Here is a 52,061-nt window from a genome sequence, read left to right as displayed (position 1 = left end):
CTAATCAATTGTCGCCGTATTAAGGTCGCTGGCTCCTGGCATTCAGATCAACCAAGTGTATGTAGTTGGGGCCTCGAGTCTGCTGTCTACCAAGAGGCTGCAGCCACAGTGGCTATCAGCGATGCTGTGACACTTTGGCGCTTCATTTAAATCATAAAACAAGTGAGAAATGCTGCAAGGAGACTTTCAAATGCGCTACAAATGGAAAGGGATGTATTAAAGGCTTCTGAAATTCTTTTTAAAATAAGGTTAATTACTTTAAAATCATTTGGTACTATATAGAAGAGACATAATTACTTTTTAGTATGTTGGTATTAGATGAGATTGATTTATAGCGAAAATTGAATCCTCAAGCATATTACAGAAGTTAAAATAACACTTCAAACTATTGATTCGTTGTCTGAAATTATTCGTCATAAATTTACAATTTCGAACAATTAACAACCAAAATGAATGAATGTTTTTAAGGATGAATGCTAGTTACTATAACGGATTGAATATTAATTAAATTTTGAATAATATAGAAACAATATCCTATCCTATTGTACACTATAGGAACAACATATCATTCATTTTCAATTGGTCATTCAAAGCTACTATTCGTTCTTATTTATCACTCTTTTAAAACATTGAGCTTTAGGTTTCCCAACATATTCGATAAATTTTTGTTATCATTGTATATTGAACCTGTTGATTAATCGTCAAAAATTCTTTAAAAAAATATCTATAATCCCTAAAAAATATATTGCCACAAGAAGTAGGAAAGTTATTTTATATTTTTAAGTACCTTTCTAAATAGCTAACAACTTAATGTCGAACTTTTGAAAGTAAATTGAGCCTGTTGACTAACTTGATGAATGAGTCCTCAGCTCATTAAAACTCTTAGCTGACGTACCTCGAGTCAATATTTTTTTGTGGCACTCTCAATTCGCATATTCGTATAATTGGCAAATCGATGTGTGAATGGCACTCGATCACATTTAGTAGGGTGCAACATTTTGCAAACCGAGAGCCAAGAGTCGAGAGTCGAGAGTGTCCATTGAGGCGGATGACAGTTTGCATTTTTTGGTCGCGTTGCTTTTGCTAAATGTGACACTGAGGCTACTGTTCGTAATGGTGTTGGCATTAAAATGGATTACACACTGAAAAGCTGAAAAGCGGCTGCCTGCGCTTTCGCCCAGGCCCACATCCACATCTCAGACTCGAACTCGAACTCGAGTTGGCCAAGAGTTGGCCTCGTCTGATGCTTGGCTTGGCTTGGCACCTGTGCCGCTTGAACTGGTTCTGGTTGTGTTTTTTTTCTCTTAATTTTAAAAGGTGTTCCTTGTTGTGGTGCGTCTGTATAACACCCCCTACACACCCCTCCCACTCCCCCTTTGGTTGCTCTTCGCACTCTCCTAGTGTTGTCTCGAGGCTTAGTGCAAAGCGGCATTTATTCACGGCATTTCGATTTCAATTACGATACAAATTGTCATTAATGTTGGAAAGTTGTTTTTGCACATGCAAAACGAACGCGCCGAGCGGGAAGGGAAGTTAAATTGGTTTTTTGCTTTTGATTTTGATGGAGTGGATATATGAATATAGTCATAGAATTGCGAATATAATCGCAACCTGTGTTACATATGATTGACTTTCAGACTTTGTTGCGGGTCATAAAGCTTCGTTCCGCTCCCCTCTCTCTCCTCTTCGCCCTGTCTCATGTCTATGGATGCATTAAAAGCTCATAAAGCACTATAATAATATCCATATATCGAGGTATATATAAATATGTATTTCTGTTTGTGTTTGTGTTCCATATGTGCACCCAAAAACCACACCTCAGAATCAACGAAACGCGATTTACTTGACTTGCTGCCTGAAAGCTACTCATAAATAAAACATTTTTTAATTTCCCATAATTTCGAGAGCGAGACGCATAAAATGTATTAAAAAAGAGCAAATACGAAATGCAGGCTTAAGATGTACGACTAGTAAATACACTTCTATAAAGAAAAGTATTGAATGTCAAACTTTTTTTAATATTTTCATTTGATTTCTGACAGCTTCTTGCTATGAGAACAATTTGTTATTTTGATTGGGCACTTTTAGGTTAATTGTAATATGCAGAATTGTTCTCAACGTTTGATATTCTTTAAGAAAGAAAAAAGTGTGCCCAACGCCAAAAAGTTTCCAAAAAAAAGTTTAGCATTTTGATTGATGATAAAGTCAAAAAGTTTTTATATGTTTTAACTTGCATTATAAATTAAAGAGTGCCTCAATATTTTGAACAAAATGTGAATTACAATGTGCAGTATTAAGGTCAATGTTTGCTATTCCTTAAACAAGGAAAAAGTGTGACCAACACAACAAAGTTTCCATTTTGATAGATGATAAAGTCAACAAATTTTCCTAGTTTGTAACTTGCATTATAAATTAAAGAACGCCTCACAGTTATTGACATTTTTGTGGTACCTTTTGCTAGGGTATTGAAGAAAAAACGATCAGAAAACAAATCAAGAAATTACGTACGAGCAAATGATATAGTTGAACAACCACACACAGACAGTCAAGCAGTCAGACGGACAGACAGACAGACAGTGTGTAGCATATGATGATGAAAGGCATACGCAATCGAAAGACTAACCTGCGACTTGTCTTGGGCTTCTCTCTCGTATACGACCCAACCCAGCCCATAAGAACCGGACGAGAGACGCTTCCGGGAGTCGGGAGTCGAGAGTCGGGAAAGCGGGGCACAGGCACGAGCAGCCAGCACCGTTATGGCTCATTGCCGCTCCTCCCACCCTCGCGCCACGCCACGCTTAACCCCCGCGACACAACCTCAAGCCCATAGCCAGAGATGTGGTGCGATCCTCACCTTAAGTCAACGAATCGAGTATCGAACATATTGAACGAACGAATGGACAGCGCCTTAAAGCGAGTAAAAAAGAACGAAATGAGCTTGTTGTATTTGGATTTGGGGCTAAACTGTCAGCGACGATATTGCGTACTTGTTGTTTAAAATATATGTTTTCGCTGAATCGTCTTCCCTCGCTTTCCCCCCGTTCCCCTTCTTCTGCTTCTTCCACTCCCCAGTGGAAGATGACAGCAGCGACTTGGAACTTGGAAGTTGGACGATCGCCGGTGCGTTATTGAAGCGAAACAAGTGTTTAGTCACCCAAAGAACGCGTTGTGCAGGTAAAATGGGTGTTCCGACGACAACTTTTCAACGGTGTGTATATGAATGTATGTGTGTGTGGAGCACACCCCAAAACTGTCCGAAAGCATTCCTTACGTGTAGTCGAGAAGAGACACAGAGACGAGCTGCTCGCTGCGTGGCTTGCCTTATTTGGTTAGGCTTCATTGAAGGTGCACCTTTGTTACGCTCAATGACCGATCTGTTTGTCTTCCCCCTCCCCTCTCCCTTTCGTCGTTGCTCCTTGGCTACTTTTATAGGTATAACGAGTACCTACTTCGTTTAGTGTCTTGAATCATCGCTTGGGTTTGTCTCTGGGTCACTTTTTGGTGTGTGTGTGTGTATAGCATGTGTCTTGGCAGGTTGGCGACGAGCCAAACACACAGCTTTAATTTCCGCGAAACGCGCACATAATTAATGTTGCGAGCGGTTTCCGGTGGCCACACTAATGGGTTAAGGGGCAGACTTTTGGATGTTTACTTCTTTTCTTACTTAACAAACCTTTGCCTTACACGAAGCATAAATAGAACTGCATTGATCCCTGATCCGTGTCAAAGATTTACGATCGCGTTATTCATAATTTATGCTTGCTCTCGAAACATTTCCTACGCAATGTCTGCCTCTCTCACTTTCAATTGCAAAATGCCGAAGAAAGGCAGAGGGCGGCCAGCTGTGGCAGCTGTGGCTGGAAGTACGTACAGCAATACCTCTACTTCCCAGTGACTATATCTGATCGGATCGATCTCCGTACACATAAACCTTATGACATTTTTATGTTAATGCAACTTCAAACTGTGGCGCCTCGAATCGTGGATCGTCGCCCGCCTTGTTTTTATTACCTTCTAAATGTTGCGTTAAGTCCGCCATTAAAACGATTGCCGTATGTTTACAGATTTGTCGTCATAATTGCTTTTTAATGCCTTATCTATCGAACTGAGTTGTGGGGCCATCATCATCATCAGCAGCATCATCATGATCATTAGGCGCGACACAAACTCTCTCGGCCAGCGGAGGCAGTCGCCGTTTAATTGTTTCAATGAGCTTTCGATAGCATCTCGGGACGGTTTTGGTTCTACCTAAGCAGCTCGCTTTTCTTATCAATAATCTATACGAATTTACGCATTCGACAGCTTCTTCCATGATGATGATGAGGGATCGCGTGTGGCAATCCTTCGAGTGTGTTTTGTGTGTGTGGGAAATCATTTGACAAAAAAGATGCTGCGCAGTTCTCGCAGCTGTTGGTTGTTATGCTAATGTGTCCCGAGCAAACTGCAATCAATGGCAAAAAGTAAAACGTATTTTTTTTTGGGCTAAATGTCAACAGCTTTTAACCCCCCGATAGTCAGGCAGCTACCAGTTATCAAAAGTTATCGCCAACGACTATCATAAATCAATATAAAAGCCGCTTTAAATTGCTTAATTATCAGACATGCACGGGCGTCAAATTAACCCATATGAAATAAGTCATTTCGCTCGGTGTAATACACTCGTATTAATATCAATTACACACAACACATACAATGCAATTATGCGTTGTGCACGGGAAGAGGAAGGGGGGGGAAACTGGAAACTTGGGTCTCTCTGTCATGTATACCGAAAAATCTGGCAATTTATGTGATCAGCGTCTGTGATTTCAATCAGCGCGCTCGCAAAAACTCGAGATTAGCGCTACTCTCGTGGAGGAGTGGAGCGGGAAGTGTGCGGCATTTTCAGAAAATTACTCAACACCTTCTCGGAGGAGAGAACTCCACACCGAAGCTGAAGCTGGAGCCGGACCAAGCCTCAGGGCGGTCGCGTTTCAAATTTCCTAGGCCAGCGACTCAAGCGCGCAAAAAAAAAAACTTTAATTAAAGAACACCATAAAAGTGTCGCCCGTGCGATCGTAATTATGAATTTAATCTCAATTAGAGCGTTTATCTTGATTTTTCCTCCACTGCCGTGGACTCTGAGCTCAGCTCACAGCTCTCAGTTGAATGTTTGTGTGTGTGTGTGGCGACTTGTCTGACTGGCAATTTGTTTGCCCAACGTTTTTTTCTTCTCGTTTTTGTTTTTGGTTTTGTGTTGAATTTATTTGCATTATCCTGGGGTATGGAAACCGCGCTGAGTGTGGCGTGGCGTCAAGTTGTTTTTGGTTTTTCTACTTCTTGTTTTTTGTATTTGCTTGGACATGTGCAAACACCTTTGTTGCATTTAAGAGATAACAATTATTCAAGCAACGCTGTTTAAATGCGTTCGCACTTATCTAACGATTGCCAACATTTTTATATTCACATTTTGGCATTTCAATTTGTCTGGCATCGATTAACTTGTATTTCAAATATGCTTTATGCGAAACTTAATAGCGGAAATGTTGTAGCTGGTGCAATAAATAAAGATATAAAGATGATATTGATTGGCCACAATGTCATTAAGATAACTTTGAACTTTGCATAAAGAAAAGTATAGCGTAGCAAAGTCAAACAGGTTAGAATAGGAACGATTAAATTTAATATGCATTAAAAGCTCAGACAACAGCGAAGATAGCTCAAACAGAAGCTTGGCTTAAGTCAATAAGGAAATGTTTAAAGAGAGCAGGAAAGGTTAGTGTCTAATGTGTCTACTCATAAGGTAGAAGGGTATTATGACTTAGTGCCCTCAGGAAATGTATGTAACAGGCAGAAGAAGACATCTCCGGCCCCATATAGTATATGCATATACATATATGGTATATTTTCAACTCTGTGGTATATTTTGAGTAAAGAACCAATATCAATATACCAAATATATCATTTGGTGTATTTTTAGTACTTTTGCAGTATACTTGAAATTTAATACCGTTTTACTTTGCTAGCTTTTGGTCTCTATGGTATATTTTGAATATAGTAGTGTATCAGTTTACCAAATTCAACATATGGTATATTTTTGGTATTTGGTATTGGTATTGGTATATAATATTTCAAAATGAATACCGCACATTTTGCTTATTTTCTTACATTTGCATCAGTGTAAGAAGAAAGTTATATATACAAAAGTTTGTAAAATCCATCTATGCTTTATATATTGAGGACTTCAAGTGAAAGTAGTTTGAACTAATCTTATAAAGACTGCTCTTCAGTTTGATTAGTTGTATGTCAAATAAAGCATTATATATGATGCATTAGCATTGAGTAGAAGAAAGCTTTGCACACTCGTATCATTTATCAAAAGGAGTCCACCTACATACTCGCAGTTTGTGCATTGCAAAAACCGAATGCGAATGCTCAATGAGAGAGGGCTGCACAAAAACAAACGATTATTGGCTTGTAATTTCGAACTATTAGTAACATTTTGCGACGACAACAAGCGCAACATGAAATGATCCACATCCTTTCCCGCTTCTTTGCTGTGTTCCGTTCCGACTGTGCAAATTTGACGGCAAAAATCAATTTGAAAACGATTTAAGACGAGCCTCGTTGTCTGTGTGTGTGTGTGTGTGTGTTGCCAGTGTTGGACGATGGTCACGTAGGCGTTGCCTCACAGCCAAGAAGAGGAAATGCCAATATGACACGCGCACAGTTGTTGGCCACAGCTTCACTTTGGGAGTGGGCTGACTGACTGGCTGACTGAATGGATGTATAGATGTAGATGGAGGGAGGCACTTGAACTGCTGCGTATCGTGTTACCAAAGCGGCAAATGCGGCCGCGGCCGCGGCCAAAAGCATTAACCAGCTATCGACGCGACGACGCTGACGGATGGGCTGGAGGCCACAGTCAAAAACCTTTTGCCGGGCTCAGACTAGACACACAGATTCGTAGTCGCAGTCGTAGTCAGAGTTGGCACTGGAGTCGCAACTCAGGCTGAAAGATAAGCGCCGACGTCGACGACGCCGACGTCAAAGACAAATGCGTCTTGTGGGTTCAGGAATCGCTGAGATTATTACGATTTTCATAATAAATTGTGGCAAATCAGGCGCGCTGGCATTATAAGGCATCATTAACAACGACAACAGCAACAGCATTGGGGGCAGCATGCCACAGGTCTTGAGTCTTGAGGATGAGGCGCAAGTTTACACTGTAGGCCAAAGCGTTAACAAGTTGAGCCTATGACGTTGCACGTCGACAACAATATTGTTGTTGTTGTTGCCAACTCATAACTGCAAAACGAATGAGCAAGCAAGCAAGCAAACAAGTGGGAAGTGCAGCCCAACGATCGAGGCTCGAGAGCTGGCCAAAGATCAAGCCAAGCCACCAAAGAAGGCGCCTCTCGCGCACTGTGGTGCGTGGCTCGGCTGGCGCTTTGTGGCGGTTTCTTGTGCCTTTGAAGTGGCACGCGGAGCGACGAACGCGTCGTCCATTTAAGAGCACGCCTTGGTGTGTGTATGTTAGTGTGTGTGTGCGTCACATGGACACAACATCATCGAAGCAGCCGCAGCCTATTGGAGCAGAAATGCGAACCCACCTAGAGGAACCAACAGAGGCCACCAGAGGCAACACCGACTTCGACTTCGACTCCGAGTTGGCGTTGGAGTTGCAGGCAGAGTTAGAGCAAGAGCAAGAGCCAAAGCTGAGCTCTAGTTGGCCTCCAGCTGGAAAAGCTGGAAAACTCAGCCATGTGCCGCATTTACTTGTCAATTTGTTTTTGGTCAACGTTTAAATAATGAACTCATATTTGCAACATTTGCTCGGCTGTTGTGTTGCACATGCGGCGCATGTCATGTTGCATTATGTGCCTGCCAGTTGAGCGCCGCTCGCTTGTTGTTGTTGTTGTTGCTGGTTGCGGGTTGCACGCCAAGTGAGAGTTGGGCCCCTGCACTTGCCGTAACTCTACTCCAGGAAGACTTTTGACCGACCGCAAAACTAGGAAATGTCATTGTATTGTGGTGGTTGCTGCTACAGGGAACTTTCAGGGGGGGTCAACGCAAGCGGGGCAACTGTCTGACACGGAAGGCAAGGCGAAGCAGCTAACTATGGCTGCTTCAGTTGACAATGCGTAACGTTGACTCGCAAACAAATACTTTGTGAATGGTCACAGAAGCTGACAGAAAGAGGGCACGATCTAACGGATACTTTGGGCAACTAAATTGAAATTAAAGATATGCTAAAATAGATCTAAGACAGGCTTCATTTTGAATGGGAGGCATTGGCTGGCAGATACTTCAGCAACACTCTTGATAAAATATCTATATAACTTTTCTTATAATTACGGGCTTCATTTTGAAGCTAAGGAGTGAGAGACTTTGACTGGCAAAAATTGTACTTCAGCAACACCTTGAAAGCATTTTATTTATATAACTTTTTTCTTATAATTACGTAGTAAACTTAAGTTTTAGATGGAAGAATAACGTATCCAATTTTTGAAGCTAAGAATAGGAAATATTGAATTTAAGAAGATGTACTAATAAGACAGACTTCACATCATTTGATATATCAGCTATACTCTCATATCTTGAATAGTTTGAAGTTATAAAAACAGACTTCACATACTTGAACTTTGTTTATATAAATAAAGTTATACTTTATGGTTTTGTGTTTCAAAGATGAGCATACCATTAATATCATATCATATCATTATAACTGCAAGCTTAAGTCTTGAATTTTACCTACTGAATTCCTCAGCCATGAGCTGTTGAGGCTGGAAACTCTAAGAATATATTCTCCTCACTTTATCTAAAAGCTATTCTTAACAAATACTGAATATATTCTCCGCACTTTATCTATCAGAAATATTCTTTCTCTCTCTCTTAACATTAAGTAAATATCATTAAATGATCTCTAATACCTTGAACTTTGCTCTTCCAACTTCTAATTAATCGTTTTATGCTTCAAGGATAAGCTGTAGCATTGGCGGTATAAAACTTCCTTTTAAATAGCATTCAAACTAAATGAAAAGTGTTTTGCGATAGGCTGCAATTACGAGTAGAGCTTAGACTTTCAGGAACTGTGCAGCTCTCTGTCAGTTATCAGGCTGCAAATAATTTATTCTCGAGCTTTGCACTCCCATTTTAGCCAGAGGCTAAGTCACACTCACTTGCCAATTAATCAAACTCTAGATCAACTTGAGAGATAACCACAATACTTTGACTTTGAACTATATATATACGTATGTACATATTGGTGGAAAAGTTGCCAAAAGGCAACTGCAATAATTGGCGATACTATCGGGCGTCGCTGGCGACGCCATCAAATGACAGTTTGACGCGGTTCCTAACTCGATGTCAATGGCTTTGCGCTTGGGCATTCGAAATTCGAATTATTCTGTTTATGCTGGCTGGAGTAATGTTTATGGCTCCATGGGCAGGCAATCTATGTAAAATTATTGAAATAAAGAAATCAGGCTGCACAAACGTAAACGTTGTGCAGTAGACGAACGATGTCTGGGGGCGTTTGCACATTGTCAAAGCGACGCGAGCAAATTTCAATTTGTTAATGCGAGGCTTGAACCTGGACTTGGATTGGGCGCTGTGTGGCAATGTGTAACTGCAACTGCAACTCCAACTTGAGGGGAGACTGACTCTGCACTGGAATGGGGCTTGGCCACTTGTTTGCATCAATTTGAATTTTAATTGAAAACTTAGTGTGCGAATGCAAAGCAAAAAGAACTCGCCCCGGAATCTGAATCTGCGTTCAGAGTTAAACTCAACTCTGTTTCTGATTCTGGCGCCAGTTCAGCGTCGTGCTGCAGTGGCATGTGGGTGCAATTGGATATATGGCCACGATATATACATATATAGTTTGATAAATGTCTATGCTTCAATTTCAATTCTAGTTCCAGTTCCGCTACACACAGGTTACAGTTGAGATTTGCTTTTTAATACTCGGTAAGCATAGGGTAAAAGGGTATTATAAGTTTCTGCCTTCAAGAAATGTATGAAAGAGGCAGAGGGAGACATCTCCGACCTTATAAGGTATATACATATATATGGTATATTTTGCACTCTATGGTATATTTTGAATGCAGTATTATTTGAATGTAGTACTATATCAATATACCTAATATATCCTTTGGTATATTTTGAATCAAATATATATATACCAAATATAGCCTTCAGTATATTTGTAGTATTTTTACAGTATAATTTAAACTAATGCATCAATATACGGAATATAACATTTGTATATTTTTTAGTATATTTGTGGTATATTAATTCGGTATATTTTAAAATGAATACTTCATTGTTTAGCTTTCAATAAAAATGGGTACCAAGTATCTTATAGTCGAGCACACTCGACTGTGGCTTTCTTACTTGTGTTTTAGGTGTTAATTTGCGTTTCTTGCCATTTGCAGAAATGTAAATTCGCAAATTAATTGCATTCACCTTTGATATGCTAATTTGCAAACACACACACGAGATCACAAATCATATTTAGACAAAGCTGCTAGACCCAATTGAACTCACACGTTACTCCATTAATAGTCCACTTTAACTGCAATACGTCTTAATTTCAAACTAATAAACTGAAATGCCAAGTTTATTATGAAAATCGCAAATGAAATTCATATTTTTTTAATACCAGTCTCTCTGTCTATTTGCAGCTACTCTTGATGACATTGGGTAAGTCCATAAATTGTTTTATATAGTTGACATTATTTTTAAATTGTGTTTATACTTTGCTTAAATGTTGTTCACATAGTTGCAAATCGAGTTATTATTAGCTACTGTTGTTGGGCAAGTGCTGTCTAGGGAAAATGCATTTACTATTTTATTCTTTGGATTGAGAATTTTAACATTTATTGCCGCTATATTCTGTAGACTGTGAAGCTTGATAAAGTAGAATGAATAATTGTATAGAACAATTTGTATTTTCTCTTTTCTTTTCGAGTCCTTTAACCCTTTGGTTTAATAATTTTCAAAGTCATTTCGTAAATGCATCTAAACGTAATCATTAAACTATACTTTACTGACTGTTTTCCCCCTTTTGCTTTCTCTCTCTCCAAAACGAACCCTTTAATTAATCTTTATGCACAAACCCAGACAAACAACGTACAACCGCTTATCAAAACACGATCGAAATATACTGAAAAATGCAGTCTGATGGCACATTAAAAGAGAGAGGAGAGAACGAAAGCGAGAGCAGATCGAGTGGCCGCGGCCACTAATAAATGTCGGACACACCCAATAAATTCTGTAGAATGCACAATCCTTTTAACAATTCCAGGGAAGAGGGGAGGAGAGGGGGGCTAACACAACTGACCACGCGAGGATAATGAACCCCGAGTTTACAACCAAAAAGTGAAGCGAATGAATTCATTAGGGAAAACTACGGGTCAGAAGGAACATTTGACCAACTGTTGTTGTTACCAAAAATTGATGAAAAGTGAGCTATGGCCAAATGCGCGCTGCTAGCCAAGTCACATCCCCCGCACTATGTAGAAATATAACTCGACACACGAACGGCACAGGCCGAGAGCGTGTCGTGTTAATTGCCACTAACTAAGCGAGTCAAGAGCGAGATAGAAGTAGTAAACGAGAGCGAGTGAGAGAGAAAGAGAGAGCAAGTGAACCTTATCGAGCTGCGTTGTTTGGTAGGCGTGTGTGGGGCAACAGACAGGACCAGGACTAGGACCTGTGTGCGCCATATGGTGCTGGAAGAAGATGTAACTATTTTGGCTAGAATGAAATTAATTACAAACTGACCAAAATTTGATGAAGCCGCCGACAGCCGGGATAGCTCTAGCCTCAATGAAATGATCATTGCTAGAGTTTTAATTTGGGTTTCTTGCACTGAACTGAACTGAACTGAACTGAACTGAAGAAGCCGCCGGTCGACACCTGATGTTTGATACGATAGCCAAAAAGACTCAAGACCGAAGGCGTTGTCTGTCTCAGGGGCCAAATTTACGGTTTCACTTTCAGTGTTCAAATCAGAACAGGTAACGACGAGAGATAGATCGACAGACGGACAACAGTTGTGCGTCTACTAAGATGATAAAGTTAATTGCCATTTTACAAACTGTTAGTTTACGATGTGTGGCAGCAACACACTTCTGTGTGTGTGGCTCATAAAATGCATCTTTAGAATAGATGAGGGGGAATTGCAGACGTCATCGTTGTGTGTAGCGGAAACGGAAGAAAGTCTTTCTATACTCATACATATTTCAAGAGTCTGCACGACGTCATCGTGAGCATCCAGGTGGACTGAATCGAATAGATCAATCGATTTGCATAGCAACCAATTGTCTAGCAAAGACAACTTCTTCTTGGCACGTGAATGCAGCAAGCAGAGTTTAGCATATTTGTTCATCGACTTTTATTGGATTACCGTTCTATGCACTTCTTGCTACACCTTCGAGTCAAAGGGATAGATAGATAGATACTTAACAGGCCTAAAAGATACAAATTCTAAGCTGTCGGTGAAATGAAGCCATGTTCCACAGCTTCGCAGCTGGCTGATGTAGGCCTGCTTTCAGATAGCGGGAAGAAAGTCACATACATAAATCATTTCTTTTTTGTGTCGTAGGCTTTCTGCTTTCAGTCTGTCGCATTTCTGGATCGATCGAATTGCTATTGCTAGTTATTTTTGGATTGTCGGATTGTCGCATTGCTCATCACATCGCATCTTCATTGGCGGGGGGAGGAAGCGAACGGAGGGGGGAAGTTGGCTTGTTGTAACATTCTCCATATATGCGAGTATTTTGTAAAAGCTACCGCATCGATTTGCGTGCGATGTGTGTCAAGTAGATGCAATCTCTGGAGCAGAGCAATGAATCGATTTGCCTGCAAATTAACGAACGAATCGGATATGCTTCTTCGTGTAAACGTGCTGCTGTGAGAGGCGCTACTTTCTACCTTTTTTTTTGTTGTTGAGCGCTTCTTTTGCTATACTCTTTATGCAATATTTATTTTTGGATCTGTCTTTTATAAAATTCAAATTGATTTGGCGAAGATGCGTCCGCCAAGCAGGAAGTAATTGCTGCTTTTTTTTTGGGCAGAGAGTGAGAGATTGTCAGTGAGAGAAACTAATTAAGGAGACAAAAATCATAGCCACAATTAACCGTTTGCCAATGTAGAAATACCAACTTGTCAAGGGCAATCACTGTGTGGCAGCAACAACAACACAGATACAGACACAACAGACCACGATTGCCGTTGTCTCTCTGGAGCTCATTGGTCATGTCGCCTGACGACGATGATGAGCCAAGGGAAACACAAAACGACATGTCAACTATAACCAACCACCCATCGATCGGCGACTTTCTGAACACAGCAAACATCAGCAACATCAGCAACTTGCAACAACCGACAAGTAACAACATTTATCAACGCTTGACGATCTACAGCAGAGACAAACACAGGCACGAACCGAGCGAAAGCCAAAAGAATTGCAATCTAGAGATGGTCACATAGATCACATAGAACGTTTGCATTTGAGGATTATGAGGAGATACGCTCACGACACGACACGCAACACGCTGTCATCGCTAGCAACGAACAACTTGATGTTGTGCAACGAGTTGCACTTAGCGACAACTAACGCCACGACTCCGCTGATCTTCTGCTGCGAGGTAACTCGAGGCGCAGCCTAGAACTTAATGCGGTCTGTGGCTGTGCTTTACAGTTAAGGTCGCTCACACTGTACTGTCCCTCTGCCGCCTGTTAGTGACTAACTGACTGACTGACTAAAGATCGCTGACAGCCAGGCAGCATAAGAAGGGGAAGAAATGGGTGTCGAATGCTGGCCACGATCATTTTGCATATGCCAAAGCCATAAAGCATTCATGTAGAGTACTCGAAGAAGTACTACGAGACAGTTGTCCACGATGTCAGAAGACACAGCACAGCACAGCATAGCACACAACTCGTGGCTCTGCTGTCAGCTGCAATTTCTCCGCAGGCATTTGATTTATGCGCTGCGATCGCTTGACGATCATCACATCACATCACATATAGCTCTCCACTTGTCGAGAGATAGATCATATCTCATCTCAGTGCTCCACATCTGAGAGCTCAGCGATTAAGCAATATGTTTCTGTTTCTGTTTCTGTTTTTTTGTGTTTGCCATGTTTTAAAGTTTGGCAAAGTAAGCAAAGTAACTAGCAACAGCCCCCACATGAGACACCCGATTCACTGGTTTTTGCTTTTCTTCTGTTTGCTTATCTTCGATCTGCTCTGGCGGGGGTTACGAAATTCGAATCCAAATCCAAATCCACATCGAAATCGAAGGCGAGTGCGACGAGTGCTCCAGAGTTACCAAGATTAATGTTGATGCTTTTTCAATTACAACTCTGGCAGCATACAAATTTGGAGTAAAACGTAATCGTCGTAATCTCAGACGTCCTAAACGACGAAAAAGACCACGACCACGACTCCCAGCTTCAGCTTCAGCTCAGTCTCAGCTTCAGCTTCAGATGCAGCCTGCAACTCTCAGCCTAGGCCTGGCTTGGCCTGAGTGACTGCCTAAGTGGCTGCTGCTGCTGTTGTGACTCGTATTCGTATTGCATTTCCTAATGTTTGTTTTGCATGAGCTTAGCATACGCTGTAAACACACATAAGGAGTCAAGCGGGTTGTCTAGTTTGATAGAGTTTCAATTAAATTTATACAATTGAAGTAATTAAGAGCAAATATTGAAATACCTATTAGTGAAAACAAGGCTACAAATAATTAAATTAGAAAATTTTAAAATAGCATATGCTTAAAATAATACAAATTTTCATTTAAAATGTAAAGTTTTAAATTGGAGACTTAGCACTACATTTGATCTACAAAATATGCTAAAAGATTCGAAAGTATAGCCCGAACATCAGTAGCCATTAAGCTGGGAATTGGTTTCTAAAAGTTGTTATATTGTAGATCATATTTTATATAGATCATAAATGATTTCTAAAAGTTGTTGTATTGTACATCATTATTCATAAAGATCAGAATTGTTTCTAAAAGTTGTTGTACTGTAGATGATATTTTATATAGGTCATAATTGATTTCTAAAAATTTTTGTATTGTTGATCACCTCTTATTTAATTGACAAATTTGCTGAGAGAGAAGTAAAACTTTATTCATTCAAGAGTTTCGCATTAATTCAAATTCTTTATACTTCCTCACCTCCTTAACAATCTCTTTAAAATTTTCTATGTAATCTCTCAATACTTTCAGCTTAATTTACATTTTGTATAGTGGCTCACCTCATTAACGTTCTCTTTTAAATTTGCAGTGCATTGACTCAATAGTTTCACCTTAATTCACATTCTTCATACTTCCTCACCTTATTAGCAATCTCATTTAAATTTGCAGGGTATCTAGTAGTAGTTCAAACAACTACATTCACTTCTTTTTGGTGGCTGTGTGACATGCGCCGCCGTTCGTTGATTGCCCCAACTTTGTCTTGTGTTCCGCTCGCTTGCGATCCTCTCTATGCCGCCTCCTGATCGCCCCCTTAATCACGGTTTGCCCCTCACCGTTGCTTCTCAATGCCGGCAATTACAAATGCTGTGACTTGTATCATGGCCAGCCATCGATTTGTATGGCACAACAAAAAAAAAGCATCGTACTCATATGTTTTGTTGCGAATTCGATCGCATCTTGTTCCCCGATTGACTCGACTTGGGTTCCTCTGTCAATTGCAATTTGTTATCTGCTCTGCAAAGCAGATTCGCGTTGATTCAAAGCTGCAGCTTCAGGTGCTTACCACATCTTCGTCTTCTTGTTTGTTGTTCTTACCATTGTCGTTGTTCGTGTTGTTGTTGTTGGTCATTCAATCAAAGGATTTGCTCTGACTTCGGCTGAGTCGAGTGTGTGCGCGCTTTGTGCTGTCGTCTGAGCAATGATTAGCTACGAGTTTTGCGGCTAAACACAGGACAATGGCAATGGCCTAAAGCCGGACCAAAAGGATGCCGCAACAATAGTAAGCGGCACACATCACACAAGCAGATGAAGCCAAAGAACTTCTTTCTGCATTCGCAGTACTGGGTCAGTAGGTGACGAGGCAACTGAGGCAACAATGCAGACAACTGGGCGACAGGTACAGACAGCTACACTCTGCGAAAATTGCGAGTAGAATGGGAGGAGAAAATAGATTGAATATCTTTCCAATTAATTTACTGATCATAAGTAAAGGGAAATTAAATAAATAACTTCAAAATCATATCATTTTAAAAGAAAATATTATGGTATATTATTATATCAGAGATATTATTTTGATCTTAAATTAGTATCTTATATGTTAGGTTTATACTTTGTAAATCGGACATTCCACACTTCAATGCATTTTATAGGTATTATGTAAATTGTACCACAATTAAGATGTGTTAGCTGAAATATTTACTTCATATTTCTAAGAGATATCATCGAATAGAAATTTAAAAAGGTTTACAAAATCTATGCAGTTATGTTGACAATTTTTTGCAGTGTATATAGCTCGCTGCTTGAAGCTGAAGCTGAGTTCTTTTGGATTTTCCGTTTCGCTCAAGGTGCGCAAGGTGTTTTCTTCTCATAGCGGTACTTGCATTGTCCTTCTCTTTTTTTGCACATGCGACGCGCTCTGATTACGACTAAAAGGAAGAAAAACAGTAGAACAAGAATGAAATGATTACTTTTTGTTGTGTTTTGTTAGCCAAGGTGCAGTTCTAGGAACATGTGTGTTTGCGTTTTGTATGTGTTTTATTTATGGTTGAAAGGTGTTGCCATTGCTACAAAATGTCACTAATGTTCGTATCCTTTTGCGCCTTTAAAACTGCCGCCTGAATTTTGTGGCACAGTCTTAAAGACTACGTGACTGCTGCCAACGTAACCTGTAAAAGAGCTTATCAGAGAGGGAAAGGAAACACAGGTAATTAAGCATAATCAATGCATTTCCACTATCGAAAGATGCTCCTCAAATGTTTTCCAAAGTGTGCCTAGATAAGAGCAGGCTACAAATTGCTGTCTAAGGACTCTTCAGACTGCCGTATGTCATGTCAATCATTTAGTTCAAATACAGGCTTCGATAAGCAGCCGTCGTCGTCGTCCTTGTCGTTGTCCTTGTTGTCCTATTGGTACGTCTATCACCTGCGTCGGAGCGCATGCGTCGTGTATCCTTTGTGTAAACAAATGCGAGGAGCAAAAGGATTGCTGCTGGATTGAAAAAAGGAGCAGGAAACCTTTTGATATTGTTGTCAATAGGGGCAGCTAATTAAATATTTGCGTTTGCCAAAGGTGCAAAAATCTACTCTCTGATATGATTTGATGAAATATTAGGGGCGGGTTAAGAGGAAGTTCTTCTTCTACCAAAAACCGAACTGAAATTGAAAGTGCACAAGCATTTATTGTTTGCCTTTGGGAAAGGTGTTTTTCGCTGCTCAGAATATGATATTGTTATGGAATAGTTTAGAGAAATTGTTGCTAGTTTGTCAGCTGTTTGAAATCTGAGCAAAACGGAAATAGGACTTGCATATCCGTCCCCCAAGAAAAATGGAACAAAGATGAACCAACAACATATCTATACAACAATCTCTTATAGTTGGATTATCTTTTGTTATATTTTTTTCTTTTTCCTTCACTTGATATTGAGAAAACAGTTTTGAGTTTCTTTTGTCATTTTGTAAAATTTATTCTTATCAAAAATATATAATATGCGCTTAAGAACTATAAATATCTTAACATTAACATTGGCTAAACATAACTAGAAATAATTGTGTATAAATTAAATAGCAGTTAACTAAAAACTATTACAATTTGGTCAAATGCTGTCTGATAAATGTTCGGGACAAATGTACAGAATACTTAAGAGCTATAAAACGAAATAAATAGAGAGAGAGTATTATATGCTATAGCACCAAAACCGAGAGTAAATCGAGCTTAGAATTAACTATGAGTTGGGCTTATTGTCAGTTTGTCAGTTGTTGTTTGCTTTGGGTTAGATCCTTGCCAGCGGAATGTTGGTTCGTCGTTGTTCTAGATTCAGATTCCAAGTCGCAGTCTAGACAATTGTGATGGTGCAATTGGAGCTGGTGTGCTTGTTGAGCAGCGACATGCGGGAGAACGATTTGTGGCACACCTGGCAGGCGTACTTCTTCACATCCACGTGGGTCTGCTGATGGGCACGCAGATTGGAGCGATCGGCAAAGGAGCGCGGGCAGTCGGGGCACTGGAATGGCTTCTCGCCGGTGTGTGTGCGAATGTGTCCTTGCAGCAGCCATGGGCGGGAGAAGGCCTTGCCGCAGATGGGGCACTTGCAGGGCAGTGTGTGGGTTCGAATGTGCATCTTAAGGGCTCCGATTGTGGTGTAGAGCTTGCCGCATTCCTCGCACGAATGCTGCTTCTTCTCCTGGTTGCACTCGGCAGCTGGGCAGTGGAATTGGCGATGCTTCGACAGTCCCATCGAGGTGGAGTACATCTTCTGGCAGTTGTCGCACTTGTAGCGATAGTTCTTGGCCGCAGTCGATGCTGCTGTCGATGAGCTAGCATTGGTCGAGCTGCTGCTGGAGCTGTGGGAGGCGGCGTACGAAGAGTAGGCAGAGGAGGATGAAGACGAGGCCAGGCTGCTGCTGCGTGCCTCATCGAAGAGGTGGAACAGTGCCGGCAGTGGAATGTCGTTGCGCACCGAGAGATCCTCGGGCTCGGAGCTGGCCTCCGAGCCGGGACTCGATGGTGGTGTCATCTGCTGGTAGCTGTAGACCGAGTGTGGCGATGCCAGCGAGCTGGCTGGCGATGGGAATGCGGCAGCATTCAGATGTGGCTGATAGCTGCTCCACAGTGCCGAGATCGGATTGCAGCCGGCGGCCATAACAAAGGCCGATTGATAGGGATTCGTTGTGTATCCGGCAGTGGCTGCAGTCAGACCACGCATGTGAATGTCGGTGGGTTGGTACTCCTCCTGCTCGGCTGGAGGTGATAGCAGAGCCGAGCTGAGCGGTGAGCAGGCACGGCGTGGTGGCGTTGTCTTGGACAAATTCAAGACGTATTCACGCTTTGCCGGCAGCTCGTAATCCTCAAAGTCATCCAGAGCGCTGGCTTTGCGCTTGAGTGAGAGATCCTGTGGCTGTTCCTCTTGCTGGATCACTGCTGGGACAAACTGTGAGCTCTTGGTCAATGCCAAGGCCTCCGTTTGCGGCAGTTCATCCACGAAGACGATGGGACGCTTCTTCAGCGGGCAGCTTTTGTAGTTGACGGCCATGGTAGCGAATATGTTGTTGATATTATTTGATGATGCGATGTTAAATATAGTTATGTTGATGTGTGTTTGTTTGTAGTTCCGAGCACTTTTTCGAGAGTTCGAGTTCGAGATCGAGACGAGACGAGAGAGTTGCTTACTCAACGAGCGCTGAGGTTGCTGTGACAGGTCGAGGGCAGAGCGAGCTCTTTTTATATGCCCGGCAGCGGGGCTGCTGACTGCCTGACGTCTGCCCATTTGGTGGTGGTTCTTCTTCAGTTCACACACACACACATGCTCGCAGGCAGCAGACGCACGTGTATGCTGCTAGGTAGCAGCAACTCTCACACACACACTCAGGCACTTTTCCCATACCCTTATTGCGTGTTTCCCATTTGTCGTATTCTCTCTCGTTCCGTTTGCTCTCTCTTCCTCTCTATATTGCTCTCTCGCTCGCACTACCTGTTACCTGACATACGCTCTCTGAGAATCCCTTTTGGAACGCAGGCGCACCCTCCCTCAGTTTTTGCCAGGTAATGATCCAAGCTCCCTCTGCTGCGACGATCACAACGCGCATAACTTGTGACAACTTCACCTACTCGTATTACCCGCGGAGCACATCGGTGCTCGGTAATAACTCGTCAAAGCATGTGCGCTACTTCGTCTCCCAATCTCTTGTCAATCTGCGTCGCAGGTATTGTCAGCATCCATGGAATTTTCAAAGTTTCGCTTTCGCCAAGCACTTGGAAACATTTGAAACAATTTCTATTTATAAGTTGCGGCATTTTTCACCAGTCAAATTGGATGATTCCCTCACTTTCCACTTTCGGGGTAGTTTTCGACGCATCTGCCACACCGGAGGGGGGAGGCAAATTGAACCTGAGATGCGCCGTGTTGTGTTGTGTTGTGCTCGGCTGGTTCTACAATTGACATTGCACCTAAAGCCATAAGTAAAGCTATAAATAGTCGATGCAGTATATTGTAGCTATCTATTAGCTCTTAGGGGGACACTTTCCACTAACTTATTATGCCGTGTGCTGCTCGATCACTTTAGACTTTTTCGTATCAAATCAGGTTAAAGGTAAATGTGATGTTCTCGAAATTACCTCTCAAGTTTCCTAACTTTATAGATGTGTTGTAACCTCAATACAATCCTGTAATCTTCAGCTTGAGCAACGTGGGAGCCTTTGCTGGCTTTTTAATGTTTCATAACAAAATCTCGTAATCTCCTCAGTCGTGGGATCCTCTGCACTCGGCCCATCACTTCCTTCGTTGACTTGTACTTGCCTCATTTCACATGCACACCAAACAACTGTCCCACATCGTGGCAGGACATAGGGAGGCACTAGATTTGTTTTTACCCACGTCCATGGCCTAGGGAAAAACAGCACAGCCCGCATACTAACAATTTTTGATTTCCCAGTCATCAAAAAAACCAAATCACACGCATATTCCCGATCGAGCACATCGCACTTTCCCAGGGAAATGTGTGAAACGCGAAATGAGAAAAAACCTAAGCAAATGTAGCAAACCCAAAAGTTTTGATAAACCCAAGGCGATGACAAAAACGCACAAAAATCGAAAAATTCCAAGTGCAGCATGCAAAATTCCAATTTCCCAAGAGGCAATCGCGACTCTTTTACTCTCTCAGTCCAATGACCAATGGCAGTGCTTCAAAGGTTCAAAGGTTCGCTGTGTGTGATGGGAACACACAAGCAGCCAGCAAGTAATCGATAGATTGTTGTATTTCCATTTTGTAGTTTCCCTATGATGGATTTTCCTGCTCTCACTCCGGATGTGGATCGGCGCATTGGATTTAAAGTAATTTCCCAGCTTATCCAATTACGCAGTCAACGAAACTCAAGCCAAACACGAGCGGCGATTGGTCAGCGTCCTCGGGAATTTCATGCGCCTTGGGAAGTTGCCTCCCTACCATCTACCTACCAACACACACACCTAACGGGCGATCCCAACAATGTTGGTTATTACGTGTGTTATTCCGCGCAATAAACAAGCATACGAGCCACTACCTAATGATCATCCAAAACGCTAATATCGTGCGCGGAATTGCCCGCGAGGATATCGCGAAATAACCCGCGATCTTTCATTCATAAGTCAGGTTAAACCCGAATATCCCATGGAAACCCTCTCGCACTTGTTGTCCTATAAGTACCTGCTATGGATTCTCCTGCGGGTTTCGCCCGCTCATTAGCATTAGCTAGGTAGAGATTATGGTTTGGCAAGATTGAGATTTCCACCAGCACCAGCAGCAATACTTCATTCAGTTGCCTGATCGGAAAAACCCTTTTCCGCTGCCTGATTCCACAGTTGCCATTAGAATCTGTGCAGGTGCGTCCCAAAGGTATTTATGTTGTCGGTCCTATTTTCGCAAACAATAATGCCATCCTATTTTTGCACCTTGTCTCTCTCACAATGCCCTGAAAAGAGAATGCCTTCTATTGTTGCGAGAGCAGTTATAGGTCAGCAGATGAGTGCAGCAAATGGAGCGCAAAAATGGAGAGAGATGAATGCTAAGCGATGTCTTAGAGAACAATATTCAAGGAAACTATTAGACTAGATTTTCTTAATAGTATCTCAAAGCTAGAGAAGTACATCTTAAAACATAAATATCCTATGATAAGTTTGGTAGAATCTCGTAAGTTTACAACACAATTTTCCTAAGTTTATCAAACTATCGTTGTACTTGTCTCCCGGCTCTTCTCGGTTATTACAGCCTGGCCCGGTGCATTGGCACACCTTTTGCCAAAAAGAAATAAGAAAACATGTACTGAAAAAATAGAATGGAAAGAAAAAAACAAACTATGGCCCAAGATATACGATGTGTGATGTCGTTGACAATGAATGGTTGATTACTACCCCCAGAGCAGATCTTGGAACAACTGCAGAGCCGAGCCGAGTTTTTGGCACGGACAAAAGAACTACCAATCCATAAATCGAAATCGAAGCCAAGAAAGAAGAATGAAGCTGAAAGAACAACACAAAAATGAAATCACTGCCACGGGCCTTGGGCACCGGGTGCATTGCACAATCAATAGACACAGGACCTCATGACACAATAAACGATCGAAGACAGAGGGACAGACAGATCGACCGAGCAGACACATTGGAGTAAATGTTTTGAAAAGCCAGCGAAAGGAATTGCTTCCAAGAATCCCAAATAAACTATAGAACGAAGGATACGGCGGCGTATCAATGTCCTTAGCCAGAAGAAATCAAAAAGTTGGATCACCTGACCGCATCGAGATGCGACGACGACGACGATGACGATTATGTGCGGGTGCGGGTGCCGCTTCGCTTAATCCTCTCCAGCTATGAGCTACCAGCTACCTGTGATCCATTGTTCTCGCCCAATTGTGAATGACCCCCAGCAACAACCCCCCAGCATGATGGATAAAAGGAAGAAGCTCCGCATCCTCATGACCTGACTGTGTCTGCCACTTGCCATCTGCTCGTGCTCTGTTGTGTTGTGTTCTATGCTGACTTTGATTCCGACTTCTTTTAAGAGAAAGAGATTCGCGCAGGTTTCGTGCCTATTCATGCTTCGTTATCCTGTCAATGCCTGCGCATTATCCTCATTGTCTGTGTCAACGCGTTGTCTTCACTACACTCCCTACAACACACATCGTTGTCCCTACTCTATGTCCTTGATAGTACTTTGACTTAGCGTGCTGTTTAGCCTATTAAATGTGTCTCCTAAAAAATGAAGTGAATAAATATTTTACAATTTTACGATGCTGTTGCGGCGATTAAGTTGCAGGAGGTCCCCAGGAAGCGGAAGACATCGCATTTATAAATAAGAAAGAGAAGAACTATAGGCTAAATTTGATAACAAGAAAATTGCATTTTGAAATAATTGGTAGATTACAGCTGCTTGCTTACAAAGATTTTCAGTCTACAGAAGGAAATCCAAATTGTAGTGATAGTTGTATTTATTCATTGTATTTCAATAGAAAGTACTTAAGGAAGTAAAGAACTTGAATACTTCAAAAAGACATTAAGAGAATGGCATAAAATATATTTAGCAAGTAACCAATGAATACCATTTGCAACCATTAGAATGCTTCCTCCAAGAAAACATAATGTAATTCCATTAAATGCAATTTAAACTAAAGCTGAAGGTAATTATTTAGGGGAATATTAAAATAAAATAAGAAGAGAGAAAAACATTCAAAAAGCTGTTCTAAAATGGAAATACAGTTAAGTAATAGAACATTTCCCTAGTCTATAGCTGATCTTCTATCAGATATGCTATTCTTTAATAACCAACGAAATTAGCTGCCGCACAAAGACTATAAAACTGGAGCAGAATGAAGTCTGAACTGATGCAATCACAAAGCTAGATATTAGGTCGAGCATTACGCCCATATTGACAGCATTTTTAACACCTTTCGCTGGGCAGCCTGCAAAAAAAAAAATACGCCGAGAAATACCCAAGACAAAGCAATGGAAAAAACTCATTACACCGGTGTAACGGTCGCCCAACAATACAAGCAACGGAAAACCAAGAAAACTATCCAGAGAGCAGCACAAGGATTGCATCTGCGTCGTCCTCAGGCAGGCAGCACAAATCAGTTGCTTGAAAGCAAAAAAAAAAAAAACGAAGAAAACTGTCAACCATGATGATGCTGCTGCTCTTGAGGGTGTTGGCTTGGCTGGCGCGTTGGTGGCTTGGCATTGACAGCTGCTCCTTTGGCGCGTCTTGGCCAGGGATTTCTTTTTTTTTGGCAAGACGTGCATCTGTTTGCAGAGCGAAATAGAAGATTGCGAGTGCAAAAGAGAGAGAGAGAGAAAGACTCCGACTCGGACGTTGACTTGCATCTGCGGGCGCACAATGGGCAACAGGAACAAAACCAAAACGTTGAGCGTCGTCATCAAAATAATCACAGCAGTTGATGCAGGGAGCACAACGAATAAAGACTGGAGGGGCAAAAGGTAGAGAGTGTGACAAACAATAGTGCACCATTCGAGAGCGCCTGCGCTTCGTTTCCTTCTCTTATATTTTTGGCGGCATGCCATCGCCGCGACGTCTCGTCCTTGCGCCGCTTACCTGAGTCCTTTTGTTGCTGCTGCTGCCTTTTGATTCGGTATTTTCATATTCCTAGGGTAATGCAACCGCAATTGTTTTGCATTGTTTATGCTCGCATTTTGGCATGTGCACAACACAACAGCGATTTGAATGCTTACGTAGGTAAATGAGTTTTTCGCATCTGCATTCCTGCAGCTACCAAATTGAAATTGCATAACAGCTGCTGTCGTTTTTTCGCAGGTGATTGCGGAACTTTGATTAAAGCAAGAATATATTGTAATATCTTCAGCTGAAGCGGCAGCAGTTCATAAAGATAACTATCTAATGATTCCCATGAAAATGTATGTTAATCAAACTGAGTTCGTGAGAAACTGACCATCGAATCCTTCGTAGAAATTGCCAATCCTTTGAATAGTTTCCACATAATGTGCCCACATTAACACAAAGAGACGGCAATAACAACAATGTGCCCAGTTGACAAGCTTCTCGCGTATTTACAATTACAAATTACACAAGTTTATCGACAACGACTCTCGTCTGACAAATGATCAGTGATCGTTGTTGTTCCCCCTTTCCCCCACATCACTCGGATCGGGGACAATCAATAAACGCGTTAAAGTGAGAACAATCAATCCAGCACGTTCTAACGATTTACATGTCAACTTGACAGACAGTCAGTCAGAGAGAACTCAGACCTTCTCTAGAGACTGGCGCTAGGCAATGTGTGTGTCCAGGTGTCCCTTTTTATTTATATTTGTCTGCTTTTTTTTTGGGCAAGTTTCACTTTCATTTGTCAGCGTTTGACACCTTGTTGTAAAGAGCATTGCAAGTTGCGATATCCATCTATATAGCCATAGCGTTATACTGAGAATCGCCCCTCAAAAAGTCTGTTGTGTAGACACAGTTGCGACCGGCTTTGAAAAAGGAAAAAAAAAACATTTTTGATTATGCTCGCGTGATAATTATGCATGAAAACTTCGTGTATATGGTTGTAAGTTAGTCCGATGACGATGGGGCAATCGCAAGCTTCTGCTGGACTCGATGACAATCGGTCTCATTGTTTCCGTTTCCCACCATTTGCCTTTGTCGAGCCACCTCAATCAAAAAAAAATAAAATAAAGAAAAAAAAAACCCTCCAGACAACCATCCAGCTGCGTGGCAGACCTTAAGGCTGAGCCAGTAAATTTTATGGTTAACTACGCTCTCTGCTGTGCTATTTAACCTTTTGTGCAACGCTGCTTTGCTTATCGAAGCTCTTTTCCTTACCTCCCGATCCCGATCCCTGTCCCCAGTCTTCTTCTAGCCCCACGTGCGTTTCGTTATGTGTTTACTTCGGGACTGACTGACTGGCCCTGTTTTAAGTGATTCTGTGTGTATGTTAATTCGTGCCAAGTGTTCCGATAATATTCGAGTAATTTGCCATGGCGAGCAGAACCGAACCGAGTTTTGTTTGTCAACCCAACACACTCGGAGGGGCTTGCAGCTGATGATGACGATCATAATATGATAATGAAATACTCAACGACAGACGACTTATCGTATCAGCGCATTTATGAATATGGGTCTTAAATACCTTTTTAGAGGGAAGCGCATTTAACAAATACTATGAAAACATTAACTACGCAAATCAGTGGAATATTATTATGTCTACAAATATTCACAGAATAACTGGCATGTATAATGATTATAGTATTATTTCTTTATTTGAATTGAATTAATGTTTTTAGCTGTTTCTTAATTCACTTGATTTCCTAAACAATTCAAGTCGCCTATTCGATCACTTAGTTAATTCCAGTTTATTGTCTTTACTAACAAATGCGACGCTCTTTTTGCTAAGGAATTTCTTGAGCCTTCACTCATTTTAAAGCTGCGTCTTTCGTTTTGATAGACGATTGTATCTCCATTCACTTCAATTAGTCAGTTCTTTAAAACATTGACTAGTTCACTGAATGGTTTCTAAGGAATTCAATTCGTCTATTCGATCCGTTAGTTAATTACAATTCATTTACTCTTTACTCTTTTTGCTTTGACAACCTTTGAGCCTTCACTCATTTAGAGTTTGTGACTTTCGTTTTGACAGACGATTTAAGTGTCATGTTACGAGCACGTTCTTCTTTCTCAAATCTCTCAAAATCAACAAACACAATCAATTGAAAAATTAGTTTAAATTGTTAAATTTCGCATTTCTGAACGAGTTTTGGCCATCAAACTTTATACTCCCCTGCCCCCACCATTCAACATCTTTATCTCAAGAGCAAGGAATTACACATTAGAAAATGGAGGAATATTCCCGTGAACCTTGCCCCTATCGCATTGTCGATGACTCAGGCGGAGCATTCGCCATGGGCTGTATTGGCGGTGGCATCTTTCAGGCCATCAAGGGCTTCAGGAATGCACCGCAAGGACTGAGTCGACGCCTCGTTGGGAGCTTGGCGGCTGTGAAGTCGCGATCGCCGGTGATCGCCGGCAATTTTGCTGCTTGGGGCGGCATGTTTAGCACCATCGACTGCACGCTGGTGCATTTCCGTAAGAAGGAGGATCCATGGAACTCGATTATCAGCGGTGCAGCCACTGGTGGCATTCTGGCAGCACGCAACGGGCTCGCCTCGATGGCTGGCAGTGCCATCATTGGTGGCATATTGCTCTCCCTCATCGAGGGTGTTGGCATTCTGCTCACCCGCATCTCGGCCGAACAGTTTCGGAATCCCGGGCCACCAACGGATCCACATGATGCCAATATCAATATGATGGATACGGACTCGTCAGCCAGTGCCTTTGGCTTTACAACACGAACTCCCAATGTTAACACCTAAATTTGGCTAAATTTATTCCTAGTTTTCTTCGCTCTCAGCAATCTAGTCAATGGTGTAGTAATAATATATCGCTCTGGTCAAGTTTAATGTTTGCTTTTAATATGAAGGTAAAATAAAATACACCCCATAACATGAGATCAGTGAATATATCCATCGATACGACAGTCGTCAACAAGTTGTAGAATTTACTTTCAGGCATCGGAATGTTTTCTTCTAAAAGCATTTATAGTTTAAGTTATAAATCTGTATTTCAACTCATTGTTTATATTTACCTTTTGTGTTTGTGATGATTGTGTCCATGATCATGGTGCTGATCGTGGTGATGATCATGGTGATGATCATGGTGATGATAATGCTGATGAATATGATGATTTTGGTGATCATGGGGTTTACGGTGATGATCGCGATAAAGCTGATGAAAAGGATCATGGTGATCATCACGACCACGGTGATAATCACGATTATTGTGATGAAAAGGATCACTGTGATGGTCATGATTATGTTGATGACCACGGCCATGGTGTTGATCACGGCGAAGAAAACTCCTCCTATAAAACATAAAACTTTAAATCCATGTTTATCTATCTCCAGTAAGAGCGATCGTACAGAAAATTTTAAGAGAATTTTGTTATTAACCAATTCTCAATGTTCTGTGTGCAAATGAAAAACTGAAATCTGAAAAATGAATGCCTTACCTTTGTTGATGTTCTTCATGGCTTGGCGTGCCACTGAAAATAAAGCTTATTAAGTTCTCGATATACTGAATATATCATTGAAAATGTCTAACATGTGCTCAAAACTACGTTTCTTTTTCTTTCTACATTTGCAGTTGCAACATAACCAATTGCATTTCCATATTCCACAGCATGGTGTATGCCATGAGCCGTCCTTACAATAGCCCCAAAAATCGCCAAGACAACAGGCGCCACTTGCTTCCTTCGGTTGCATCGAAAGCAATAGAACGAGTTGAGATAGCAAAAATATTATCCACTCGTATTTCATTTTTTCCCCAATCGTGTAAGCTCAGCATTTCTTGGAGTTTCACATTTAACTGGCACATTGTATGAGTTGTAATGCTGTTTAAAGTGCGATTAAGTGTTACAAATGTATAATGATATTATGCAATTAGTCACAAATCTTTTGATTGAATAATCGAACTCGCATCAATCGTAAAACAATAATATATAATTGTCAACAAAACAGTGTTGAGGCAGTCTTGGTTTTTAATTTAACTGCAGTTATTTGCTTGGAATGTTTTTTTTACTATAAATAAATAAGTCGCAACTAAATTTGCATCCCAAATCTACCGGAAAATTAACCATTAAATTGTAATAGAAAGGGAAGTAGCTAAAGAGATTATCCAACTGTGTAAAATTCTTCGACTTATTTATTTATAATTGTGTGTGTCAAATTTTTAATCGCATTATTTAAAAAAAGACTTCTTCTTAAATAACGTCAATATTCTCGAACTTGTAATTAGACAAGACTTGTAATTAAAACAAGAAGTATTCTTAAGCAACATCAATATATTCGCTGATTTGTTTTTAAGGCCGTGATTCGATTTAATTGGATTTAAATGTTTGGTCTATATCATATTCAAAGTCACAGGTAGTTTGCTGACAGGGCAATAGAAGCACTCTCAAATAATCACACACACTTGACACGTGTCGGTAGCAACAGGCTGTTGTTGTCATTGGCGAATGTGTTTACCTGTTGAGCTCTGCACAGTGCACAGTGTCGTTACCTGTCGTCCCGCTGAGCTGCGAAGTGATGAGAAACGCAAAAGCCTGCGCCGGCGCATAGAGTCAAGTGTGGCAGGCAATGGGTGGGTGTGGCAAGACAACAAGACAACAAGACAACAACAACGAGCTCAAGTCTTTACAACCTGTGCACTCAAAATGACCACAGTTGAGAGTGCAAAGCGGGCTAATAATGATTGCATTTCCCTCCTCTCTCGCCAGCCAGCTACTGGCCACGTGTTTGTGTCTCGCACTCAGGTACAGTGGGAATTGCTTTTGGTTTGGCGTTTTCCCAGCAGCAACAACAGCAGCAGCGGGCAGCAAAAAACCAATAGCAAGGATTTCCCTCACACATGGACGAGACGCGATGGTGGGAAAAAGTCGTTGCCGCCTTTTGGCAACCCTAGTTATAAAATTGCTCTTTATGATAATGTTGCTAATATCGATAGACAGACAGAGAGAGAGAGAGAGAGAGTGAGAGAGAGAGGGAGAGCGATAGGAATTACCACATGGAAATTTCTTGAATAACCAACAAATAGCTATGGCGAGACAGCTTGGTGCCCTTCTGGATCTGGGAAGATCCTTTAGCACGAACCAAAAACCAAAAACCTAGAAACATATGCAACTCTGACTCGTGTGTTTTTCTTCCTTAATTTTTTTGTGTGTTGACCAAGCGCCGCCGCGTCGCGTAATGTGTGCCTGTGAGATTTTCCTTGAGAAATCCCTCGAGCACGCCTGGCGCTATGGGAAAAGCGCAAACACTATGGCCAAATTTACCATACAACTACACATTATCATGTGGCACAACAACAGATCGCACCTACGCCTTGGTCTCGGTCTCGGTCTTGGTCTTGGTACGTGCTCTTTCCCTTCTTCACACACATGTCCTAGTTAACAGTTCCGCTTGTTTTTCCAATCATCTCAAACGTTGCCAAAAAGGTAGAGGCGCTAAAAATTTGTTTAGCAAGGCGCTGCTGGAGTTTGCATTTGGCGGGAATTGAATTTTTGAAAGTCTTGCAGTGCCATGGGAACCAGCCTGAGAAAGTCGAAGGTAGCGCAGAGGTGAGCCAGAGGCCAGAGCTGGGTATAAACACATATGAGCAGGAGACGGTGTGAGTTATTGAGAAGCCCATATGTTCGAAATAATTACAAGCCATGGTATAGGGAAAAGTGTCGAATGCCCTAGAATATATGATTTTAGAGAAAGCAACATTTCACAAAATGTTATCATTTTAAATGTTAAGTCAAATTTAGTCTTAAATAAAAACAAGTAAGATGAGAGATATCCTTTACACCTTTACACACTTGGTACTCATTTTAAAATATACCAAATTAATATACCACAAAATTCTAAAGGCTGTATTTGGTATACCATACACTTCAAAATAAACCAGATTGTCAGCCACAGCAACTAAGAATTCTGGTGGGTAGGTTCTTAGCCCTAAAATACACAAAGGATAATTCGTATATCAATATACTTCTACATTAAAAATATACTATATGGTACAAAATATACTAGATTGCCAACCAAAGCAACAAAGACCTGTCGACAACAGTCGACTTTTGCCATATAAAAGTATTTTTAAATGATCGCAATCAAATTAAACCATAAGGACAATAGATATTCTCTGTGACCCAGGTTTTTTAGGTTTGCAATGTTTGCACCTACGACTAGCCCAGAATATACTCTGGCTCTCGGTTTCGCCCAACACGAAGACTATGCCTATATCTTTTGCGTTTTCTGGTTGCAGTGTTTGAACAGCCAACATTGGCATTGAAAGAAGACAGTCTTGGAATTTTTGCATGCCACGCTCCATTACCAATAAGAGCAATTTATTTCTCAATATTAGATGAATTGTTTATAAAAAGCTTATTCCTTTGATGTCCACATGGCGAGAATTGTGTACTTGCAGGAATCGGAATGTTTTCTTCTAAGAACATATAGTTTGTTAAATTATAAATCCGCAATTTAGCACAAAATTAATATTTACCCTTTGTGTTTGTGATGATGATCACGATCATGGGTATGATGATGATCATGACGACGGGAACTCCTAAAAAAATATGATACTCTTAGGCCTTGATTCTCAATGTCAAGTTAAAGCAATAGTTAACCAAAGAATTTTTGTTTAGATAAAAAAGTAGGGTTTTGTTACCTTTGAGAATGTTCACCATGCCTATTCCGGTCCCACCTAAAAACAATGTACTCATTAAGTTCTCTCTGATGAATAGGAATTTTAAAATGTTAAATTTATGTTTCACCATGCACGTCTGCATCTGCAACGGCAGCACAAAATATCGCAATTATCTTTTCCACAGCAGGGCGTGGCAAACGTCCCGTCCCAACAATAAACTCCCGCAGGGAGACAACATTCGCCACTTGCTTCCCTCGGTTGCATCCACAGCAATAGAACGAGTTGAAATAGCGCAAATATTATCCACCCGTATTTCATCGCTTGTAAGCTTGTTACTTCTTCGTGTTTCACAAATAACTGACAAGTTGTATGAGGCGCAATGCTGTAGAAAGTTCGACTAAGTGTTTCAAATGTATAATCATATTATGCAATTAGTCATGAAACTTTCGGTTGAATAACCGAACTCGAATTCCTATTATACAAATTGCAAAAAAAAGAGATTGTTGCACGCTAGAAGATTAGAATATAGAGAAAACCATCGAATACCCGGAAAATTTTCATGAAAATATTATTATTATTATGGATTAGTCCTAAAACACACAAAAGATATTTCGTATATCAATATAACTCAACTTCAATAAGAGCAATTTAATTCTCAGTATTAGATGAATTGTTTATAAAAAGCTTATTCCTTTGATGTCCACATGGCGAGAATTGTGTACTTGCAGGAATCGGAATGTTTTCTTCTAAGAACATATAGTTTGTTAAATTATAATACGGAAAGTTAGCACAAAATTGATATTTACCCTTTGTGTTTGTGGTGATGATCACGACTATGGGTATGATGATGATCATGACGACCGGAACTCCTAAAAAATATGAAACTTTTATGCCTGGATTCTCAATGTCAAGTTAAAGCAATAGTTAACCAAATAATTTTGTTACCTTTGAGAATGTTCACCATGCCGGACAAACCTAAAAAAAATATGCTCATTAAGTTCTCTCTGATAAATAGGAATTTTAAAATGTTAAATTTATGTTTCACCTTTTGCGTCGTCTGCATTTGCATTTGCAGCACAAAATATCGCATGGTTTGTACCCACAGCAAGGCGTCTTTTTTGTGCCGTCCGCACACCTATTATTAGAAGGGAGACAACATTCGCCACTTGCCTCCTTCGGTTGCATCGACAGCAATAGAACGAGTTGAAATAGCACAAATATTATCCACCCGTATTTCATCGCTTGTAAGCTTGTTACTTCTTCGTGTTTCACAAATAACTGACAAGTTGTATGAGGCGCAATGCTGTAGAAAGTTCGATTAAGTGTTTCAAATGTATAATCATATTATGCAATTAGTCATGAAACTTTCGGTTAAATAACCGAACTCGAATTCCTATAATGCAAATTGCAAAAAAAAAGTGATTGTTGCACGCTAGAAGATTAGAATATAGAGAATAGAGTCGATTACCCGGAAAATTTTTCATGAATATGTTATGGATTAGCCCTAAAATACACAAAAGATATTTCGTATATCAATATACTGCTACATTCAAAATATACTATATCGTACAAAATATACCAGATTCCAAACCAAAGCAACTAAGTCCTGTCGACAACAGTCGACTTTTGCTATATAAAATTATTTCATACAATTGTTAAATGATCGCAACCAAATTAAACAAGTAAGAAAGTCGAGTTTACTCGACTGTGAGATACCCGCTACCTCTTTTGAATAAAAGCAATATATTTTGCGATATTATTCTCAAAATATAACAAATATACTGCAAAAATACTAAAAATATACCAAATGGTATATAGCACCGCATTCAAAATATACCATAGACGGCACAATATACCAGATTATCAGCCAAAGGAACTAAGACCCCTAGTAAGTAGGCGTTTTTGCCCATACAAAAGTATTCCTCTAATAACTTCGACAATTTTTATCTGATCGCAACCAAATTTTCAGGAATCATAACTAATATAGTTGTTATTATATATACCAAAATTCGAAACTCTAAAAATTACGCTTGTTATTCGATTTTTTTTTGATTTGCGGGGGCGGAAGTGGGCGTGGCAAAAATTTGAAACAAACTTGATCTGCGTGCAAACATAACAAATGCTGTCGAAAAAAAATTATAGCTCTATCTCTTATAGTCTCTGAGATCCAGTGTTTCATACGGACGGACGGACAGACGCACATGGCTAGATCGTCTCGGCTGTTGATGCTGATCAAGAATATATATACTTTATAGGGTCGGATAAGCCTCCTTCTACCTGTTACATACATTTCCTGCCGGCACAAAGTTATAATACCCTTCTACCCTATTGGTAGCGGGTATAAAAACCAAAGGATGATAATTCTTTTCTAAGATCTGAGATCTCGCATCCACGAATAACCCAGAATATACATGGTGCGTTCCAAAGTAAACAGGACTTTTAACAAAAAGACAGAACAAGTATTTTTTTCGGCAAAATCAATTTATATTATTCAAAATAGACTCCTTCTGCTTTAATACAGCTTTTTTACGCGGTCCAAAAGCAAGTCGAACGAGTGTTTTAGCTCGTTGCCCGGTATGGCCTCCAGTATGCCGGTGCAAGCCTTTTGAATGGCCTCGACGTCTGCATAACGCTTTCCTTTCATCGGCAAATGCATTTTTCCGAAAAGGTAGAAGTCGCACGGTGCAATATCAGGTGAATACGGGGAGTGGTTGATGGTTAAAATGTGATTTTTGGTCCAATAGTCGGTACTTCGAATGTTGAATTCTGAGCAATTTTTGGACGTCCGTCAATTTGTGCGGAACAAACCGTGCACACACCCAAATGTTCGGTCAAAATGCGATAAATCGATGTTTTGGAGATGATCAATTCTATTTCCATTAATTTCAATGATGATTTCGGCTGATTTTTCATGAATTCACGTACAGTTTCGATGGAATTTTCGGTGATCACGGATTTTGGTTGGCCCACATGTTCATCGTCATTTATGTCCTCACGATCACTTTGAAAACATTGAAACCACTCGTGCACTCTGCTACGGGATAGGCAAGCATCGCCATAAACTTGTTTCGTCAATTGAATCGTTTCGGTAAAAATTTTAAAACAAAATTTAATGTTTTGTTCGAAGCTCATTTTCGCACCGATGACAAAAACATACTGACACTTGAAACGCAATAACTTCACTTCCAATAGATGAAATGTCATGAAATTTTTACTGGAAGTCGATAAAGGATAGCAGATTCTAACGCACCAATTGACATATAGATGGCGCCGCCAGAGGGCGCTAGATTCAAAAAGTCCTGTTTACTTTGGAACGCACCTTGTACTCTGGCTCTCGGTTTCGCCCAACACGAGGACTATGCCTATATCTTTTGCGTTTTCTGTTTGCTGTGTTTGACCAGCCAACATTGAAATTGAAAGAAGACAGTCTTAGGATTTTTTAATGCCATTAACTTCAATAAGAGCAATTTAATTCTCAGTATTAAATTAATTGTTTATAAAAAGCTTATTCCTTTGATGTCCACATGGCGAGAATTGTGTACTTGCAGGAATCGGAATGTTTTTTTCTAAGAACATATAGTTGGTTAAATTATAAATCCGCAATTTAGCACAAAATTAATATTTACCCGTTGTGTTTGTGATGATGATCACGATCATGGGTATGACGATGATCATGACGACGGGAACTCCTAAAAAATATGAAACTCTTATGCCTGGATTCTCAATGTCAAGTTAAAGCAATAGTTAACCAAATAATTTTGTTACCTTTGAGAATGTTCACCATGCCTATTCCGGAGAAACCTAAAAAAAAAATATGCTCATTAAGTTCTCTCTGATGAATAGGAATTTTAAAATGTTAAATTTATGTTTCACCATGGTTTTTTGCATCTGCAATTGCAGCAAAAAATATTGCAATTATCTTTTCCACAGCAGGGCGTGGCAAACGTCCCGTCCAGACAATTAGTTCCTATAGGGCGACAACAGGCGCCACTTGCTTCCCTCGGTTGCATCCACAGCAATAGAACGAGTTGAAATAGCACAAATATTATCCACCCGTATTTCATTGTTTGTAAGCTTGTTACTTCTTCGACTTTCACAAATAACTGACAAGTTGTATGAGGCGCAATGCTGTAGAAAGTTAAATTAAGTGTTTCAAATGTATAATCATATTATGCAATTTGTCATGAAACTTTCGGTTAAATAACCGAACTCGAATTCCTATAATGCAAATTGCAAAAAAAAAGAATGATAGTTGCACCCTAGAAGAGTAGGATATAGAGAAAAGCGTCGAATACCCGGAAAATGTTCACGAATATATTATAGATTAGCCCTAAAATACACAAAAGATATTTCGTATATCAATATACTGCTACATTCAAAATATACTGGATTGCCAACCAAAGCAACTAAGACCTCTCGACAACAGCCGACTTTTGCCTATACAATTATTTCATACAATTGTTAAATAATCGCAACCAAATTAAATAACCATTAGGACAATAGTTCTTTTCTGAGATCTGAGATCTCGCATCCACGAATAACCCAGAATATACTCTGGCTCTCGGTTTCGCCCAACACGAGGACTATGCCTATATCTTTTGCGTTTTCTGTTTGCTGTGTTTGACCAGCCAACGTTGGAATTGAAAGAAGACAGTCTTAGAATTTTTGCATGCCACGCTCCATTAACTTCAATGAGAGCAATTTAATTCTCAGTATTAAATTAATTGTTTATAAAAAGCTTATTCCTTTGATGTCCACATGGCGAGAATTGTGTACTTGCAGGAATCGGAATGTTTTCTTCTAAGAACATATAGTTTGTTTAATTATAAATCCGCAATTTAGCACAAAATAATTATTTACCCTTTGTGTTTGTGGTGATGATCACGATCATGGGTATGACGATGATCATGACGACGGGAACTCCTAAAAAAATATGATACTCTTAGGCCGTGATTCTCAATGTCAAGTTAAAGCAATAGTTAACCAAAGAACTTTCATTCAGATAAAAACGGAGAATTTTGTTACCTTTGAGAATCTTCACCGTGGCTATTCCGGGACCTCCTAAAAAAAATGTACTCATTAAGTTCTCTCTGATGAATAGGAATTTTAAAATGTTAAATTTATGTTTCACCATCCACTTCTGCATCTGCAATTGCAGCAAAACATATTGCATTGATTTATTCCACAGCAGGGCGTCGCAAATGTCCCGTCCTTACACCAACCATCTTCATGCCTACAACAGGCGCCATTTGCTTCCCTCGGTTGCATCGACAGCAATAGAACGAGTTGAAATAGCACAAATATTATCCACCCGTATTTCATTGTTTGTAAGCTTGTTACTTCTTCGAGTTTCACAAATAACTGACTCATTGTATGAGGCGCAATGCTGTAGAAAATTCAATTAAGTGTTTCAAATGTATAATCATATTGTGCAATTAGTCACAAAACTTTCGGTTGAATAATCGAACTCGCATTCCTATAATGCAAGTTTCTTAAAAATAGAATGGTATTTACAAGCTAGAAGATTAGAATATAGAGAAAAGCTTCGAATACCCGGAAAATTTTCATGAATATATTATGGATTTTTCCAATCACTATGAATCATCTTTATAATCTCATATTTATGGAATGCGAAAAATTAGAACAACATTGTTAATTTGATTCAGCACGTTTAATAGAAATTGATTTTGAAATCTTGATATATTTTAAAATGCACATTTCAAACACTTTCAGCAGTCAACAGTTAAGTGCATTTTATCAAATAGTCTCAAATAAAAAACATCTTGAACAAACATAATGAAAGAAAATTAGAAAACGATTATTTTAAAAGGTTTTTTATTTTAACTTTAAGTGTTTGTAATTCTCAAATAATACAAATTAGATGAGTGTATTAGCATAGATAGATCTTGTTGCTTAGACATAATTTAATTCCAATTTTGATATCTTTCAAGCAAGTAAATTGTATAATTATAATGAAGTGTTGTGTGTCCAGGCGAATATCATGACTTTGACATGTTTATACCCGCTACCCATAGGGTAGAAGGGTATTATAACTTTGTGCCGGCATGAAATGTATAAAGTATATATATTCTTGATCAGCGTCAACAGCCGAGACTATCTAGCCATGTCCGTCTGTCCGTCTGTGTGTCTGTCTGTCTGTCCGTGTGAAACACTGGATCTCAGAGACTATAAGAAATAGAGCTATAATTTTTTTTCGACAGCATTTGTTATGTTTGCACGCAGATCAAGTTTGTTTCAAATTTTTGTCACGCCCACTTCCGCCCCCGCAAATCAAAAAAATCGAATAACAAGCCTAATTTTAAAGCTAGAGTTGCGAATTTTGGTGTATACAAGAACTACTATAGTAGTTATGATTCCTGAAAATTTGGTTACGATCAGATAAAAATTGTGGAAGTTATTAAAGAAATACTTTTGTATGGGCAAAAGCGCCTACTTACTAGGGTCTGAGTTGCTTTGGCCGACAATCTGGTACACTGTGCCGTCTATGGTATATTTTGAATGGTGTACTATATCGATATACCAAATATACCATTTGGTATATTTTTAGTATTTTTGCAATATATTCTGTATATTTTGAAAATGATACCGCAATATTTTGCCTTTATTAAAAATGGGTAGCGGGTATCTCACCGTCGAGCACACTCGACTGTAGCTTTCTTACTTGTTGTAGTATACTTGGTATATTTTGAGAAAAATACCGCAAAATATATTTTTTTATTCAAAATGGGTAGCGGGTATCTCACAGTCGAGTACACTCGACTATAGCTTTCTAACTTATTTTCTTTTTTGGATTGAGTAATTGATTGGGTTATTCAGTTAGCAAACGTCAACCCTTGCAGGCAGGACTACGCAAGGATATGCGATGGCCCTCGGTCTCACACCTATGTCAACGCCTGATGGTGTGGCAGGCACGAGGACTAAGCAAAAGATAAAGATACACACATGCCAAACACATGTGTGTGTTTTGCCTCTGCTGTTAGAGTTAGAGTTTTGCATGCTGCGCCCGCATGGCGCTACAACTGAGAAATGGGTCCGAATTGAGAAGTGAGAAACCATTTGGCAAAAGTAATAGCAATAGCAATATGGTAAATGGGTTCTCTTGTTTACTGATTGCACAGATTGAGAGCTAATCGAGAAGAAGAGAGAGAGAGAGAGCGGGAAGAGGAGGAGAACCCGCAGCAAGCCTTGGCACATGTCAATGTCAAACATTGAACCTCGCAAGATGCGCATTAAAGGAATTTCGCCGACTTGATGGCACCTTTCGATACACATACTGTATGTACAAAGCATCTATTGCATTAGAATTTTGTTTGCATTTGGGGGCACATTTCGATTTCGTATGCTCGATCGAATCGGCGCCAAATATCTCATGCATATCACAGAATTTATCGTATAACTAGCGTGATCTGCAGGCGCAATGCATTGAATTATTTGTTGTGATGTGATTGTGGCTCGAGTCCGAGAGTAATATGTGTGTACGTGTTTCGCGTATTCTTTTTGGGAATATTCTCGAGAGTGTGTGGGGTATTTTAGAATATCTTAGCTTGCTTAGCGCATAAATTAACGGAACGGACTTCTCCAAAGTCGGAGCAAGTCGGGTCGGTCAGTGGAAGTTCAAGGTGTTCCTCCCAACTCCAGATCGAAATTGATATCAAAAAAAACAAAATGCCCAAGAATCTCAAATCCGAAATCCAGTCCACACATTTGTCGACTACTGTACTCTCTCGGTGGTCGTATATTATCATCGATATGTGATATCAGTTGTCCCTGAAATAGCGCTTGGATCAATGCACTCTCCATATATCATCATGCGATATTGTATATTGAGTTTGAAAAGCCAAAGATGTAGGAGAGTATGCTATTGCTGCTGCAATAGTTTGCGGCGCAATGACTTTTTGTGACAAAAACACACACTGATCATCCGATTTGCATCGCATTGATAATCGTTTCTCAATTTTCGTATGCCGCGTCGATTCATATCATACGATATGCATGCAATGTGCGAATCCATATGTAATTTGTCTTCGTATTTTTTTGATACATTTTCTTCTTTGGCTGATGAAACCAAATCGATGAAATCATCTCTGAAGTCGAAGTCACCGTTCGGTTCCCTCTTGACCTTAGCCCCAAAAGAGATTATTGTGCTCTGCAATAAAATTGTGGGTCACTTCCATTGAAGTCAAAGTAATTCACTTACCGAAGATGTAAATATATGAGCTGAAGAATTGTAGTTGGAAAGAACAACAAGCGTTGTGTTTTTCTCTTCTTTTTATTTTGAGGTTCAGGTGTGTTGATAACATGCGTAACCAAATGATTTCTTGGAAATTTTTGCAGAGCTCAGACTCTCAGTCTCAGTCTCAATGCCGCCGACATTCTGTGGGAGATTCCCCCAACAGCGAGTACTTAAATGAAAGTGAAGTTCAAGTAAAAGTGAAGCGAAAAAAGCGAAAGTTGCGCTTTGTCTCAAATGGCGACAAATAATGCATAGGAATATGTATCAAACGATTTGGATATGCTTGAAAAGTTTGTGGTAGAAAAAGTGTGAGACGAATTAAAATTTAATGTTTACTTTATAAGAACACTATTAAAGAATTTAATATAATAAGAGGTAAATGTTTATAGCTACAAAATTAGAAAAAAATGTAAGCAGAAGAGACTTATAATTAAAGAAAAGTTTGTAGCTAAATAGAACAAACACGCAAAGAAAAGAATTAGATTCCATTGAATTGTTGTAATCAGATTATTCGTTTAGTGTAAAAGATTATTAAATACGTTTAAGGCTAAAGTTTAAGACACACATTCGGGTGTGCTCGACTGTGAGATACTCGCTTCCGATTTTAAACGAAATCACAACAGTGTGGAATTAATTTTAAAATATACCAAATTAAAATACCATAAAAAAATATACTAAATTCTTTAATTGGTATATTGATACAGAACTACATTCAAAATATACCACAGAATGTAAAATATACCATAAAGTGCTTTATTAAAGCTATTGGGTTGAAGAAACCTTCTACATACATTTCGTGGAGACACAAAGTTTGAATACTTTTCTACCCAAACATACAGAACAAAAATTGTTTCAGAATTACAGAACTAATAAGGAATTTGCTTAAGTTTAGGAATGAATATCTTTGCATTCTATTTAATAGATACTTAATTAGGGAATTTAAGTTTTTCAAGTAATAAATATTTTTTCACCATCCTAGATGGTTGTGCACTCTATTCAGCACTTTCAGTTCATTTACTATTCGAATGACAAAGTTGAATAACCGATTTCAATCAAGTTGAAAGTCGCAATTCATCTTGCAAGTTGCCAGGCTGCCAAGCTTCTACTGTTAAATGTATTTCTTGAAGACAATTTGTTGATGTCTAGCCTCATTGCTCATCATGCACACTTTGTGTTTGTCTCTCTGAAGTCATGGGCATGAACCTGATACTGATACTGAAACTGAATAAAAGAAGTGCTGCCTGGATATCTGGATATTGGATAAGCGTTGTCTTTGTCTCTCTCCCCAAAGTGAACGCAACGCAAATCCGTTACAAACTCGTGAACTGAGTGCCAGAGAGCAGCAGCAGCTCCTGCAGTTTGAGGAAAGTTCGTGACATGGCATCAACAGTTTGTCATTAAACATTTCGACAATAATTTGCTTTTGTGCTCTGCTCGTATTTATATGTATTTAAAGTTTTTTTTTATTCGCATTTCTTTGAAACTTCAGAGCGTCTTTCCGACTACGCTTCCCGATTGTAACCGTAGACCGTCAGAAATTGTTATGGCAGGTAATTTACATAAAAGATAAGTGGATGCAGCACTACTTACAATTCTGATTAGTCTCTGCGACTCCCCCAGAGACAGACAGAGAGACAGAGAGAGGAGAGAGACCTGTCTGCTATTGAAGAAGAAAACTCGCCACGAAATGCGGCCTTTTGTTATTGTAAATACGAGTTCGCATTTTGTGTTGTGTGTGACTTTTGGCTTTTGTTGTTTGTGCTGCTAGTTTTGCTGTGGACTTTGACTTCCTAAAGGTATTAAAGCAACAAAAAAGAAAAACAAAAAACAAAAACAAAACACATATCCAAATAGAATATTTGAGCTACTTGTTGCCGTGTCTCTTCAATTGTCATGGAAATGGGTTTGTGCTCAGGTTGCGTATACGACGTGTGTGCACATACTGCTTACCACCTTCCTCCCCCGCCCAGTCTTCTTCCTTCAATGGCAACAATAGATACTCAGAGCTGTGGCCAGTGGCAGCCAGGCCCTGACCCGCTTAGTTAGCGTTATCTGCATCACTTCGCAACTTGAAACTTGCAAGTCGCAGTTGTAGTCGAAGTTGAAGTTGAAGTCGAAGTCGAAGTCGAAGTCTGCGCCAATAAAACAAATTAAAGTCAACAATTGACGGCAGTTAGGACCTGAAGCTACTCGCCTTGAATGCGAAACCGAAACCAAAGTTGATCGTCTGTTCAATTGCAATGCTCTGTCTCGTTATCAGCGACCTCATCGATTCGCTTCTATTTTTGGGGGAGTCAACTAAGAGTGAGTGAGAGAGAGAGAGAAGTAGAAGGAGTGAGGAGAGCTTTGGCTATCATTTGGCAATAATATTTTTTGTGCCGCAATTGTTTGCTGTGTTGCATTTGCATTCGTTTTGCGCCTGACAGTGAATAATTTGCCATTTGAGTGGAGTTCGTTTGAGTTCGATTTTGTGGCCGTTTAATTTGGCTTTAATGACTTTGAAAAGCGCAAATCAAAAACGCTGCGAGCCCTTTGCTAACGCAGCTGCAATTTTCCAGCCACATTTTTCAAGTGCTCAACTTAATGGGCCCACAAATAGCTAAAGGATGCCTAAAAGTGATGCATCAATTGCGATAGTCACCTTTAATATGTATATTAGGTTAATGGTTGCTGCTACATTTATTGATGGTAGACGAAGAAAACATTGAAGAGAGCATTTGAGTGCCATTAGTAGCATGACTGTTTATTCAAGTTTTTCATTTATATCAATAAAGTAAGTAGAGCAAATAGAGAAACTAATAAAAATGTTTATGAGTCACTAACAATCAATGTAGCATAGAAACCCAAGGAAATAAATCATATTAAATAAATATGATTATAATGATATCTTTAATAATACAAAGCAAGTCAGAAAGCTAGCTAATAATCATTTTAAATAAAAGCAACACTTTGTGGTATTTATTCTTAAAATATACCAAACTGATATACCAAGGGTTATATTTGGTATATCAATTTAGTATTACTAGATTTGCGTTAAGAGCAAATTACTGCGGCATTATTCTTAAAATATACCGAATTGTTATACCAAAGTATACTGAAATATACCACAGGCTATATTTGGTTTATCAATATACTAGATCTACAAATTATTATAGAATACGTTTTAAAAATATGTTCAGAACGCATTAAATCAATCAATTGAAAGCAAAAGAAAAAAATATTTCTAGAGAAGTTGAGTAATTACTATAATATAATAATTATATGAGAATTATAATATATATCGTAAAACAATAATGATATTAACATCATTTATGTATAAAATTGATCAACTTTCGCAGCTTTTCGATAAATAAAAGTTTATTTAATGTAGCAGATAAGTGAAAATGCCAACTCGGGAAATGATCAAAAATAGGAAAGTATTATTATCATTTTATCTGCCTTAATTAAATATACAGAGCAAGTAGATATATTCAAAATATTTTATTAATTCTTTGACTAACGTTAAATGAATGTTAACAGATAGAATATATTATCAACTTACATCAAAAATATAAATAAAATATATAGACCAACTTTAAATCTTGATATTTAAAGAAATATAAATAACAAATAAATAAAATATATAGAACAACTAGCTTTCGATCGAGAAGTAAATCTTGAATTGATAGATAATGAATCAATTATGTGATTAATAATTATTGTTGTCATAAACTTTAGCAGTAAAACTATCAATTTTATAGCAACCTTATCAAACTGAAAAGGTTTTCGGCAAGTTCGAATTGTTGACAAACAGTTATCACCACAAAAGGGCAACAAAAGAAAGCACTTGATAGCGCTCAAGTGGGCACTTGAGGTAGACTTAATGCCACTGCCATCGAGTGAACCGAGTGAACGTTTGCTGCCACAGTCTACTGATATCCCAGCAGTTGATTCAATAGTCGATATTTCCCGCACACACACAGATACTCAGTGCATAACACACGCATACGCGTGAGTTTGCTGTTATCAAAAATGTATAAAGAAATTTCCATCGATCGACTTGGCAGAGAGAGAAAGTGTGGCACATAGGCGCGGGTGGCGCCTCTGTTGTGACTTGAAACTGGGATGCGGGATGTTGCGAATGTTCTGAGTGTGTGTGTGTGTGTGTGCGTGGGTGTGTATACTAATGTGTTAGTGTGTGTGTATGCGTGGGGATACGCAGCAGGCAGCGAGCTACGCGCGCTTTATGTTTGCCTGAAACTTTTGGCATTCTTATCATTTCCCAAGAGAGGCGTGTGAAAATCGATGCCAGTGGAAAAAGCAGTGACGTCAGAGAGAGTGATGGTGCGGGAGGTGGGGAGGGGGGAGAAGAGCAAGAGCAACAGCTGCGTCAGCTGCATTAGAAATGCCAACAGAAAGCGTTAGCTGAAAAAAAAGTGTGGCGCACTTTTGATAGTTGATGAGAGAGCGAGCGAGTGGAGGAGGGATGGAAGAAGAGAGGAGGGGGTGAGCCTGTTTTCGGGATACACAGGAGATGCTGCTGTGTTGCCTGCTGTGGCTGCTGCGTCTCTGTTTGTCGTTCATCGCGAACCGCAAGTTTGTCGTAGCGCAGTGTGCGTGAGTTGGTTGAGAGAGAGTGGGAGAGCGATAGTGAGAGAGAGCCACCCATTTAAAGGCCTCTCCACACTACAAACACTACACACACTCTCCACACACTCACTCTCCGCTTTAGCAGAGCTCTCTTCTTAGTATGCGTGACGCTGTTGAACGCTTTGCTTGCCTGTTCGCCTAAAATGCGTGTCGCTGTGATAATGTGTGTCAGCCTTAGTTTTGTGTATGTGTGAGAGAGTGCGCTAGTGTGCTGGTGTGCTGGTGTGCGTGTGAGTGTGACTAACATCCCCCAGCATCATCAGCACACAAACAATTTACTTTGCATGCTGCGCTCTCTCGCTGCCTGTTCAACTCTGTGCGCCGATTACATTTGAGAAGTAAAATCTACGCCGTGTCGTGCACTTGAGCCAATCTCGCTCTCTTTCTCGCTCTCACGCTCACTCTCTGCATATGTGTGTGTGTGTGTAAGAGATGGAAGTGGAGATGGAGAGATGCTAAATCCCTAGCAAATACAAGCTGCCAAAATGGGATTATCCCCCCAGCCAGCTACAAACTGAATAGCTCGAAAAGTGACTCCGAGGTGGAGGCAGCTCAAGTGAGCCCAACTCCAAATCCACCACTCAAAAGTGCCGCGGTCCTTCTTCTCCCTTTTTCCCTTGTCCGTCCTGTGGCAGAAGCGACGTTGCTGCGTTGCACGCACACAGCGAAAATGTTGAATTTTGGCGCCTTCGTGCAGCAGGCGAACAGAAAAATTAGCAGGCAAGCGGCACAAAACTGAAAACAGGACGAAGCCGCGTGGTTGCTATAACAGCAACAGCAGCCGCTCTTACTCGCTCTCTCTCTCTCTCTCTCTCTCTCTATCTTGCTCTCTCACTCGTGTCCTTGCCGCTGTTTGTGGCTCAAGGACTCGACGCGTGCTAATTTCATGACCCTGTTTCCCAGTTTCTATCTCGCTTTCGCTCAGTGTATTTCTCTCTCGCTTTCTCTCTGTGTATATCCTGCGTATTGCAAATTATTTTTCGCTGGCACGCTTTGGAATGCGGCACCGGAAGTGTTGCTTGCTATGCGACGCTGTTCGCCTGGCACACAGGATGCTTTTTGCGTTTGATTTCAGGGACAAATATAATGATTGATGGAAGCAGTTGCTATGGCAAAAATCTCGACAGTCGCGTTAAGAGTGTGAGCAACAGCGTTGGGTGAGAGCACGTTGCATGCAACAGCTGACAAATGTATAGAGAGTGAAAGATAGTGAGAGACAGCCTGGATGACGTCACAGCTTTGTGAGTGGAAATAACGAGTGAGTCAGCTGACAGGACGTTAAATGACTGAGAAGGAAATGTGAGAGAGAAAAGAGACAGAGAGTGAGAGATGACTCATCAAAGTGGTAGATAAAGGACTAATGTGATGGGCTGTGATATGAATTTTAAAGTGATAATATATAGATTTTTGTAGAATTTATTGAATTTCTTATTGAACTTTATTTAACAAAAAAAAGGGATAGGGTAGAATAGTATTATATGGGATAATTTAGGATACGATTGGAAAGGATAGGATTGGATAGGATGATTCTGAATAGGATAGGATAAGAGACGAAACGATAGAATAGGAAAGGATAGTATTCGATAGAATAGGAAAGAATTGGAAAGAAAAGAATAGGACATGATAGGATAGGATAGGATAGGATTGAATGGGATAGGATAGGAAAGGTTAGGATAGGATACAATACGATAGAATAGGATATCGATAGGAAAGGATAGTATTTGATAGAATAAGAAAGAATTAGAAAGCAAAGGATAGGAAAGGATAGGATAGATGAGGATAGGATAGGATAGGATGGAATAGGATATGATGGGATAGGATGGAATGGGATGGGATAGGAGAGGATAGGAGATGATAGGAGCGGATAGGATAAGATATAATAGCATATTATTTAATAGAACACGTTAGGATAGGATAGGAGTAGAATTCGAATAGTAAAACTTGCGATTTAAGCTTGAAATCAATTCTTAATGCTCTTCTCTAATGAATGTTTTCACAGACAAAACTAAGCTTTAATATGGTTTAGATTAGCGTGAAATTCGTTAGTTAAGCAATATTAATATTAAAGCAGTCTCAAAGTGTAATTCGTTGGCATTATATAAAAAGAGGAAGTTTATTTTATTATGAAAAGTTGTCTGTCTGTATTAGTAATACCTCTTAGCATTAACAGATCATAAGTATATTCCAATTTCTATATTAATACTTTGCAATTATCATAACTTTTATCATCTATTGTTTCACTTGAATTTGCCAACTTTCGCTGCCTTCCACTTAGCAACAATTGTGACATTTATCCATTTTTCCAGTCTCCACCTTGCAACTCTCGAATGTAGCACATGCCTCTTAAATGTATTTAGCCTTTTGCCACAGATTGCCAAATGCATAAAAATGAATATGAAAGCATTAAATATGAATAAAAATGTTTTTCGATATTTTTACGTTTTGTTTTGGCTATTAAGACAAATGTGAGCAGCCCCTTAAGCCCCTCCTTCGCTGCTGAGTTGCAAGTTTCATTGATTGCATTCCATTAGAAATATGAAATTAGACTTTGCATTTGTTGCTGTTCTTGTTGTTGTAGCTGTTGTTGTTGTGATAGCACTGGCAAAGGTCAAAGGTGCAGGCGGGCAGCCAGCCACTGGCCAAGCAGCCGGCCAAGCAACAGGCTGCCTGCAACATGTGGCTGCCACACAAACAGGCGGCTGGCAGCAGCAACTTTATTTTTATTCTCTCTAAGTGTGGTAAGCATAAGGTATAAAGGGTATGATAGGCTAAAGATATAAATACAATTTTAGTTGTTATTAGCATTATATATTTAGTATTCAATTAACATTATTTATTCTTCACATTTTGTGTTTTTTTTTTATTTAATGTTGAATTTATGAGAAGCTAATGACACTGAATTAATATAAAATTAAATTTAGTTAAAAACAACTTTTCAATTCAACATTCTTCACATTGTGGTGTTTTATTAATTATTAACAATTCTTATTCAAGCTGTCGAAGTTCTTAACATTAGGGTTATTATAAATTAGATTATAAATTATTAACATTTACAAGAAAATTCTTATTAAACTTCCTTAACATGTAAGCAAAGTTAAGCAAAAGCTTTAAACCTATAAAGTTCTTTTAAATTCGGTAACTTTTCATATTAGTTACATTATAGATTCTTATAGAGTCCTGTCGTTAAAGAAAAACTTCAGTCTTAAGAAATAGAAGAGATATAACACTGAAATTTGAAATTTTAAGTTTCTCTCGCTGAAGTTTGGCAACATTGCATAAGAATTTTTTCAACAAATACTTCGATCTTAACAAATAGAAGAGCTATAATTCTGAAATTTAAAGTTTGCTAAAGAATTTTGTCATGCTTCTTCTTTGTTTCTGTCTGTGAAGTTTGGCAACATTGCTTAGGAATTTCTTCAAGCTCCTTATTTCTTGTCAAGTCTGAAAAGTAAATTTAATTAATCTGTTCGATGAAACTTTATTAGACAGGAATACTTATTAGATATCTCACAGTCGAGCAGAACCTCTTGAGTTTGTTTCTTTTCTATTTTTGGGCGGGTGGGCGCAAAATTCGCCATCGTTTCATTTGTCTATTCTCCCCCTCTCCCTCTCTCCTTGTATCAATCGCTCTCTCTCATTCGATTGCTGCACGTTTTGCTCATTTTGCTAACGTGATAATAAAGTGCAAATAATATGGCTCAGTTGCAGTTGCAAAGACAATTGTGTTGCAGCTTCGACTTCGACTGCGAGTTCAGATCATTCGGCTGTGATATGCGCAGCGGCTGTTGCAAGTTTTCCGCAATCGATGCAACAACAACAACCACAGCAACAACAGCAGCGAATTATCGCTGATGGAAATGCACCTGACGCTTGATTTGTTGCTGTTGCTGTTGCAGTTGCTGTTGCAAGTTGTGTTTGCTGGCATTTGCACGACTTTTACGACTGCAGTTTGTGGGGCGTTGGTTGCCAACATTCGACGATCGACGTTCTAACGCACCAAGTTGGCCAAAATGTTATGGACCAGCCAACGCCAACTCTTTTGCCCGCTGGCAGCGTCTGCTGCTGCCCCTTCCCTCCTTACTCCCCTCTCCCTCGCTGCTCACAATTCGCAGCCTCGTTATGCGCCAATTACTTGGCAAACAATTTTTACCTTTAGCCTCAAGTTCAAATTTCAAAATCAAAATCAGCAGCAGCAACATCAGACGATGGGAGCAGCACATCGACGGGGAGGGGTGGCAAGGGGAAGAGGGGAAGGAGGGGGGTGGCAGGCAGCTGGAGTCTGAAGGTAATTGCTTGGCTGGGGCAGGTTTTCCCATGGGTAACCTGTTGCGACCGCGTTGCGAAGCCACAAACAACGGTAATCACTCACTCAAACAGCAACTGCAGTTGCTTCTCTCCCTCTCTCTCACTTGCTATTTCTCTCTAGTGGCAAGGTGTTGGAGTTCGCATAGGGACACGAACTTCAAATCAAAGCCAAGTTAAGTGCTAGTTACAACAAAAAAAAGAAGCTCAAAGTGTTGGCTGTCCAAAAGGGTCCAAAATGCAGCAGGCAGATTTGCATGTGGCAAGTTCGACTCACTCGCGTTGTGGTATGCAACCGAAATTATAGACAGAGAACCAACAGCCAACTAACTCAGTCATAGATTGTGTGCATTCATAGCCTTGGCTACAACTGCAACAGCGGCAACAGCAGCAGCTTCCACACAGGTCAAACTCAGTTGCAAGAAGACAGCATAATTGACCTTAGGCTGACTGAGAGACTCCTCTTCACAGTTGAGTGCAACATGTGGAATGCGCCGCCTCATTGATTGCTAAGCAAAGTGCAACCATTTCACAGTGAAACTCTGCTCGCTATCAATTGATTACAACTAACATTTAATAGACCCCCAACTTAAGCTAAAGCTGCAGACTAAGGGGAAAAATGCTCTAAGAAAGTATGAATCAAATGTATTCAGTAACAATTATTATATGAACTATTTAGTATAAATTATTTGGTATGTGAATTTAACAAGACTTGAAAAAACAAATAAGAAAACTGCAGTCGGGAGTGGTCGACTGTGAGATACTTGCAGCACATTTTCAATAAAACCATATTCTAAAAATATACCAAGAATATACTGTAAAAATACTATAATATACCCAAGGCTGTAAATGGTATATCGATATTGCATTACATTCAAAATATACTAGTAAGTATGCAATTTTGGTATATTTTTACTATTTTTGTGGTATATTACTATGGTATATTACTTTGGTATATCTCATGAATAATACCACACTTATTTATATGGTATATTTTTAATGTAGTACTATATCAATATACCAAATATGTATAATGGCATATTTTTAGTATTTTTCGGTATATTTCAAAGTTATTTCTTTTAAATATCAAATTTTATTAGAATTGTTCTCATATTTAATATAATTTAGAGTACCAACTTTTTGGCTGTTTTAGTTTAAATTTGTAGGCATACAAATTTATAAATATATGTCTTAAGTTTTAAAGAATTATCATCGAAATAAAGTATATTTGGTAAAGATAATTTTAAGCTATTTCAAATTTAAGTTTTTAAGCATATAAATAAATGTATGTCTTCTAATATTATTTCTCTTTTATTGCAGATATAATATATCACTAATAATTGAAATGCTAATAAGGTAAATGAAATTATTTGCTTAAACAAATGCATAAGATTGAGGAATATTAGTGATGAAAATAATAGTTAGGTATCAATTTATAAGTTACTTTAGCAGCAAAGTTTACCATGAATGCTTAAACATTTTCTTAGCTTAAATTAGTCACAATTCTAAACCAAATCTCGAAGTATTTGATGTTCCCCTACTTGAATGATTTACTCGCAATTATTGATATGTTTTTTGATACCTTTTTGCTACAACAATTCAAAGGCAAAGCAAGCGCAATTTATGAAATTTTCGCATAAATTGTTAAAATGCATTTAGATGCCATTTGTTATTTGGTTTTTCGTGTTTAGTTTGCAGTGAAATGCGATTCCATTCATGGAAAAGTCTCGTTATAGAGTTCTGCGAAATCAAAGAACAACTGTTGCCCCCAATGTGAGCTGCTAGAGAAGAGGGGGAAGGAGAGGTGGAGAGGGGGAAGAGAGTGAGGCGCGTCTAGTGGCAACTTGCCACACAATCCGAATCCGAATCCGAATCGCGACTCTTGACTTTTCGATGGCTGCCGCCCACAAATTAGCTGGCCAATAAAATTGGCAATTAGCAAAACATTTTGTACGCACTGTCGAAGTTTGTTGTAGTCAAAGTTGTTGTTGTTGTCTAAATTGCTGTTGTTGTTGTTGCTGTTGTTGCTGTTGTTGATGGCAGTTGATGGCCAAAACGTGAGCGAGGCGTGAGCCATAAATACGATTGCAAATGGCAGCAATTAACGCCGAGAGTGCGAGAGCAACTCGAACCCGAAACCGATCTATAGACAGAAATACTCTGCTTAAGATGCTTCTCCCTCCTCCCTCCTCTCCTCCTCCCTCCTCACCCCTTTGCTGCTGTGGCAAGTCGGCAGTTCAGCGGCCGTTTTCATAAACATAAAAAGCCAATTTCAATAACATTTTCCAGCTGCAACATGAGGCGGCAGCAGCCACAGCGGCAGCAATATGTTGCTGGCAACACGGCAACAGTTGCAAGTTGCCAACAAATTTGTTGATGCCTCCCCAGCAGCAGCAGCAACCAAAGTTGTTGTTGCTACAGTTACTGCAGCTAGAATATCGTTTATTGAAACATTAATTGCCCATGTGAAAATCACTTTCGAATAGTTGCAACAGCTTTTCAAGCAGCAAGTTGCATTAGTTTCAGTTGCTGTTGTTGCAACAATTGTTGCTCTGGACACTTGCTTAGTTTCGATGTTGTTGTTGTTGTTGTTCCAAGTTGCTGTTGCTGTGTTTGCTTTTGCTTCTCTTTGGGGTCGTCGCCTATTTTGCTCAGTTTGTGTTGCTTCCTTTTTTTCCACTGCGATAATTGCAATTTGATGTTGCACTCGATGTTGCTTCGTCTCGTTGCTTGGCTTCTTTTTGTAATTTGTGACGCTTAACGAGTGTTAAGCGCATATCGCAATATCTGCACAAAATGCTGTCAATAGCCAAAAAACATTTAAAAATACACCAAAAGTGACCAAGGTGGCACTTGATTATGTAAGAAATACAAGAAAATCAAATGCACTCAGCTAGGAAATATTTTAGAGAGTAGTTAGTAGAAAAAGACATCAACACATGTTATGAGTTATTCAATTTTCTTGATGTATATGAAAGTAAAACAAATGAAACAAGTGAAATTATTGATTGATTTGGAATAGTAGAAAATTATCTTTTAGGAAAATGAGAAAACGATGCACAAGTAAAGAAGAATTTATTTGTAGTTATTGATTTTACAATGTAATGTAAAACAATATAATATAATATGTATAAAATAAAATATGGAACTCAAAAGAATGAGAAAACGATACTCAAGCAAATGAAATGTTAAGTATAATAATATGATTTAATAAATTTTCAACTTTCAAAGTGATAAGGAAGAATTGATATGATGAGATATAAAAGCGTCTGATAAATAGAAACAAAAGTATAGATATTCTTAGAAGATAAGCAAAATTATGAAAGCAAGCTAAGAATTCCTAATTTCCATTCTCAAAAGTTAGCAAAGGAAGCAAATAATTTGCTTCCTAAATATAAACTTAACGAAGAGTGTTAATACTTTTTTAACTAAAAGTGATCATGCCATATTTAAGATAGTAAATCTATAGTAAAATGTTGGTAGAGCAAGCAACAAAGTATTAAATATAATAAATTTAATATAATAAATTACGAAATTAATGAATCAACAATTTTGTTTAAATAGTTTGTGATGCTCTGTTCGAACATTCAATTCAATATTGCAGTTTATACTATTCTATTAAAAATATTCTAGATATTTGTATATTTACTAAATAGATTGTGATGCTCTGCTCTAATACTCAAACATAAACATATTGCAGTATATACTATACCTTAAATAATATACTGTATTCACATATGTATATAATGTATACAACGTTCTATTTATTTATTGTTTGCTTGTTGGGTTAGGCGTTCTGTTTTATTCTGCTTCAATATTTGATTAAATATTATCACATTGTAGTATATACTATACTATATATAATATACTGAAAAAAATACCTTACATTGTTTTCGCCAATCATTTATTTGTTGGGATAGGTCTTCTTTTTTCTTTCTCCTCCAATATT

At 39.4% G+C, this 52,061-nt stretch overlaps 5 protein-coding genes across 12 annotated transcripts; 1 reads left to right on the top strand and 4 right to left on the bottom strand.

Moving 5' to 3' along the window:
* Window positions 1–17,640: 17,640 nt before the first annotated feature.
* Window positions 17,641–19,458, bottom strand: LOC133850594 (protein snail). Its single transcript, XM_062286720.1, has one exon. The coding sequence runs from the start codon at window positions 19,449–19,451 to the stop codon at window positions 18,021–18,023; it is 1,431 nt and encodes a 476-aa protein (XP_062142704.1). The 5' UTR covers window positions 19,452–19,458; the 3' UTR covers window positions 17,641–18,020.
* Window positions 19,459–26,323: 6,865 nt separating this feature from the next.
* On the top strand, window positions 26,324–27,188 carry LOC133842588 (mitochondrial import inner membrane translocase subunit Tim17-A). The gene has a single exon (XM_062275749.1). The coding sequence runs from the start codon at window positions 26,517–26,519 to the stop codon at window positions 27,051–27,053; it is 537 nt and encodes a 178-aa protein (XP_062131733.1). The 5' UTR covers window positions 26,324–26,516; the 3' UTR covers window positions 27,054–27,188.
* On the bottom strand, window positions 26,725–28,114 carry LOC133842593 (uncharacterized). 2 transcript variants are annotated; one of them, XM_062275763.1, is made up of 4 exons: window positions 27,841–28,114; window positions 27,749–27,781; window positions 27,326–27,601; window positions 26,725–27,266 (listed from the first exon to the last, which is right to left on the bottom strand). In XM_062275763.1, the coding sequence occupies exons 2-4, from the start codon at window positions 27,765–27,767 to the stop codon at window positions 27,100–27,102; spliced, it is 462 nt and encodes a 153-aa protein (XP_062131747.1). In that variant the 5' UTR covers window positions 27,768–27,781; window positions 27,841–28,114; the 3' UTR covers window positions 26,725–27,099. The 2 variants fall into 2 exon arrangements, with proteins under 2 accessions (XP_062131747.1, XP_062131756.1); XM_062275772.1 differs by having other exon boundaries at window positions 27,326–27,598.
* A 2,474-nt stretch (window positions 28,115–30,588) lies between these two features.
* On the bottom strand, window positions 30,589–32,345 carry LOC133842626 (lysine-specific demethylase 7B-like). Of its 5 annotated transcripts, none has more exons than XM_062275840.1 (4): window positions 31,973–32,345; window positions 31,873–31,902; window positions 30,784–30,846; window positions 30,589–30,720 (listed from the first exon to the last, which is right to left on the bottom strand). In XM_062275840.1, the coding sequence occupies exons 2-4, from the start codon at window positions 31,889–31,891 to the stop codon at window positions 30,626–30,628; spliced, it is 177 nt and encodes a 58-aa protein (XP_062131824.1). In that variant the 5' UTR covers window positions 31,892–31,902; window positions 31,973–32,345; the 3' UTR covers window positions 30,589–30,625. The 5 variants fall into 5 exon arrangements, with proteins under 5 accessions (XP_062131824.1, XP_062131802.1, XP_062131795.1 ...); XM_062275818.1 differs by lacking the exon at window positions 31,873–31,902 and adding an exon at window positions 30,949–30,984 and having other exon boundaries at window positions 31,973–32,339; XM_062275811.1 differs by lacking the exon at window positions 31,873–31,902 and adding an exon at window positions 30,949–30,984 and having other exon boundaries at window positions 30,589–30,723; window positions 31,973–32,310.
* A 2,012-nt stretch (window positions 32,346–34,357) lies between these two features.
* Window positions 34,358–36,310, bottom strand: LOC133842608 (uncharacterized). 3 transcript variants are annotated; one of them, XM_062275793.1, is made up of 4 exons: window positions 36,059–36,310; window positions 34,693–34,728; window positions 34,554–34,616; window positions 34,358–34,493 (listed from the first exon to the last, which is right to left on the bottom strand). In XM_062275793.1, the coding sequence occupies exons 1-4, from the start codon at window positions 36,295–36,297 to the stop codon at window positions 34,433–34,435; spliced, it is 399 nt and encodes a 132-aa protein (XP_062131777.1). In that variant the 5' UTR covers window positions 36,298–36,310; the 3' UTR covers window positions 34,358–34,432. The 3 variants fall into 3 exon arrangements, with proteins under 3 accessions (XP_062131777.1, XP_062131784.1, XP_062131767.1); XM_062275800.1 differs by lacking the exon at window positions 36,059–36,310 and adding an exon at window positions 34,801–35,042; XM_062275783.1 differs by lacking the exons at window positions 34,358–34,493; window positions 34,554–34,616; window positions 34,693–34,728 and adding exons at window positions 35,584–35,727; window positions 35,788–35,850; window positions 35,953–35,988 and having other exon boundaries at window positions 36,059–36,304.
* Between the last annotated feature and the right edge of the window lie 15,751 nt (window positions 36,311–52,061).

The sequence above is a fragment of the Drosophila sulfurigaster genome, chromosome 2L (genome assembly GCF_023558435.1).
Source record: "Drosophila sulfurigaster albostrigata strain 15112-1811.04 chromosome 2L, ASM2355843v2, whole genome shotgun sequence".
NCBI classification, from domain to species: domain Eukaryota; kingdom Metazoa; phylum Arthropoda; class Insecta; order Diptera; family Drosophilidae; genus Drosophila; species Drosophila sulfurigaster.
The sequence above is the reverse complement of the archived record's forward strand: the minus strand, read 5'-3'. Positions and strand labels throughout refer to the sequence as shown.

What these genes read in the sequence shown, in the direction of transcription:
- LOC133842593 (XM_062275763.1), bottom strand. An exon ending in AATCATCACAAACACAAAAG is followed by an intron (nt 27,267 to 27,325) that starts GTAAATATAAAC and finishes AAATGCTTTTAG; the next exon opens with AAGAAAACATTCCGATGCCT.
- LOC133842608 (XM_062275793.1), bottom strand. Translation starts at nt 36,297, where the DNA reads ATGAGTCAGTTATTTGTGAAACTCGAAGAAGTAACAAGCTTACAAACA. An exon ending in TGCAGATGCAGAAGTGGATG is followed by an intron (nt 34,729 to 36,058) that starts GTGAAACATAAA and finishes TTTTTTTTTTAG; the next exon opens with GTTTCTCCGGAATAGGCATG. An exon ending in CATCATCACAAACACAACGG is followed by an intron (nt 34,494 to 34,553) that starts GTAAATATTAAT and finishes ATATGTTCTTAG; the next exon opens with AAAAAAACATTCCGATTCCT.
- LOC133850594 (XM_062286720.1), bottom strand. Translation starts at nt 19,451, where the DNA reads ATGGGCAGACGTCAGGCAGTCAGCAGCCCCGCTGCCGGGCATATAAAA.
- LOC133842626 (XM_062275811.1), bottom strand. Translation starts at nt 32,166, where the DNA reads ATGAAATACGGGTGGATAATATTTGTGCTATTTCAACTCGTTCTATTG. An exon ending in AAATGCAGACGACGCAAAAG is followed by an intron (nt 30,985 to 31,972) that starts GTGAAACATAAA and finishes CATTGTTTTTAG; the next exon opens with GTGGGACCGGAATAGGCATG. An exon ending in CATCATCACAAACACAAAGG is followed by an intron (nt 30,724 to 30,783) that starts GTAAATATTAAT and finishes ATATGTTCTTAG; the next exon opens with AAGAAAACATTCCGATTCCT.
- LOC133842588 (XM_062275749.1), top strand. Translation starts at nt 26,517, where the DNA reads ATGGAGGAATATTCCCGTGAACCTTGCCCCTATCGCATTGTCGATGAC.